Source organism: Saccostrea echinata, unplaced genomic scaffold (genome assembly GCF_033153115.1).
Source record: "Saccostrea echinata isolate AGI-Se365-2 ecotype Australia unplaced genomic scaffold, CSIRO_AGI_Sech_v1 ptg000001l, whole genome shotgun sequence".
NCBI lineage: Eukaryota > Metazoa > Mollusca > Bivalvia > Ostreida > Ostreidae > Saccostrea > Saccostrea echinata.
In genome coordinates this window covers 5269436-5324602 of record NW_026889750.1, presented here as the reverse complement: position 1 = coordinate 5324602, position 55167 = coordinate 5269436, and the positions used below count along the sequence as shown (strand labels likewise).

Sequence of the window (55167 nt, the reverse complement as noted above, 5' to 3'; positions counted from 1 at the left end):
AAGAGACCAAATTACTAAATACCTTACTCACCTCGTATTGTTAACTTAGGAGAAATATGGAAAATAAACTTTATGTCATATAAATCCATTTAAATGTTTTGTAAATCGTCTATTGATGTCCCCCTTTAACAATTTTGCTCAACTGATAAATGATTCTTTGCCTGGGTATAGAAATGAGACATAAAAGCATCTTTGTGTTCGGCGACGGTAAACAAATTCTCACGGGAGTTAGATATTAGACCTGTACATATAAATTTTGTGATCAGAAAATATATATAAGGACATCATGAATAAGTCTTATTCCGTCACAGACTGGGCATTACATGATGGAAATACGGAGGCAAATGCTGGGGCGGATCCTGCAGGAATGTTTTACTTACAGGATGAAGACAACGATTCAAATATCGAGACAGGTACAGTGCTGGTACTCTTGTTTTTCATTAAGGACCCTCTATACACGGCACACTAAAGAGTTCTACTTCCTTGGTATTTTTATGCAAAGTGATATGCTTTTATATGTTAAACTAAATTGAAATATTCAGTGTATTAACTTAATTGTAATCAGTTTCTATTGTTTTATGGGGCAAAGATAGATGAAATGACAATTTATTTTTATGTATCTTCCCTGTTTACATGTAAGTATAACCCAACAGTGATTCCTGTTCATCGGTTTTTCGTTGTCTGAGAATATTTTTCCTGGGAGTAAAAGGCTGGTACCTAATGCTGAAAATGAAACAGAAAACGCAATATTTTACACTCTTAAATATGATATAATTTCCTCAATGTCCGATTAACATTTTTCATTAGTGTATAGAGGCCCTTAAAACATATTAATTTATTTGAGGACTCATAAATACATTTGTTTTACAAGTAACATCGGAGAAAATTTAGCTAATGGAACTCCTAGGCTGTTGGCATTGACGGTGCTTTTTACACGCATGTATTTGTCTTTAGTCTGTGTTTGACATCAGATGATTAAAAAACTAACGTTACACCAGCCTTTAATTAATCGTTTTTTAATATTGTTCATAATTTATTCCATCGAGTAGAAATATGAATGCAAATAGTGCATTTTCTGTTGCAAAAAGAGAGTTGAAATAACTTTACTCCTAAAAATAAGACACAGATTTCAGGTTGCATATTTATTCCTGGAGGCGTCATCAAAGGTCCCTGGCTCCAATCAAGTCTTGTAGTTATGAAAATTTAATAAGATAATTTATCTCCGAAATGGACATCAAACAAACAATATTCAAACAAGCCCGGTGCCATTAACTATAACGTTCGGATTATCGACCTCCTTACATCGATGCTTTGGGTATTTGTTTTCCATTGGAAACCTGGTATATATATAGATGAAGCTGATGTATTAGGTTTGTATGGATTTATGTGTAGACACGGAAACATTGAGCATGCACTAATTCCTTTGTTTTCCCTTTTTCTCTGTAAATGGGCAAGTATACTTCCAGAATTAGTGTTTAACAGAATCCTGATTCTGATAACTACGACCTTGACTGAACGCCTTTTAGGGTTTTTGCATATTATCTGTTTGTAGGCTATGTGGAAGTGGAAATTAACGATGGAAATTAACGACAGATCTGTAGCTCACTAATTCGAAAAACTTAATTAGATGAATTTGTATCCCAGTTTTCAGATCAGTGAGCGAGCTACAGATCTGTAGCCCAGTGTACACGCCCTGACGTTGACGATGTTCCAAATTTTAAACAACAACAACATTTTAATTTTCAGAGTGGATAAGATTTCACTTGTCTACAGAATTAGATGATACGCCTGTACTTTTAAAGAATAGCAGTTTTTAATATTTATTGAAGAGCAAGTTCCATGAATTGGTCTGAAAAGCTAAGCACCACTGATTATTTTTCTTCTTTTTGCATGGAGTCATTTAATAAGAAAAAATTAACGACAATCTTACAAAGAAATTTACAAACTTTTGCCCTTACATCAGAGCAATGTTTACAACTTTTCATAAAGCATCAACGAGCCAAGAGAAGCTTAAGAAGTTGAGAGGTAGGCAGATTACAAATAATCATCTTGACCTGAAAAGACGAGATGGGTTTTGGGTCAGATTTTTTTTTCACGATTTATAATTCTAAAGTTATAGTTATAAAATATTCTATTCCGTTTTCTACTAAATTCTTATGCCATCTATTATTAAGGACACACAAGTGTTTGTGTACATCCCCTGTTTTTTTTTTAATTAATACACTCTTGGAGCTGTTGTTTTTTTAAGATTAAATATGAAGATAACGAACAGTATTCGATCTCGAAAGTCCAATGAAACGATACAAATTTGGAGAATTATTCTTCAGGGACATATTAACAGCGTATTCCTTGAAAATATGGGTGTATAAAATAAACGACTTCTCTGGTAAAGCATATACTATGACTCCAAAGAGTTACAAGAAATACTCTGACTGTGGTAAGAGTATATTTTTTAAGATATAATTTTGTTTCAGGTTCTCTTTTGCAGATATTTGTATATGAAGTACATTATAAATATCCCTTAATTAATTCTAAACGTAAAATTCTTCACATAAACTAAGAAAGAAAATGAAATTAAAATATGAAGATAAATAACAGTAATGAAGTTCAAAAGTCCATTGAAATAATACAAATTGGGGGCAGAGCAAACACGGACCTTTAAAAGCACCAGAGGTGGGATCAGGTGCCATGGAGGATTAAGAATCCCCTGTCGACCGGTCACACCCGTCGTGTACTCCTTGAAATGATCAGGCAAACGGAAAAATCCGTAGACAATTCAGTGTGCAAATAATGGCTTAACAATTAGTATGAAAAAACGTCAGTCAGCATTCGACTAAATGATAGAATATATTTGCTGAATCGACCATAGAACTTGCAAAATGTTAACTTCAAAAGAGACTGTTGTCAGATATCTTTGCTTAATCAACTTGTTTGTCAACAGCTTGCCTCGTTTTAGAAATCGTTCCTACTTAGACCATGCTCTTGCGTATCAAGTCATCTGGGGGACATAAACTCCCACTCTCTCACCAGAGGACGTATTACGCTACCCTACAACACAGGAACGATAACTCTGGGTAGAGAAAGGACGATAGAAAAGTTGAAGTCATCATGTTTAGCATAAAGTTATGTTCGGTTACCATTAACGTCTTTTTTTAGTAAAATATCCAAATATGAAACAGATGTGTCAGACTCTGTGGTATCTTTCATTTTTAAGTTCACTGATATATCGAGTATGAATGGAAGTAACTATTCGATATATCTAAATTCGAGTTGATGGTCACAGCAAGTGTTTTCTTCTTCTCATGTAGAAGTTCTGTTTCATATGAATATAAAAATAGATCTGCTTATATAATGGGGCAATTGGGACCCATGGGAATTCCGACATATTTTAGGAAGACTTGATCTCCAAAAACTACATACATGTAGCTATTGACAATCAGAAACTCAGCATCTTTTTAATATCAACTTCGGGGTACTTGTGTACAATCAAAATGTTTTTAATAAAAAAATTTGCAAATGACAAATAACAAGGTAAGTAAATTTACGAGTTCCATTTTTATTTAAAAAGCAGCTACTTATGATGTCAAAAAGCCTGGACTTTAATTCATCGTGCATGGGGGGAATGGTTGTGTAAAGTTTTGAAGTCGCATATTCATAAAGTTGGGGCGCGTGAAGTGCATATGTTTTCTCGAAGAGGAGCATAAGAAATGCAGAAGTCATTCCCTCTTTTGGGGGAAGTGTGCTTTCTAACTATCATTAGAGAATAAAAATCATCATATTGTAGTGCAAATAATGAAATATTCCCGCAATGACATAATATCTTCTACAACTTGATTTTAGTGAAACTAATAACAAAATGTTTTAATACAAAAAAATGTCTTAGCTAGATATTCAACTGTTCTGCAAATTTTAAAATATGTACAGAATATCTTACCTTTACCTTTAATCAAATGGTCTGATGATTGGGGGGGGGGGGGGGGGCTGTCCATGAGTACCTTTACTTTCAAATTAAATTTCGTAAGGAATCGTTAAAAGTTACATAATTAATTATTGTATACCATCTATACGTATCTAAGTATTGGAACCTGAATGAACTGATTAACTTGATTAAAAATAAGTTTACGTGTACTTTCTTTTGAAGAACAAAAGGCAGCTTACGAGAATCGCTCATCGGCAGAGGACGAAGAACCAAAAATAAAACAAGGGGAGGAGAGCGAAAGCAGATTATTTGCTAAAGTTGATGATCAAATAGAAGAAGATGAAGAAAAGAAGGAAAATATAGAACTACCAGCTGTAATACACGCTAAATCGGTAAGGCTATGCTAACTGTAATCAAACTAAATCGGTAAGGCTACGCTAACTGTAATACATGCTAAATCGGTGAGGCTATGCTAACTGTAGTATATGCTAAATTGGTAAGGCTAAGTTGTTTTACACACAATTTCGGAAAGGCTAATTAAGCTGACTGTATATAACAAACGCTTAATCAGTAAGGCTACGCTGACTGTAATACACGCTAACTCGGTAAGGCTAAGCTGTCTGTAATACAAATTAATTCGGAAAGGCGAAGCTGACTGTAATTCACGCTATATCGGTAAGGCTACAATGTCTGTAATACAAATCGGTAAGGCGACTGTCATGTTGTAAATTTTGAATTTACCGGGTGGCAGTAAATACAAAATTTAGTTGTCATGTTGTAAATTTTGTATTTACTGCCACCCGGTAAATTCAAAATTTACAACATGACACGACTGTAATACACGCTAAATCAGTAAGGCTAAGCTGACTGTAATTCAAGTTAATTCGGTAAGGCTGAGCTGACTGTAATACACGCTAATCGGTAAGGCTAATTTGACTAATTCACGCTAAATCGGTAAGGCTAAGCTGACTGTAATACACGCCCAATCAGTAAGGCTAAGCTGACTATCATACACGCCCAATCGGTAAGGCTGACTGTAATACACGCTAATCGGTAAGGCTAAGCTGACTGTAATACAAGCAAAGTCGTAATGCTCAGCTGAATGTAATGCATGCTAAATCAGTAAGGCTGAGATGACTGTAATACACGCAAAATCAGTTAGGCTAAATTGACTAGCTGTTATGATAATGCATGCTCAACCGGCAAATCAAAGCTGATGTAATGCATGCTAAATCGGTAAGGTTGACTGTAATACACGCTAAATCAGTAAGGATAAGCTGACTGTAATACACGCTAAATCAGTAAGGATAAGCTGAATGTCATAAACTTTAATTGGTTATACTACACCGATGTCCGTAGAGTATTACTCTAATAAAACATAAATCGGAAATCAAGAGGATGGAAAAACTTTTGCTTTAAATAATGGACAATTAAATGAATGAACAGTGTTTTTTTTTTCTCACTATATTTTTTACTTGTGTTATGCTGCCATTTGTTCAATAATTTACGTGGTCTAGAAAGGGATTTGATATCTCAAAGCAATTAAAGAGGCATGGACACACTTGCTTTGCCGTTTTGTTTACAATAAATTTCAAATTTTTATTTTATTTGAAAAATAGTTTAATGAACTTGCATGAAAATTCTTAATACTCGATGACAACAGAATTCTTCATAACCTTATAACAAACACCTGTGTTTGTAAACACGCGAGCTCCGTTATTGTTAATGTTACAGTTTAACCAGGTGTGTTCGAATTGCTGACATTGCTAACATCAACAACACTGGTGTGTTGGATTTGCTTTCTTACATTTCTTTTCTGAATTTTCTTGATTATAGGTTTAATAGCTTTTATGAAAACAACTCAGATTTCCCACTTTTTTGAATATCAAGTAAAAAAAATAAATTCATGAAAGTGCAAGGATATATGAGAATCAAACACGCCCGAAAGTCGTTTGATAATTTTCAGATTAAAGACCTTTCTAAACAGGTTTTCATAATATTATTGATCTGAAACACTCTTGCATGAAATAAGTCTTAAAATTCTACTGAAAATTTTGAAAGTTATAAATTTCAATCTGGGCTCATGCCCCTTTAAACCCAAATCACGTAGATACGACAGAAGGCCAGAATATGTCGTAAGATTTTTTGTGAAAAGGGCTACTGGTTTTTAGATGGAAAAGTCCATAGAAATGTCCAAACTGAGTGGAAATATGACTGTAAGTAGTGTTTAACTTCAATATTTACATTTATAGCTCACCTGGCCCAAATTCTCAAGTAAGCTTATTTGATCCAAGTTTGCCTCTCATCTCTTTTCTGGCATATGTCTATTAATTTTTCACATATAGAATCTTAAAGAGGGGGGTGGGGTGGGGGAGAGAGGTCAAGTATATTCCAGTGAGGGGCAATGCCACTTTAAGATAGGCTTATTAATTGAAAGTTAAAAGAGGATGGGTTCGCAAAAATCTTTTCAAAACCCACCAAGCACAAAAGACTAGTACAAACTGAATTCTACAGATTCTGATTGGTTCATATCATGAACCAAAAGTCTGGAATGTTGCTTTTTCAGGGAACATTTTATGATAACAGATAAATTTTTGAAAAAAAAAATCTGAAGAAGAAAAAGCCACAATTAATCAGATTACCAAGCAAGCATCCTCAAGGTGTGTAGATTCAATTTTATTTATTGTGATGTTAAGTGTATTTCACCGAGGTCATTTCTTTTCTCTTTCAGCCATCACCCTTACCGGAGGATATTGGTAATCCTGTGGAATGTGTGAAAAGGACTCTAAAGATCATAGACTCGCTCTCATAAACACACTCAAAGGATCTAATCTTGCTCTCATGATGAACACACTCTAGGGATCATAGACTCACTCATTGTTTTTGTGGTGTGAAGCTAGCCATGAATTCATGCATGTCTCAAAATGTTAAAATTTCAAAATTTAAATCATGTTAACTTCTTCAACCATGAAATCAAATGATTTTTCAGTAAAAATTTTCCCCTCTTAATCAAGGTCATTGTGGATCTTAAAATGGGAAAATTTAAAACCTCTTATTTCAAGAAAAAGAGAGAAACTAATATACTTCAATTACAATCTAATGATATTTCCCCATATTTCTTGAAGATCATTCATTTCCTTTAGTTTCCTAAATCATGATATCACATTGACAAAATGATCTATTCTAGCTTGACACATCTGTTCAATGCTATAAATACACATGTATATATATTTTTTCCATTGCAATATTTTTATTTATTTGACTGTGCGGAATTATTTGATGATTGCTGTCAAAAATAAGACAATAAAAATTAAATCAATATATTTTTTATTTATTGTACCACATTATATATGTCCTCAATTGAACAGCCCTTGCAGAGAACCAGTTAAACCCAGTACAGCTACGACTGTTGCATCTGCAAGTGTAGACTGGATGGCAATATTCAGGAGTCAATAAAAAGATTTTATTTGCAATTGAAGTAATGTATCTATAATTGTTAACTCTTGGAATTCGTGACAGTATGTCAAATAAGAAGTTTACAGTATACATATTCATATTTTCTCTAGGCACATCTGATATATTCAAGTTTTAAGCATGCCACACTTCATATGACTTTTAGGATTCAATTTGTAAAAATAATCATTTAATGCCTAGCTATACTAGAATTACTAGTGAAAGCCATATTTTGTCTATACTGTAATTGACACTGTCTCAACATTAATATATATGATCCAGAATTCAAGAATTAGCTCCCCCCCCCCCCCCCCCCCCCCCACTGAGTCTTGAAACTTAGGGTCAATCTGACCAAGTTTTGATAAGATTTAACCTCAAGTGATAGTGTAAAACATGTGTTCTCTTAAGGCAGAAAGATATTGCCTCAAAACAACAAAGTGGATTGTTTTTATAGTTTAATGCATATCTATAAGCAATGTTACATAGATCAACTACAAGTGCTTATAACTAAAATCTACCTACTTCAGAATATAGAGCAATATACTAAAAACAGAAAACTGCATGTGACATTTCTTCCAGTAAATGTACTGAATTTAATACCATAAACTTTGGTATACCAGCATTATAAATTCACAATGACAGCCTTTAATGTATTCTTAATATATCATTGAAAAAGTGGAAATGTAAATATATTTAGAAAAATCAAACATTTTTTATTATAATTGAGGACACATGCTACGTGCAATAAATAGAAGTGCTTTAAACTAGATGTATTCTCCTCATAATAAAATAAATTACATTGACAAAATTTAAAACATCTTTCATTTATTTCTAAATACTTTTATTTAAGCACTGATAAAAAATTTTGAAAGTTCAATCTACCACACTGTTCAAGAGTTATTTCCCTTCCTTTGTGAAATGTTTTTGTTGGAAGTAGATGTAGAGTTTGTAGAGTATATGAAAGAAGTGCTAGGTAAATTCACAAGGAGAAAAATAAACTGTGCTGATGAAAAGCTTCCACTAGAGCATTTTATTACACAAGCATCATGGAAGAATCACGGAAGTATTAGAAAAATTCTCCTTTGGACAAAACAAACAGAAAATCTTACATAATCTTCATCTGCTTCAACCTAAGACTTAATTTCCTTAACTGTTAATGACAGATAGATGTAAATCTATTTCAAAATTAAAAAATGGAAATGTACAACCAAAATTTGAAATAAAACTCTTAGAACAATGAAATATAAAAAAACACAAACTTAACAACATACGAAAGACCTTCTCCACATACATAATTAAAAACACAGCATTTGTCATGGCATGAAAAAATCCTGTTTTCTAGTTGTGGGTTCATTATTCATTGTGCAGAGAAAAATATACAAAGAAATGACAATTAACACAATTCAAAAATACAGCAAAGACTAGACACTGATAATTAAGTGATTAACAAATAATTATAAGTATCTGACCTACAAAATCTCATATTGTGAGTTCATCTTTTTTATGAGTGATTGAAATTTATTAAATTTTTTTTTGAAATAATACAAATTCCTTTCTTTGAATAATATCTATGAATTCTTCCTAAAGTACAAGAAAAAGCATTTAATAAATTACAACCTATTCAGTATTCACTACTATTTTGTGCAATAATATCTTAAAGTATGCAAATGACTGAATTGAAAATTCCTCAAAAAGTATACGTTCTATAATCAATTTAAGTATATGTGATTGTACTTTGTTCGAAATGTACTGATTAACAGTTAAAAAAAATCAAGGTGGATTATGTCCCTTTGTTCTCTATATACAGCTAAACTTGAAGCATCACAATAGAATTACCATAAGCTTGCCCACATCGTCAGAAAGAACATGAATTGTTAAAAATCCCGATTTTCTGTCTATTCCAGTAGAACATCTCTATCAGGACACATCCAATTATGAAGTCTGAGCCACCTTGACATCGAAAAAGAAATTGAGTTGATGAAAATGAAGGGGGTGATTAGTTGGCGCTATCTTGTGAGTTCGCGCTTTCTGTGCGGACTTTTGGAGTTGCGGTCCCTGAATCCGTCAGAGACTTGGCGCCTTCCTTGAAGTTTAATTTTTGTGTTTCTATCTGCAATTGAAAAATGTAACATTTTATTACATGGTATTGAAAGTTGTGGACTTAGCAATAAAGAATTAAGTCACTTTGAATGTGTACGAAGATAGCATCACTGTTTTAAAATCAGGCATTTCTTTAGAATATATATTTGTACTCATCCTATTTTATGTTTAAATGGCACAATATTTGTATAATACATTGCAAGAAAAAAATCAAAGATATTTATAATTAGATATGTTAAATGATAATATAATTACTCTTGAAACAGTACATAAAAAGAAAATTAATTTTTGAGAATAAGAAATGAAATGCTATATTTTATATTTTGTTTGAACAAGTTAGTGCTAGGGTATGAAAAAAAATTCCCCGTAATGGACACTTTTAACCAACATGCTGTACTATAGCAACAAACACCTTCAAGAATGTCATTAAATACTGGTAAAGATATTTTTCAAGTGCTGCCTAAACATAAATTTCTAATTGAACTATTAAAAAGATCCACCTTTTTATGAGCACAGCCCTTCAACTTGCATTCCACAAATTGTCCAATATTTACAATATCCACTGTTTGTAATGTAAGATATGGGGATTTACAGTTCTTACAGAAATTACACCTAAAAAATATATATATTGACATCACAGTGGATTGTATCCCTGCAGAGAGTCAATATTTAAAGACCATTTTCTATAAAGGTAATATTTGTCCTGTCTGTTCCATGCTATATCTGTATAAACAGTTGTAAACTTACAAAACACAGATAATTTTTCCGTGTCGTCAAGCTGAGTTTTGAAGTACTACTTCCATGACACTTATAAACTCGTGTTTTTGAGCATTTGAAATTCTGACTAGGTTATATTAAATAGATGTTTCTAATGTGATTAAAATTGCAGAGAAGAGAAAAAATAAATTAGAGCTGTCTTCTCTCCATGAGAGTTTCTTATTAATCATATATAGACTCAACAAAATATACCTCACTTCCAATAGGTTCAATATTATTCATATTTCTAAAGGGGAGAAAATGGTGACTTCTAATTGTAAATCTCATTTCAAAGTCCCCTATTTTTGTTATGCAAATAGTTCCTGGCAAATTTAAAACATTTTTTGGTTGAAAACAATCATTCCAACTTGTACAAACTTCAAGTTGATTAAAAACAGATATTTACTTCCCATGTCAAAATATATTAAATTCCGTGTGCCTCAAAAATTAATCATTTCATGTTACATGCTAAATTCTCTCCTAGTCAAGCTCTACCTTGAAAGATAAATACCTCCATTGATTTTATATGACTGTTAACAACATAAATGTGCAACAATATACTTCCTGAAAAAATATTATGTGGCCTCTAAACATATTAACCCCCCCCCCCCCCCCCCCCCCCCCCCCCGACTATATACAGATCAAAGTGCTTAATAAAATTAAAATATCACATTTTATCTACTAATCTACATTGTGAAATAGGATATACCCAAGCCATTACACCATGTTTAATTTACCATGGCAAAGACGTGAAAGCCAAAGGTGATGTCACAGCAGAGCAAGGGGAGACAAATGCTATACAAACCATCAATTATCTGGAGTGTCTATTTCCCTGAACTTCTGACCCTGAATAAGAATGGTGATGGTCAACAAAATGTTTGAGCAAATGCAGATTTTGATGTGCAATACAAGATCCCAATACCTTGATGAAAATGATTGTTCAAAGCTTGCTCAAGAATTTTTTTTTTTGAAAAGAAAAAATTCTCATTACATCTGCCAATTCACTCTCATGCAATTATAAATTCTGAAGATTGCTCTTTCAAATCTCTGAGCTTTCTCTTGTATTTTTTATTGAATTCAAATCACTTGAGCAAGCCAGTCTGTGTTCTCAGTGGGAGCTAGACAAAATTCATTGTTGTCCCAAAATGAAAGGATGAGAAAAAGGTTTATATAGAATGAGCATCTCTGAAAAGCCCTTTTTTGATAAGATATGAATATTCTGCTCAAAGGTATGATTACCAAACCAAAAAGCCTATATATCTACAACAAAAAATACTTTTTGATTAGCAAAGAATATGTGTGTATTCTACACAACCCCAGCATCTACTCTGAAATGGAATCGAAAGTTTTCCATCTACCCACTTACGACATCCCATCATCCTTTACTGGTGGAGGATGCCCGACTGTTTAATCGACTGTGCTTTCCTATATTCAGAGAACATTTATAATTTAATGTTGTTAATATTATTCAAACATAAAAAAATCACATTCATGCATACATTAAAGATTAGTTAATGGTTTTCTTTTTGATAAGCTTTATGATTCTGAATAGAAGAAACATGCAACAAATTAAAAACATAATGATTTTGTCTTATCAGATTAATTAACAAACAGCATGGAAATATGATATTTCAGTGTATTTGCATTGTATTAAACTTGATTTGCAAAAACCGATTGTCTCCTTACAGCGAGCTGTGGCATATGTAACCAAACCCAGTGACGCCATCTTGTGCAAATCGTATTTGAAGCAAATAACCCAATATACAATTGCTTGCATGCATTTGAAATTCAGAAAATATTTTTTTCAAAACACATTTTAACTTTTTTTTCTTAATGTCAAAATTTATGTAATATCTTTCAATGCTTGACACTGCCAGTAAAATCTGAAACCATTTAATCAAACAATGCTGGTGCATGCAGGTCAAAACCATTTAAATATAGATTTAAGCAAGAGATTTCATATTAATCCAAGTTTTAATACATGGTATTTATTCCTAAATTTTCCCCTTGAGATCTAACCATTTCTCTTTAGGTGTATTAAATGCTGCATATTTTAGTAGTACCAATTTCTATATTTTACACAGCGTTTTAGCCACCAAAACACAGTGACAGATGGAAACAATTTTTGGTTGGGTTATCCTAAGACTAATAAATAAAAAATAAGATCTTATGAAAATACATTAGGGTATAATGCTAATCAATATTAAAATTATCCCTATCTGCAACTGTTCAATTAAAGGATATTTATGATATATACAAATTTATTAATTATTAACAACATTATCCATTGTGAATATTTGAAAAAGATTTGTAATCTAGCACTGTGTCAATTGTGACCTTAGTTTTGAGTTTCCCCCTCCCCCAGATATATTGATAAAGTAAAATCTGGCCACAAAGACCAAAAAATTTGTTACTTAGATTATTTTGATAATCAATCATAAATTATTGAAAAATTCATGCATTGTGTTAGGAAAAACATCATCTGAATTTCATTAGAAAACAAAAAAAGCCTCACAACAAAAAAAAAATTGCATGCAGATACACATCTTACAACTTACGACTTTTTGATAAATCAAGAAACAGTACGAATAGAACTAGCATGACTAAATCGGCGTCGGGCGGCTGTTACATTGCTCATGCTGCGTGGAGACGATCGTGGAGATGATCGGGAGCTGCGTTCACCTTGATGAGGAAGATCGTTAAGAGATCCAATTGGATACGGCATAATTTTGATTGGCACTTTGATGTCCCCGCCTCCAGGCTTATAATGAATGTTGTCTAGAGAGTGGACCTTTGGATCACTTTGGTAACGTTTGGGGTCATTGATAATGGACACATTTCCTCCCGTTGGTTGATGTTGAGCATTTTCAAGAGATCCCACTTTTGGTGATGCATGCCAGCGAGGAGTTTCGTTGATAATACTGACTTCACCCCCTCCTGGTCTGTATGTTCTGTTTTCAAGGGAGCCAACTTTTGGAGAAGCATTCCATTTGAGCCTATCTTCGTGTATATGGACTTCTCCCCCTCCTGGCTTATAATGAGCATTATCCAATGAACCTACCCTGGGTGAGGCATTCCATTGAGTTCTTTGATTAATTATAGTTTTGTGTCCCCCTCCCGGTTGATATGTTACATTGTCCAATGAACTAACTTTGGCATGTGCATCCCACACAGGTTTCTCATCTATTATAGACACATTCCCTTGTTTTGGCTGATAGTGAGCATTTTCTAGAGATCCAACTTTTGGGTTAGCCCTCCATCTTGGTTTCTCATCCAGAATTTTGACATCTCCCCCTCGAGGTGAATAAGTAAAGTTGTCCATTGATCCAACCTTGGGTGAGGCATTCCATTGCAGTTTTTGTTCAGGTATGTGAACATTCCCTCCACCTGGGGTATAATGCTTGTTTTCTAAAGACCCCACTTTTGGTGCAGCTCTCCAATGGAGGGATTCATTGGCGATTTGAACATTTCCCCCTCCAGCAGAATAAGTCACATTGTCTAGAGATCCCACTTTGGCAGCAGTCTCCCAGCGAGGAGTTTCATCTAGAATTTTCACATCACCACCCCCAGGTTTATAATGGACATTGTCCAATGACCCTACTTTTGGTCCTGCCTGAATTTTCCTATTCCTGATATGAACATATGCACCATCTTCAGTTGTCTTTGGTTCCTCCCATCGATTGAGATCACTTGTTCTTTTACGATAAATACTAGGAAATTTGATGTACTCAATTCCATCAAAACTTCGAGGTCTTTTTTGACTTCTCCGCAAATGACTGTCATCAAGAGAACCGACTTTAGCTTCAGCGGACCACTGCAGTTTTTGCTGCTGGATTTCTTTGTGACCCCCTCCTGGCTTATGGTGAGAATTTTCCAGAGATCCGACCTTTGGCTGAGCTCTCCAGCCAAGATCAATGGCAGGTAGAGCTGGGAAGACGTCTCCAGATGGCCCTTGGTTAGCCCTGCGTTTGGTCATCATATCAAAGCTTCTTTTTAACTGTCCAACCGCTATGAAAAAGTCTTAGAATCTAACACCACTTATATCATAGTGAATTAATACCATTCATTTCACAGCACCAAAAATCCTAATTCCATAAAGAGTCCATCGAAAATGGTAAAATTGAGTTGATGTTACTTTTTTAACACACTAGAGATAATATTTGCAAGGTAAAACAAAACAGAACTACAAGGACCTGTCTCTAGGTATCTTTTACATGTGGTAACTAAGGGGGTCTATATAGAAATCAAACACTCGAATACTCATTCACTGGACATAAAAAGAAAGTTAACCACACTTCAGCTCTTCTCAATGTCTATAAGCATAGATCACTCTCCGATTTGGATTACGTCACCAAAGTTTGTTTTGGGCAAAAATTTATATTCCAATCACCAACACATTAACGTATTTTCTCCCTTTGTTCAATCAATACTACCCTACTATATATTCAGAGCCATTCAGATCGCAATACACAAGTATTTAAATCAAGCGTAGCATGTAAAGCCTTAATGCCTCCGATAAGTTTGTCAAATATTGAACTGGCTTCCTATCTACTCCTTTGAACATTTGGCAATATTTCCATAGTAGACAGCAGTATAGTCCACAAGTGAATTTAAAAATTAAACCAAATCCTTTTTTTCATGCAAATGTAACATTCCTTAGAGAAAGTACTATTATCCATTAAGGCACAGATTTAAAGTCAATTAGATATCCCATTCAAATTTTCCAATAAAGCGATTCACTTGGCAGTATAATTCTCTGCTGTGTTATGTCCAAATCGGTGTAGAAAGGATATTTAAAATTATCTTTTCTTTCAAAAATGTCTTTCCTCAAATACCGTTATATTTTTACACAATCATGCAAGTGCTCCACCTGTTTAAATATATAGGAGAGTGTGAAACAAATCAGAATTCTGCTGGAATTATTGCAAAGAAATTTTATCACCAGAATCAAATTTAAAGTCCATTTAAGAATGGCTATAAATATTTCTGAATAAGCACCAGAAAATCTTCTCGGGTGAAAAGGTACAAAAGGTCCAAATTAGTTCTGACAAAATGTTACACAACTAGAAAATAATAACATCAGATTAAGATGACGTTTAGATTACTCAATCTTTGCAGGGTGTCTAATAGTAACTATAATCGGAACAAGAAGTTTATCACTCTATCATTTTCAGGCCTATTAATTCTATAAGTCAACACAATCAAATTCTGATTTGTTGGCCTTTGGAAACATGAAGTGTCACAGAGTTCTACTTTATTTTAATCCAGCGATATGAACCATACTTGAATGCAAATGAGTTTTGCACTGGATATAATTATTTCAGCAAGATATAAATGTATGCCTAATTGTTTGGTAATAATTTGTTTTCTTTCTTTCTGATTGATGTATCAATTTCACAGGTAATCTCTGAATTTTACATTTAAACTTCACAACTGATTGATTGCTAAGGATGACAAAGTATGCAATAATTTAGAGTGATGCAAACTTTAATATTTAAAATTTGATATTTAAATACATGTACATTGTATTACTAGATTTCATAGCAGGAAATCAATAAGAATTATCCATTTCTAAAATCTCAAGGTATGAATTATTATTTTGCCAACATTGAAAAACCATTTCTGAACCAATTATAATTCAGTTGTCTATAAAATAAGTCTTCAGACATGTTTTATGACTAATGTTGCAGGGGCTTCCATTCATGGAAGTATTTTCCTTTACATAAAAAGCATTGGCTTTCATTTAATGATTTCCTTCAAAGGTCCTTTAATTCTTAAAGTTAACATTTGGAAAATATTTATATCTTATCCATGTGCGCCAATAGACCAAGTTAAAAACTTTTGCTACGTTCTTTGATATCAGTAGCAAATCCTAACATAGTTGGCAAAATGTATGTGGGAGTAAAGTGTAATCCATACACCATTTATAAAAGAAAATTACAACCAATAAACTCAAAACACCTTTGGTTAAAATCACATTGCAGCTGAAAATTACCAGATGTTTTTTGTGAACTTCCATTTTTAACATTTGGGGTTTGTTGGGAACTGCAACCATAGTGATATTTGGAAACAGTCTTCACAAATAGTCCAATGGGCTATGCATCTACCAATTTATCCAATTTATAATTTACTGAATGTACAATTATTGGAAGAGAAGTTGCAGATATCCATTTGAACTAGATAATTTATTATGTACTTATTGAAAAAAACCAAGTCAGAAATATGGGATGAATACCATAACAGCTAAAACAAGTTTATTTCTCCATGGTTTCAAAGACCAATACAGGAACTATTTCTTATATCAGTGTAAAATTTATTACATGAGCAGTCTGATGAGAATTTACCTAAACTGAGCATCCCAACATTTTTTTTTCATAACCCCCCCCCCCCCAAAAAAAAACAAAAAAACAAAACAACAAACAAACAAGCAAAGTGGTCACACATTTGAAACCTCAAACATGAGATTAGAAATGAACTAGAAATTGAAAATCTCATTTCTCAATTACCAGTCATCAATTTTTGCCAAATCATCTTCATGTGAAATGTCTATAAAATCCCCATCTTTTATAATTCCCTTTGTATTCAAAAAGATAACTTTATCCTCTTTAAGACCTTTTTATTGCCTGTACTATCCTGATCTTTCATACACATGTAAAATTACAGAACAGAAGTGTGAAGAATTCCCTGGGTACACCAGGTGTATTGTGGTTTAACTGACATGCAGATCTACTTTTCATACCAATTGTTCACTTAATTAAACAGCTGTATTAAATTGAACCATTACCAAAGATTATCCGATGCCAGAATGATATGCCTTAATAGTTACATATGAATTCATTCTATATTTCTGAAGGGCTTTTCCTTTTTAACTGATTTCAAATACACTAAATGAATGTCGAGTTCGTTGCCATAGCAAACTGCCTCCATGTCTACTTTCCAACACATCTAAATCTGTACGTTTTACTCTCATTAAAGATGATATTACTTGTCAATATTGGTTTTAGGGCATGAATTTAATTACTGTTGTCATTTCTCTCGAAGACTTAATGGCAATGCAAACAACAATTTTAAAAAATTTTGAATATCAAGACTCATAAAAAGTTTTACCGAAAGAAAAATATTTCATTTTATGGAGAAGTGAACACAAGATCTTATATAAGGTTAAATCAATTTGCCTTTAAAGTGCTTTTGGCACAAAGAACCCATAATAACGGAACTTTCCAGTACATACCAACGAAGAGATTATAATGATAACGCTGTCAGGGCGAGAGAAAGTTTTAAATGAACACAATAGTCCTGACGGAAAGGATTAAAAAAATTACAAAGCAAAGAGTTAAGATGTGTCAATAATATATATCATATTGCGTTTAACGAGACAATGGTATATATATTTTTAAAACTTTCTTTGGAGAGCAACTCATGCCTAAAAATTCCATACTTGTAAAATCCAGCATATTGCAATTTGGATACATCCATTGATTTTGTACTTTTTGTAAAACAAAAAATATTTTTATTACTTTCCTTTAAATTTTTTTTGGTTGCAAATTCTCAAAAGAATATATTCCCTAAAGACTCATTTTTTAGAGCTTTGTTATATTAATTTTAATAGATGGACAAGCAAACGGTTACCATGGAAATCTCTGCCATATTTACGATTAGTTTAAATCCACCTCTACCCCTCTTTTTTTTTCTTATATTTGAACTTTTAAAAACTTTTTGTGAAATAGAAACAAGAGGCCCATGGGCCACAACGCTCACCTGAGTAACTTTGGCCTTGCTGTTTTTCACCCGATTTCCCCCTTGTAATACCTATTGTGGCCCCGCCCTACCCCAGGGGTCATGATTTGAACAATTTAGAAACTACACTACCCCAGGATGCTTCCACATAAGTTTCAGCTTTTCTGGCCCAGTGGTTCTTGAGAAGAAGATTTTTCAAGATATTTTCTACATATTTCAATGTAAAACTTGGATTCCCTATTGTGGCCCCGCCCTACCCCTGGGGGTCATGGTTTTTACAATTTAGAATCTACACTACCCCAGGATGCTTCCACATAAGTTTCAGCTTTTCTGGCCCAGTGGTTCTTGAGAACAAGATATTTAAAGATTTTTTCTACATATTTCAATGTAAAACTTGGATTCCCTATTGTGGCCCCGCCCTACCCCAGGGGTCATGATTTGAACAATTTAGAATCTACACTACCCAAGGATGCTTCCACATAAGTTTCAGCTTTTCTGGCCCAGTGGTTCTTGAGAAGAAGATTTTTAAAGATATTTTCTACATATTTCAATGTAAAACTTGGATTCCCTATTGTGGCCCCACCCTACCCCTGGGGGTCATGGTTTTTACAATTTAGAATCTACACTACCCCAGGATGCTTCCACATAAGTTTTAGCTTTTCTGGCCCAGTGGTTCTTGAGAAGAAAATTTTTAAAGATTTTTTCTACATATTTCAATGTAAAACTTGGATTCCCTGTTGTGGCCCCGCCCTACCCCCGGGGGTCATGATTTGAACAATTTAGAATCTACACTACCCCAGGATGCTTCCACATAAGTTTCAGCTTTTCTGGCCCAGTGGTTCTTGAGAAGAAGATTTTTAAAGATTTTTTTCTACATTTTTCAATGTAAAACTTGGATTCCCTATTGTGGCCCCGCCCTACCCCTGGGAGTCATGATTTTTACAATTTAGAATCTACACTACCCCAGGATGCTTTCACATAAGTTTCAGCTTTTCTGGCCCAGTGGTTCTTGAGAAGAAGATTTTTAAAGATTTTTTCTACATATTTCAATGTAAAACTTGGATTCCCTATTGTGGCCCCGCCCTACCCCTGGGGGTCATGATTTTAACAATTTAGAATCTACACTACCCCAGGATGCTTCAACATAAGTTTCAGCTTTTCTGGCCCAGTGGTTCTTGAGAAGAAGATTTTTAAAGATTTTTTCTACATATTTCAATGTAAAACTTGGATTCCCTATTGTGGCCCTGCCCTACCCCCGGGGGTCATGATTTGAACAATTTAGAATCTACACTACCTCAGGATGCTTCAACATAAGTTTCAGCTTTTCTGGCCCAGTGGTTCTTGAGAAGAAAATTTTTAAAGATATTTTCTACATATTTCAATGTAAAACTTGGATTCCCTATTGTGGCCCCGCCCTACCCCCGGGGATCATGATTTTTACAATTTAGAATCTACACTACCCAAGGATGCTTCCACATAAGTTTCAGCTTTTCTGGCCCAGTGGTTCTTGAGAAGAAGATTTTTAAAGATTTTTTCTACATTTTTCAATGTAAAACTTGGATTCCCTATTGTGGCCCCACCCTACTCCCGGGGGTCATGATTTGAACAATTTAGAATCTACACTACCCCAGGATGCTTCCACATAAGTTTCAGCTTTTCTGGCCCAGTGGTTCTTGAGAAGAAGATTTTTTTTTAATGACCCCACCCTATTTTTGTCTTTTCTTGATTATCTCCCTTTGGAAGGGGGCTTGGCCCTTTATTTTAACAATTTAAACTCCCCTTCACCCAAGGATGCTTTGTACCAAGTTTGGTTAAAATTGGCCCAGTGGTTCTTGAGAAGAAGTTGAAAATGTGAAAAGTTTACAGACGGACGGACGGACGATGGACAACGGGTGATCAGAAAAGCTCACTTGAGCTTTCAGCTCAGGTGAGCTAAAAAGCTCTGTGACATTGTGTACTGGTAAGTCAATTTCTTGTAGAAATTGACCATTACACAAGCTTATGTAGCTGTGCAAGGCACAACGCTACAGAATCTAGGAACAGTTTGCTCAAAAGATAAAGCAATGAATCAATTTTATATTTATTCACACAAATATCACAAATGTCTTTCATAAATATCGAACAAAAGATACTGTTGGCACAGGGTGATGAACTATTCTAATTGTCACAACTAGAACAACAACTTGATAAATAGCAAAACAAATACAACTTTATAATGGAGTTTCAAAAATCAATTTGAATGAATTAATAGGACTTTAGTTTGCTATAGCACTATTGATCCTTATACACAACAGAATGATAAAACTGGAGAAAAGTCATACATTTATATTCATTTCAGATGAACCTAATTTACTTCATAAAGAAAAAAAATAAAGATATCAAATATTTCTGAAATCACATGTACATGGAATTAGATGTAAAACTTCATACATAGCTGAAACATGGAAAATTGGAAATTCTATGCAAAGTATAAGCAAACCTTTCAAGAAAAAAAAAATCATTGCCTAGCACAGTACTACAATCAATGTGTTCCTCTAATCATCGCTTCATCAATTCCCTAATCCTTGCCTCTATTTCAGCATCTTCATCATACTCCAGGTCATACGGATCATCATATCTGTGTTTAGTTTTCCAGATGGCACTGATCTTAGACTCCTTCTTCCAGTTTGGCTTTGAGTGGAATATTTGGGGATGTTTTGATGGTGGGGAGTATTCAATATTTTTTAGTGAGCCAATTTTGGCTTTCGCTTTCTGATGGAAGTTTTCACTAAAGTGTGGCACTTTAAAGCTAGATTTTTGAGGTGTATGGTCAAAATTTTCCAATGATCCCACTTTAGGTTTAGATTTCCATTTTGGCTTTAAGTCAACAATTTGCACATCTCCACCACCAGGTTTATGAAAGACTTTCTCCAAAGATCCAATTCTAGACTCTGCTTTGAAGTCATGTGGAAAATGTGGAATCTCCACATCTCCACCTCCTGGTACATAGTGGATGTTGTCTAGCGAGCCAATTTTTGACCTGGCTGTAGACTTTATGGATCTTGGTGAGGTTTTGGATGTACCTGGAGTAAAATGGGAATTCCCAAATGCACCGACATCCCCCCTCCCTCCATATTTAGTTTTGATCGGTGGTAGCTGTAGACTGTGAGTCTCATATTCACTGATATCTGATCTGTTTCCTACTTCTGAAGCAGGATGACTACGTGAACGTTGCTTTTTGTAGTCTACATTTTCTAATGATCCAACTTTGGCTTCAGCCTCCCAATGAACATGAAAATGGGGAACTTTTTTATTTGAAGGTCTAGGGGTATGTTGTGCATTGTCCAAGGATCCAACCTTTGAAGTAACAGTCTCCATATGATTGTTAATGGGAGGAAGATGTGGATAGTAATAATTCCGATCAAATGACCTCTCCATGGATTTTCCCTTTGAAGACCATTTCCAAGGTGGCTTAACATATTTGTATTTAGTTTCTCGATTTATCTTGTCTTCTTTCTCCTCTAGACTTTTCAAGTCATTGAATTTTTCACCGGAGAAGAATGTATGAACTGGTCGCTGTTCCATCACGACGTAGCGGCCATCTTTTTTCTTGTGAACAGAGACCACGGGAAATCGTCCCCGGGCATTTGCACGATTTGGCACATATACTACCGTTTTAATCGGCGCTTCCATATCCTCGTCCTCAATTTCATCTCCTATCACATGGTGTTTGTGAGCACTAGGCAGACTCGGATAAGGATGTTTGGTTCTATGATCTGTTCGAGGGGAAGGAGTAGTGGCCATGTTTCATTCATACAGTGAAAGTTTTTACTGTCTTGGTCTCTTAAAATTGCATAAAAAATCAATCCAACTAAAAATTTCCCAACATATTTAGTTCATCCTACATTCTTCAATGAATATCCAGACATACTCCTTGAAAATAAATCAAAATTTCACTTGAGCTTTTATTTCTTTGATGGTGGTGTGCTAAGCCTTCACTTATGAATGACTTATTTCCTTATCAAAAAGCCATAAAACGTTCAATATGGTAGAAATACACAGCATCAGACACATTTTAAATTTCACCTATTGATTTTTTGCTTACAGTACACAAGACGTTCTGACAATATTGATGCCTGCCAATGGTTGCTAAATGTATATAAGTAATGCTTTGATACCAAACAATTAAAACACTTATTTTCTGAATACTTAAACCATCAGAAATCATTAACCTTCAGGAACTTCTACAAAATGCATTAAATAAACAAATTTAAATTGCATTCCATAAAAAAGTTACCATTCATAAAATGCCTTTAACATGTCCAACTTTCCACAGTGTCAATACATGTACCATTAGCAAAAAAAATTAAATTCACTAATTCAATTATGGTGTTTCAATAACATCAACACTTAGGAAAAGTCATAAACAATTAAATAATACCCTAATATTTGTTCCACTGACCAAATTCAGTAAGGAATATTCACAATCTAGCTTGGTGAACTTTATTTATATATAGGCCAATACACAATAAATCTTATTCTGTTCTAATCCTATTTAATTCTTCTATCCAAATGCCTTAAAACTTTGGTTGTGCTTTCACCAAATAAAAGGTGAAATAATTCTATAAGGTACAATCAAAGGCGATTATGGTATTAAGATCATTTGACATGACCTGAACAAATGAATCAAGAGTCTAGTTGCAGATGACACAAAAGGTACTCTTGAGAGACAATGCACACGTAAATTACAAAGCACTTTACTTCAGGCAGTCTGCACAAGATCCAGAGATTGTCTCCAAGAAGAGATAGATTTCGGAGCCTTGAAATCAAACGCCCTTGTCTCCTGGGGGTCCTTTATCTGATGTCATTTAAAGCCACTGTTTCAATAGATCTGTCGTGTTTTCAGGGCCAAAATCAGGACTCTATCATCAACCTGTCATCACTACTCAGCAAAAAAATCTCCACAATCAGTCCTCCAGAAAATGTCAGTTAGTCAAAAAAATATCTAATCTCTGGAAAACCATGCTTCATTGAGGAAAAATTGCTGATTCCTTTGGCATTTTTCTCTTATATGGCCGCAGATTTCAGAATTTTAATAAGTAAAATTTTACAAGGCAATTTAATCCAATTCACAGGCGATGGATTTATCAGTTAATGTTTAACTCCATATACGTGAAACCCAATCTCATTTCAATATTTTCTCCCTATTTATCAGTCAAAGGAAAAGTGGAAATCATAGAACTTATCATTTCTGCAGAGCCATTTCCACTATCAGGTATCAATATTTGTATTTCTTTTCAGTCGGTAATGAATGGATAATGCGCATACAATGACCACCACCCCAGATCGTACATAAATAAAGTTAACAATGTAATCAAAGTCACCGAAAAAGTGAAAACAATAGCTAGTGTTTAAAAGCCATTTTTATCAGTGTTTAGATAATGCTTCCAAATTTAACATTATATATGTAAATTCAATTCTTTTACGAGATGAAAAGGACCGCATATTTTTCATTGTTAACCTTATGTCACTGATTAATTGTGTATTGAACTAATCAATGACTTGGAACACAATCATGTTGAATTTCACTAAAAGAATTATTTAAATGTTCTATTTTGTTCAAAGACATATGACATGCAGCAATTTTCTTTATCGACTGCCTATACGTGCCATTTTTTCAAAAACAGGATAAACCTAGAAATAAGACCCATTTTATTCAAAAACTTTCATTTTTATCACAATACAGAAAAATAAATTTAAAATCATCAACAGAAAATATTTCTCCCTTCTAAGTACAAGCAAAAGATCACCCATGTAGTTTTCTGATAATCCCCAAATCCCTCAGAAATCCCGAGGAGGTCTTGGTATAAGCCACTGCTGACATATCATCAATATTCTGACTAAATTAAAAAAAAAAGAACCAAAGACTCTTTCACAAGAGAATACCCTTGGCAATGTGTGTTTATCTATGTCTTTGAATTAGACAAGACCACTGTCTTTTAAATACACATTATAGAGTGTGCAGAGCCACCCCTGTTTGCTTTGGTCTCTGACCCTTGTTTAATCATTGATTAAACTGCTCCTGCTGTTTTTAAACTTGGAAAAATTTCAGAAAGATCAAGAGAAGACTACTGATAACTATATGAACTCTCCCTTTTCCAGAATATAATTGTTCAAATCCATCTGACAGTTTCTTTCTTTTTGAAGATCATAAAATATGCTGAATAAATGACAATTACTTCTCATATTTCCATATTTAATTTTTAATTTGATTACCAAGGCAATATCTTCAGCAACATTAAAAAATATATGTTGAGATTTACTGTCCTAAAAAGAAAACTTGAATTTTTTCATGGGAGTATATGGCTTAAAATTATGATGAATTCCACATTTTTTCTTTCAAAGAAATGGTTTGAAATGTGAAGTGTTTGTAAATGTCTTAAAAATGTCGTAAAAAATAATGCCTTATATAAATGAGGATATAGTGAATTATGTACCATTGGAGTGTAGAAGAATAGACAGGGGAACAATGTAGCTGTCTCCCTTACAATTAGCACTAATTTTCTTAATTAATTTCAATATGATTCTATTTTTAATAATTACCCAGTATATTGTATCGAAACTGGATTGATAACGTATGAGGAGAAGCAGATTGAAGTAATGTTTTTAAGTAAGTAATCCAATTTTTGTAATCTCAGCCACATTTGTCAAAAGGAAAAAATGATACTCAGGATTATTGTATACCTTTATGTATAATCTCCACTGAAAGTAGCTTTAAACTTTATTGTGAATAATTGCTTATTTAGAGACAAACTGATAGATAAATCATGGACATATTACCAATGCATAAGATCTCCTGGTTTTTGACCAGTAGTTTTTTTTCTTTAAATTTAAGGGTCAAATTTCAGACAGCCTTATATATTTAAAATAATACAATATGCTAAACTCAAACAATTTTAAAAAATAACCTAATTATCAATGAAAAAAAAAATCAATACAATATTGAATTTCTGTTTTTCCTTTGTATCTGGAAATGGATTACTGACGACAAGTGTCTAGGTCAATGACTTTGTGTGTAAAGAATTTCTCCTGTACTTCAAGTCTAGACTATCAATTTTAGCCAAAGAGAGACAACTCTTATATGAAATTCAGATTCAAAATTTGCAATATTCATCATAAAATTCAAATAAAAGGTTCTCACAAGTGGGTTCAATACATTTTCACACACTTTTAGTTTTGTAAATAAAATAATAACATTGTTTTAGCAAAGCTTTATGGAAAGTCTGAAAAATAATCAGAGTTTGACTGCATCTTGATCCACTTTAAGGTTGCATGGGAAGTTAGGATACATCTACAGAGCTGTACTAAATTACAAAAAAAGACTATTCTTGAAGGTGCAAATCTGTATTTATTTTGTTGACTGAGGAAGTATAATACACCACACTTACCTTAACTCTATATTTGACCTTGACCTGAACATGACCTACCTTTTTGTCACCACCTCCTGGCTTGTGGTTCGTCTTGGATTCCACTTTAGGTTTAGCTTTTTCTTTAAAGTCTAATTTTTGTGTCTCAATCTGTGAAGACAGGAAAAAAAAATTACCACTTCATAGTCAAGCACTATGTATTGGGAAAGAAAATAATTTTAAGGACTGTGAAATAAATTTAACCACCTACTGCTATTGACTATATTTATCTGGGAGGTGTGGTGTGTGTGTGTGTGGGGGGGGGGGGATCTAGCTTAAAACTCTCAAATCAATGCTATAGACCAAACATCATTGGTACAATGTATCAAATCATTGGTGATTCTATGTAAACTTTTACATCTTAGTTATACATTAATTTTTCAACATACTTTTCAGAATTTGCATTCAAATTTTATTATTCAGATTTGCTTTTTTTTTTTTTAATTAAAATTCTCATCAGTAATTGCTTTTTTCTGCTACACTTCAAAGATATGAAACCACAAAAATTCAGAAAGAAAAAATATCACTCCATCAGAAATACAATGTATATTGCATATATCTAAATATGATGACTGTGTAATACCTTTTTCTGGCCTCCCCCAGGTTTATGGGACATGTAATCAGTAGAACCAACCTTGGAGTGGGCCTTGATTTCAACTTTGTGACTCTCAATCTGTAAAATGTTAATGCAAGCAATATAACTTAAACGTATTCAAAATTATTATCAATGACTACTTCAGAATGTTTATCTGTGTGTGCTTTTTATAATCTGTGCCTTGGTCATCTGAAATTCTCAAATTGTCTCATTAATAGTGTATTTAACCTCCATACAAATTAAACATTTCTGCATGGTAACTGCATAAAATTTTGCACAGTTTTCTTTCTTACAATATTGTTCTTTTTGTAAGGTTTTCAATGACAATTGAAACTGAGGTTTATTGGCTTTCCTTGATTTTTTTTTTTTGATCAGTCTTTAAATTACCAAAATGCACATTACATAGAGAAAAACTGAAAAATATAATGTACTAAGAAAAATTCCAATAAAATTAGGAACATGTAGTGTCAGAAGATACACAAAAACATCACAGTCACCCAAAGCTACAAAATATTAGCACCAACACATTCTTTACACTTAAAAATACACCTAGCATACATAAACCAACAATTCAGTAACAACATACAGCACACATATAAATATACACGTATAGTACACCCCATCACAACAATTTGTGCATAAAAAATGACTTTTGAATTAATTAAGCTTTCCACAGATTGCACAGCCCTTTCTTTTCCAAATTTCTTGCAACATTAAAGGCTATCTTTAGATTGAATTTGAATTTTAATTCAAGGAAAATTTCTCTGTTTATTTCTGCAGGATAAGGACAAAATTGTATATAGCTTGCTGGACTCCAGGCCCAGTAATTTTGAGGTATGACCAGTGCTTTGTAACACTACAACCTGATGAAAACAGTTTGTGTTCTAGTGAAAAGTTAATCATCACTTGCCAAATATTACAGTGAAACTTGTCTAATCCAGATGTTGTGTATTCCCAAATCTTGCCTAATATGGTGTCTAATCCAGAATGTTGTCTAATCCAATCAATTTCTTTGGAACCAGTGGTGTCCGGATTAGACATTTTTTACTGTACATTAAAACAAGGATACTAGACCATTAACATCGAATTTTGATGGCCCAATTAACAAGTGAAAAATTAAAAATTATTTGAGAGAGCTTCTGTTAATGTTATCTGTGACTTTGACATCTACTTGTCTTTGACAAAACCATTTCATTTCACTTATACCACAATAAATGATCTTTGATTAAGAGCTTTATCATTGATAGGGTGCACACAATACCTTTGACAGACCCACATCTACTATACAAAATCAACACTGGGTGATGAGAAAATGAGAGTTTTGGACAGTAAAACAGACAGACAGATAGATATGCCTGGAATAGACAGACACACACTTCGTACATGAACGTTACCACCCCCAGGTATATGGTCCACATTAGCTAGAGATCCAACTTTGGACTGAGCATTCCATGCAATGGAATCATTCACTATCTGAGTAGGCAGACAAATGAGAGAGAGAGAAAAAAACAAATCAAGTAACAAAAAAGCTGCAAAATTAAAATATAACTGCAATTGCAAAGCTTTGACATTTTCCAGGCACTTTTTCATGCTTTAGTAGAATGAAATGAAGTATTAGAATCACTGAACATGCTCTTATAGAGTCAAAATCAAATGAAAATTTTGTTAGCCTTGTTAGTAAATGATAAACATTCAAATGACTTAATTAACACCATAAAGCATGCCCTCAAAATTATAAATTTTAAAATTCCTGTTTGACACCTGATACATATATGCATATCAAGTATTTATAATAAATACTGTATACCAACTATTATACGCGTGCGAGAAAAAACCGCAAGTTTCACAACCTTCTTTATTCGCGAATATTTCTTGTTGCCAACCAAATATTCACCCATATATTTATGTAGAAAGTTGCCTCAGTCGCGAACATTAGTAGTTCCGGATGGATTCCAAACTGAAGTATCGCGAACAAAAGATGTTGCGAATAATAGTTGGTTTACAGTATTTGAATCTGTATATATTTCTTAACTATATTTTGTTTCTAAACTAATTATTTGACTGATGAAATGTGATTGCCAAATAATAAATGCCAAATAACTTCAGGTTAATTAAAATTTTGTGTCTGAAAATTAGTGTCATGATGTTTTTAACTATTACAAATAGACAGATGCTTAAAAACTTCCTTGCATGACTACATTTTTAGAATCATCCGTTAATGACACAGTACAAAAAAATCCTTATAAATTCTGAGTAAAATAAACTGACTACGCAGTTTATTTATGTTTATAAGTAAAAACAAAATATGAGTGAACAAAAATGACGGAATGCCATACTTTCACATTACCGCCCCCTGGAATATGACTAGCATTGTCAAGGGATCCAATTTTTGAGGTAGTTTTCCATTCAACTTTCTCATCTTTAATCTAAATTGGAAAAAAATGAAGCAGAAAAATAATGAATGACCCATTTGAAGAAAACAAATGAAAAGTCTTCAAAATTCTACTGTTTCAGTAATTTTCTCTGAGAGCAAATGAGAAGGAAATCTTCTGGTAGAATTTCCTCTGTCATGATTTAGTAAACATGCAGGCAGAAAGCAGCATGTGTTATTAAGACATTTATCACAATGACATTTATCCAGCTAAGGTAGCCACTTAACAGATAAAGCTTTACTCTTTTTCTTATTAACCAATGAAAATTCAAGGAAGTAGATGTCTGCTTCTTCCCCTTCTTTCAAACTTTTAATGTATTTATCTGAACAAAAGTGCACTTTATAAGAAACATTTGGGGAACAATTTGCATCAAGGAGTGGCTCTAATCTATGGTCACAGCAGTGAGCTATATATGGTAAAGATATTAACTTACTAATGCTGCAGTTATGTCTAAGAGATTCAACTTTTATGGACGTTTTACGACACTAATAGTCTGTCCAATTTTTCCATGGAAAAAAAGATCCACTGCCAGATAAAACTTAATTTATGCCTTAATTAAGGAATAAATTTAAGATAAAGAATTCCTTTGATAGATAAATTGGTCAACCCAAGAGAAGCATTTTACAATAAATTTGGTTTGTGCCATACATTAAATTGGAAAGCGATAGCATACTTTAACATTACCGCCGCCTGGCGAGTGCTTGGCATTATCCAAGGAGCCTATTTTGGAATTCGTCTTCCAATCCAATTTCTGCGATAATATCTAAAGAAAAAGAAACAAAAGCAAGCTGTGTGCAAATTAATGAAGCCAAACAAAAGGCACCTGGCATCATGCTCTTTTCTGAAACAGAAATACTCTACCTTTTTACCACCAGTCTGAAAATTCATTTAATAAAAATTTTAAAATAGAATAGATATTTGCAGTTTTTTTTCAGTTTACAAGCCAAGTGCTTCATGCTCTGCACATTTCATACCAAAAAAGACAAGATCCACTTTAAAAAAGTTTTTCCCCACTTCACATCTAATCATATAATCAAATAATTTAATATAATCAATTTGCATGGGAATATGGAATTTTCCCATCCATCCATTAGATTAAAATTACAGCATTGATGCAAAAAATACAGTTTAGGCTTGACAATTCCTGGTGAAAATCCATATCCCAGCACAAGCAAACTTGAACATTTGACTCTGACATTTTTATGAAATGAATGTGCATTAAGCATTAGTAACTGGGTGAGTGAGTTACCTTTTTCTCCCCTCCACCTGGCTTGTGGTCCATATTTGCTGTGGACCCTACTTTACTTGTCACAGTGGAATAATCTTTCTTTTTACTGGCAATCTTTACCTATAAATAAAATCAATGGATTGCATGAGGGATCCACATATTTGATTTATTTGACCAATAACAGAAAACAGGACACATTCAGATTCAAATATAATTCATTTCAGTGCTTCTGCAAACAGAAACAAGATGCCCATGGGCCACAATGTTCACCCGAATCACCATTCTCTTCCCGACAAATGAATATGTACCTGGATGATAAATTAAACCCTTTATCTGGTCACCAAATTTAAGTCTATGATCTCAACAATTTTATTTCGAGTATATATTGAGGCTTAATGTCAACTTTTACAAATTGTGGCCTTCTGGTCTCTCCCAATTGTTGCCCCAACCTACTGATACTACAACTCACTGATGCCAAAACTTTAAAAGACTTGAATCTTCAATACATGAGGATGTTTGCACATTATTGACTATAATGTAGCCCTGCTTCTTTCATCAGAAGATTTAAAAAAAAAAAAATTCTACATTTCCCAAGTAAAACTTTGACACTCCACTAAGCGAAGGGACCACAATGTGAACATTTACATGTATGAATCTATGCTACAGGGATGCATAACTATTTCACTGATAATGGTCCTGCTTTGTGCCACACACCAGCGGCCATGATTTGAACAAACTTCATTCTACGAAGAAAAAAAATCAGGGTGAAGCACTATCTCTTTCTTCCTTAAATGGATCATAATAAATATTAACATTCCTATATTGTTGATGACACTTTCAAGTTAATTCAAATTTTCTACTGAGTAAAACAAGTAATTCAAAAAAATCAAGAAGCTTAAAAGATGCATCAATATTGGTCATATCTATTACACCCCCCCCCCCCTTCTAACCATCTTTTCTCATTTTTTTTTTATCCAAGAAGCAGCACTACTCACCTGCCCTCCTCCTGGAGTATAATTGGCATTCTTAAGAGAACCAATCTTTGATGTGACATTCTTCACGTTAGGGGCTGGTCCTTTAGGAGTGGTAGGTTTAGGTCGTGCTGAAAAACCAAATTTGATTTAAAGTTGGTAGCCACATTTCAAAATAAACGGCTGATGGGGTTTGAAATGTTTTTTGGTTTGGTTTGGTGTTATGGAATTACTTTCCCTTTATTTTCAGATTCAAATGATTTAATCTGTTCAAACATGCATACAGTTAGATGAAGAAAGAAACAGAATTCACTGCATTTAAAGACTTGTCTATTTTACACCATACTTAAAAATGAAATAAGTAAATGTAATCGTTGTAAAGAATTTTCTACATTGCATTTGATATGAACTCTTACGAGATTCTTTTCTAGGTGAAGTACTTGATCCAGGTGGAGTTTTGGCACCAGCATTGACCTTAGGCGAGGCCTTGACTTGTACCTTCTGGTCGAAAATCTTGACTTGACCACCCCCAGGTTTGTAGGACATATTCTTGGAGTCTATGCCATACTTCTTCTTGGAGGAGGCTGATGGAGTCTGAAACAAAGAGTGTATCTAAAAGTTTTAAAATATTATTTAAAAAAATAAATACCATATTCATAGGGCACCTCTTCATTTGCATGTACAATTCTGACCTAAATAAATTCTTGTATTTCTGGGAAATATGGTGATTTATTTTCGATAACTTGCTGATGGTCAAATAAGATTAAAACTGTATCCTAGGCAGAGCCATATTGATCATATATTTAAATAATGTGACCATTTTCAAAACACAGCACAGATTGAATCTGTACCTACATTTGTATGTTATACAAAGTCAGTTATTGGGAAGAACACTGGGAATGCATTTTTAATGCAACCTTGAATTTCTCAAATCTATATATTCAATACTTTCTATTCATGACATTTCCTCTTGATCATTAGCAATCTTTGAGTCAAGCTTCTGCACTCTCTGCGCAGTACATGTGTATTGCTAAACATCAGACAGATATTCACTTTTCTGAATCATATGTCCTTTCCAAAATGATTTTGACTCAGAGTCATACCATCTGGCCAAAAGCAACCTTTTTTTGCCAAGTAAGATATACTAAAATATTTAAACATTATATACAAAGTTATGACCCAGTCAAAAAATTTGCTGAACCTGTGACCTTGACTTTGTTCAGTTCAGGTCACAACACACCCTCTGTTCATACGCCTTCTTTTTGCTAAAAAATAAGCTTTCAAATTTTAAAATTTATGGCCCAAACACAAAGAAAGATTAATAGCCATAGAAGTATTGACCAACAAACATGGTAATTGCTATACAAGTACACCCTTAAACATAGCCTGCAGAGGGTAAGATCCTCAGTTTATTTCACTTCATTGAAAAAATTATCATAAAACTTTCTTATCCTGCAACTAGTGATTTGCACTCAATCATGAACTTATTTTATATTCCCTCAAAGAAAAGCCTCAAGTTGTCAGTGTTTGTGTGAAACAGGTAGGTAAAGATACCGATTGATATTTACGGCCATCAAAAAGGTCATAAAAACTGCGTCTTTGATATCATAAAATGTCAAATGCTTCCTAATGGATTGATATCAAAAGCCATTCACAATAACTTTAACAGAAAGCTTTTTTAATCTTTTGCGTGAGTGCATACTTTTCCGTAACACAAAAACTAAATTAACTAGTATCTATATATTGAATTGACATGAAATGCTAATTCACTTAACTGTCATAGAAAATTACAGAATGATAATGTACAGATGGTACAGCAATGTTTTATATGTAACGCATTGAAACATACATGTAAGTAAATGTACATACTCAGTAATTCAAAAAATTTAATAGGTATCGAGATGCATCATCTATAAGAAAACTGTATTAGCTACCGATTTTAAAGCATTATAAAATCTTCAACACATTGATCAATATACTTTAATTTTCACAAAATGATACAACAAAATGTTTAGAAATCTTTTAAATAGGACCAGTAATAACTTTTAATTGTCAATTAGGAACTTGATTACTCTCCCCCTCCCCAACCCAACCCCAAAATGACCATCCAAACATTACAATATCAACATTGTTGCTGGAAGACTTGTGATCTAAAAAAAATCACTTCAATAATATTATCATTTAGGGAATTCACTGCAAAATATCCAAGGTGTTTAGAAGTCTTAGCCCAAAAAATGTAAATACATAAATTTCAAAAATTAAATATGAAAAAAAAGAGAGAAAATTTTGATGTCGCTTTTTACCTGGTGGCTCATATTCCCAATATCCAGCACAAAATCAATTAGGTGTTGGTCACTTCACTTAAAAGTCACATAGCTTTGATATACACTACTTTGTAACTGATGAAAAGCAAATACAGATATTGTGTACGGCAGGACACTTGAGAAAATCCTCATAACAAACTGTCAACAATTCCTACAGGTAAACAATGCCGGCTTCATGATGAAACCTTCTGAAAATTACCATACATTCCCTAATAAAAAAAATTTACTTCCATAAAACATTGTACATGAAAATTTTACGAGACTCAATTCTTGAACTTTCCCAGAAATAAGAAAATTTTAGAATACTCCTACGGATTCAGACATAGTAATACCAATAGGAAGTATGCCAATCTCCTACAAATTAGATTATTTTGAAATTCCAGATTACAAAAATTACAAATTACACAGTGCAAAGCTACTTCAGCAAAAACCACTTGGTCAGTGCATCTCTTTGAAGGTCATTTCCTCTGGCTCTATACCCAAAACAAAAACCACTGGCAAAAATACCTGTTAATTGCTGGCTACAGAAATGTGCCAGTATCTACATGTTTTCGTTATGAATGTCAGAGCGTATTACTCTGTTTCTCATTGATTTCCTTTTTTCCTTCTCTCTCTCTCTCTCTTTTGGAGGGTATAATTTTTGATCAGCTGTTTACTATACAGATTCAGATTTTCCCTCTAGTATCAGTCAGTCAATACTAAATTACAGTCTAAATTTGATGTAACTGCATTCCAGTCTTTGATTAGTGGGGCTTTCATAATAACTAAACAATTCTGTAATTGTAAACTCTTTCATCATGCACATTCTGTGAATCCTATTTGCCTTTGTGCAAACAATTTCGCTATTTACACAAACTATTTCTTACAGCATTAGTTTATTTCTGTAACTGTCTATTGATCATTTGTTGTCAATAATTCACAATTGATGCAGGTAGTTTTTCTGTTATGATGAACTCCACATTCAGACTAGCTTGGAGAATTATGACATGCAGGTCATTAACTGTAACTGACAGACCAATTTAAGGACTGAGTGTCCACACTTGCACAGAGAGAAAAATAAGTTTTAACCTAATTTACAATGCTTGATACACAAGTTCAAAATACTACATTAACACCTAGAGTGCAAATGAAGGTATAAGGGGGAGGAAGCTAAACCCATATGTCTGGGCAAATGACCATTATACCCTCCCATATCTAACCCTAACCTGGATTGAACACATTACACTGGTGAGAGGAAAGTGTGCTCCCCCTTCCTGCTGGGGGGGGGGGTTCAAAATATACTGCCAGTATCAAATACACTCAACTCAGTCTGCTGAATGATTTATATTTATAAATTAAATAAAGATTGCTCTTTTTCATATTGCTTAAGCATTAAAAAATCATAATGCATTTAATTTTTGGTCACACAAAAACTGCCAGAAATTTAATAAAAAATATCAATTTAAGTGTGTGAAGGAAATTGTCAAACAAAATGCTTAAAATATTTTTACAAGGGTATATATGGTATTTTTAAACAGTTTCCCAGATGGCTATAGTACAGAAGTGACAGTTGACAAGGTAACTACATGACACTATAGATGAAAGTTAAATAGACAATTTACACACAATCTACTTCACTTATTTACAATCTCCACTACCAGCCAGAAACAGGATATTAACCTAGACCCATAGAAATGATTTGATATTAAGTTACTCATGAAATATTCATGTCTGTAACTAAAAGGTTTTTTGTTCCTTTCAAAATGAATGGAATCAATATTTCATTAAAAAAAAAAAAAAAAAAAAAACTTAAAAATTCTCATAAAGTTTTGCAATTTTAAGGAGGCTGGGGGTCAACAAATTAACCACAAATTAACCACCAGATTTAACTTAATTTTTTAGATATGATATCTTACGCTGTCAAGTATCATTTGGCAAAGAAAAATTTCAGAAATTTTAGTTTTAAAATTTGATCATTTTCTATATCTTCATATGGAGCTCTTCTTCTAAAGGAGATCAATATAGTCTAAAAATGGCCACAACCCCTCAGCCTCTTTAACATAAACCATACACTTTTTCCTTAGTTTTTGCTCAGCAGTACAGTACATGTATAAAATTTCAATCTTTTAGACAGGGTGATAAGTTTTGCATGGAAATGTCATTTTTGACAAATATAAGAAAAATTAGTAAAATTCTTGTGAAATAAATGTCAATAATTGAAATGATATTTAAAACATAACACCTTAGAATGCTATTTGTGACATATCTAATGGCATGTACTATTCATGACTGACAACTTGTAGATGGATCAGGATGTCATCATTGGGTCATATGTGCATGTACAATTAGGGGGAAGAAGAAGGGAGGGTATTGTGTGTGTACAATTGGGAGGGGGAAGAAAGGGAGGATACTGTGTGTGTACAATTTGGGGGAAAGGAAGGGTGTGTACAATTGGGTGGAAGGAATGAGGGTTTTGTGTAAAATTGGGGGGAAAGAGAGGGAGGGTATTGTGTGTACAGTTGGGGGAAGGAGAGAAAGGGTATTAGTAACAGGGCATATGATTAAATAACCTACCCTTTTCCCTGCCTTTTCCTCATCTGTACCACTTGCCGGTGAAGTTACACCATTAGCAGCTGGGGCATCTACAACATCAATGATACAAGAATTCAATCTCAATTTTTACAGTATGGAACAATATCTAAACATTCCATTCATCAATTTCATTTACTAAATACAGAACTTAGTCCATTGTAGATATATATATTTTTTTATTAATTATCTACTAATTTCCTTATCTATATCTCACAAAAATTATTACTTTATCAAAACAATAAAACTTTTCAGCAATGTTTTATATGAAATTGAATAAATGGCTGAAGAAGCGAATTCAAAACAACTCTGGCCATGCCATGCATCATTACTAAACTAAACTGAAATCTAATTCCGAGAAGGATCAAAAGAGGATGCAAGGAACAAAATCTAAAATGCAAAAATGAAACTGGAAAATAAAGGTGTCCATGCTTATTTCTGCTTGCTTATTTCTCAATAAAAGATAAAACATCTCAATACTATATCTACATGCAAATCAATGATAAACTACAAATGTGTTTGTCCATGGACAGATTTAACTAAATGGAAAAACCAAGTATGCATGTATCTAACATATATCATGTAAGAATTGCTTGAAATGTTTAACAGACAGAAATGAAATATAAAGTTTATAAATTCAATCTTTGTGCAACGATTTGAATTAATATTAGAAAGTGTTAATTTTGTGAAATCTAATACAAACAAAAAAAAGTGTATTTTATATAAAAATTAAACAAAACACTTCTACAAGATAAATTTGTTCAAAACTGTGGAAGGTGAAATGAAGTTTTAAAAGCAAGTTGATTATAGGGTTTTGAATTAGGAGTTTTAGGAAAAACTGAAACAGCAAGAAAACTGGTTTAAATGAGTAAATGAATTAGCAGAATTCCAATAATATATGAACTCTAAACACTAGTAAGTTTTTTTCCTCTATCAAACCAAACATACCATAAAATTATGAATAAATGACTTGTAAACTGAAAGAAAAGAATTTTTAAAATATCAAAAGCATTCACAAAGAAATACTGCACTATAAAATCACAGACACTAAGATTGCAATATCTCTCATCTGAAGTCAATGGGAGTTACCTCCCTTAGAATGAACTCAATATCATGCAGAACAAAAAGCCAAAGCAGCTGGACAAAGAAATCCAACAAAATGAGAGCTAAGAAAAGAGTATTCTACTAAGTCTTCTAATTTCTACATGCTCTGATCTGACAGCATTAATTAATTACAAATAACTTACATAATTAATGATGTTAGATATTGCGACCTTTTTTTATTCAACATACCACATACTCTATCAAAGGCACCATTGTCAATTAATTGTCAAACTTATCACATAAAATATGCAGGCAAAATAAAAGAAAAAATATCTAAAACAAAAAAGAAAATAAAGCATTACATTTTACAAGACAGTTCAAATAGGGAAGATCCATTCAACTGTCCTATAAAACATGGGCCATAATGCACAGTCCAGTCTTTTTTTTATGTGGATGAATATAAGCAGTAAGGGTGATTTTTTTGTGCTAGCCAGACCACAAGCTTACAAAATATAAACCTTTTCTGGGCTGGAGAAGTCTGGTGGGTCTGGCATTCCTTGTGGTGGTTGCTTGGCCTCTCATTGGACTAGGGCTAAGCTTCCTCTGAGCCCCAGGCCTAGGAGTGGACTTGGAACGAGAAATTGATGATTCCTTAACATCTGGTGTGGACACATCCTTGGGTTTCCGTGGCACCCTAGCCTGTCGAGTTGCAGACTGACTCCGCCTTGTGACATCTCCCTTCTCGGGAGACGGAAGTTTGGAGTCAGTTTGTTTAAGTAGCTCAGTTCTTTTCACAGTTTTACGAGCTAGACTAGCACTTGTATCCTGGGTTAGACGACTTGTGATATGACTATATTTATTGTCCTTAACAGGTGCTTTTTCAGTCTCTGTTTTAGCACTTGTTGGTTTACTTTCAACTTTTGCAGGGGCTTTTGCTTTGGGTTTTGGCTTTTCTTTTTTCTCTTTTACTTCCTTTTTATGTTCTTTACTTAAGACAGAGACATTCTTTTTATCTTTTTCAGTTTTGGTCACTTGTTTAGGCTCCTTTAAAACCTTTTCTTTCTTTTTAACCTCGTCTGTTTTGACGATCAGTTCTGTTTTTCCCTCTTTCTCAGGGGCTGTTTCTTTCTCTACAGCCACCTCCTTTGGCTTTTCCTCAGCCACTTCGGCCTTTTCTGGTGGAGGCTCAGCAACAGGACTTTCTTCAGATTTTTCAACTGAAGGTTCCTCAGCAGCACTTTCCTCTGTTCTCTCTGTGGATGGCTCTTCAGTAGAAATGTCCCCTTTGTCTGGAATACACTCTTCTACTGCACTTTCTGTTTTTTCCATGGAAGGTTCTACACTTGATGCATCTTCTGTACTCTCTAAGAGCTGCTCTGATTTTTCTGGAACACTTTCTTCGAAACCACTTTCCGTTTTCTCTGTATAAGATTCTTCAACTGAAATATCATCTGTTTTCTGCATGCTTTCAACTGTATCAATGGCATCATTTAAAACATTTTCCACCATGTTTTGTGCAGTCTGTCTCTGTAGCCTTGTTTCATCATCCATGTACCCTATACTTGTGCTTCTTAATGACTCCTCCTTTTGAGATTCAGTATAACTTTCATAAAGGGACTCCTCAGCAACATTTGCTGGTGAAATTTCAGAGGTTTGCTCTTCCTCACGTGTTTCAGGTTCTTCCTCCCTGAATTTAGCCTCATGCTCTTCCAGCATTGATTTTGACATGGCATCTTCAGGAAACCTGTCCTCTAATTTTTCCTCCTCATCAAGAACTATGGATCCCTCCATCATGGATCCAGTCATGACATTCATTTTTTGTGAGGCTTGACTGTCTTCTGATGTATTTGTATCTTCCATTGTTGATCCGGAGTGTTCAGCTTGGATTTCTTGGTTTTCGAAAGTTTCTCCTTCACCCATAACAATAGAATCTTCCATCAGAGACCTTGACATGACATCCTGCTGCTGTGGCAAATCATCAATAGTCTGACCTTCATCCATTATCAAAGAACCTTCCATTACAGACCCTGTCTGTTCTGTAGGAAGATCCTCAATAGTTTGGCTTTTATCCATTACGAAAGATCCTTCCATGACTGAAGTGTGTTCAGCTGGAAGATCATCAATTGTCTGTCCTTCATCCATTATCAGAGAACCTTCCATTGCACTTTCCCTCATAGGGGGTGCAATTTCATCTTCAGGACTCTCCTCAAACTTAGCCTCTTCAACAGGCTTGGCATCTTCAATTGTTTGCCCTTCATCTAATATAAGGGAACCTTCCATTGCAGTTCCACTCATTTTAGGTGCAATTTCTTCTTCGGGACTCTCTTCAAACTTAGCCTCTTCAACAGGCTTGGCATCTTCAATTGTTTGCCCTTCATCTAATATAAGGGAACCTTCCATTGCAGTTCCACTCATTTTAGGTGCAATTTCTTCTTCAGGACTCTCCTCAAACGTTGCTTCTTCTACAGGTTGTGCGTCTTCAATTGTTTTCCCTTCATCTAATATTAGAGAACCCTCCATCATAGCCTTACTTGATTCTGTAGGAACATGTTCTTCAACTGTTTGCCCCTCATCCAGGACAATTGATCCTGTCATTGCATCAGGTGGTGGTGCGGAAATTTCTGGTTCATCCACTTTAAGCTCCAACTGTTCATCTTCTGTCTCAACTATGGGTTCTTTGTTATGGAACAATGGGTCACATACTTCTTGGGGCACTTCACTCCTTGGTGAAGCCATTTTAATCATCTGGTCGGGATCAGGGGTAATGGACCTTTCTTCCATGTCTGATCCCTCACTCTCAATGAAAGTATCAGCTTTATGTGGGTGTTCCTCAGGTGGCTCATGATCAAGTTCTTCAAAGTCAGGTGGTTTATCCACAATTATAGTACCCTCTATTCTAGATGCAATTTCTTGTTCAGAAATGTCAATTTGATCACTTTCTTGTGGTATTTCCATTTGTCTCTCATTTGTATCAAAACCTATGCTTTCCATATTATCCTTGTGTACAACTGCATCCTCTGGCACACACTCACTAATATTGCTCTCCTGTTGTTCTACAAAGTCCTCAACATCTTGTTGATCAAATTCCTCTCTCTCCATTTCTTGCTCTCTTTCATCGGGATAATACTCATCTTTGGGTTCCCCATTGTCTCCATTACTGAAATTGCTTTCTTCCTCATCCATCCTATCATCCCCCATCTCTGCATACTGAGACCCAAACTCACTCACATTACTTTGAATTTCTATCTCACCCTCCTCACTCTCACCCATATCAAACAATTTTGGATTTTCAACAGGGATTTCTCTATGAGGTTCCTGCATAGTGGTTAGAATCACATCTGGAACCTGACTTTTGCTTTCTTCCAGTTCTGGAGATTTATCTTCCACTGTAATGTCATCCACATCCACTTCCTCATTCACTTCCTCTTGTGCTATTTCACCATTTTCAATGTATTTTTCATTCTCATCTTCCTCAAATTCTGAAAGTCTTTCAGCAGTTTTGGTTTCTTCCTTATCATAAAAAGTGTCTTTAACAACATCATGTGGCTTATCAGCACTAGGTGGGGGAATTACATTTTGAATGTCTCTTTCTTCACTAACTTCTCTCTCAGCCTCAAAGCTCTCTTCTTCCTCATAAGCATATTGATCCTCCTTTTCATCTTTTTGAATGTCTTGCTCCTTCACATCACTTTCACTCATACCACTCTCCTTAACAGATTCATCCTCTTGAGGTTTAATTTCACTTTCAAAAGTGTCATTCAACTCCTCTCTTTTACTCTCATCTCTTTCATGCAATTGGACCTCTCTCTCCTCATTCAATCTCTCATCCTCACCCAGTGGAACTCCCTCTCTCTCCTCACTAACTCTCTGATCTCCATGGCCATTGCTGACCTCATTTTCCTCTCTCAGCTTTTCATCATTTTTCTCCTCAGTGGTGAAATCTTCAGGTTTCAATTCACTTTCTTCCATGTTTTCTGCACTCAAATCACAGACACCTGATTCTGTCGTATGAGATACTTCCTGTGTATCTGCCACATGAGTGACTTCTGTCTGGGTTGTAGGTGTTGTTTGTGCAGCAACATTCCCCATGTCTTCTGACATTTGACGCTCCTCACTAGATCTTGCCTCTCCATCATAGTCCGAGACTACCTCTCTTTCTTCGCTTGCTCTGTAGCTGTCAGGACCATCATAGTCATCATCAGTATAATCTTCCTCATCTGTATAAACCACACCTTCCTCCTCATCTTGTCCATCTTGGTACTCCATCTGTTCTCCACCTTCTTCCTCACCATATGAACCATCAGAACCATCATCATAGTATTCCTCTCCGCCAAACTCTTCCTCTTCAGTTTGGTGTTGAGGCTGAGGAGCACCACGCTGCTCCTCTTTGACCTCCTCCTCCTCTGAAACTTCTGGTTCAGGTTCCTCAACACATGAACACACTCCTGGTACTATTTGTTCATTAAAAGAACTTCTCTCATGGGATGAGACATGCTGATATGCACTTTGATCCTCATGGGACATAGGCACGGTTTCCTCCTCTTGAGCAAGATTTGATTCTATCATATCACGAGGAATATTAGAAAGACTAAGGTTCATATTTTGTGAATGGGCAAACTCATCCACATTTTGCGAAAGACTTTTTTCTGGTTCATTATCACATTGACATTCCATTTCAGAAGCACCTTGATCTTGGTCAAAATTATCCAATGAGCCTTCAACATTAACACCCATACCTTGCGGTAAAGATTGCCTTCCTTCAGAGGAGGGTAAATCTGTATGTCCAACATCCATTGAAAATGGGTCTATATGCCCTTCACCTTCAAAATGAGATTTATTTAATGAAAACATGTCACACAAGTCTGAAAAAAAAAATGGATTTGTTCAGTAACATCCAACCACTTCATCAACAGTGATAAATTGATATAAATTATTCATACCTTTGGAAGGAGGAGCTGGGGATGAAGCTTGATCTTTTCCACTAAAATCTATTAACACTTCATCATTTGATGGCGGCTGTTGGTCTGGGGCAGTGACCATGTTTGCCGAGAGGTCATCAGGGGGCACAGTCTGGTCACTTGTTTCCAAGCCCAATAAATCACTATGTTGACCCGAGGGTTCAAAGGGACTAGCATTGGGATCTAATCCTGAAACAGCTTTGCCTGTTGGAACAGGCTGAAACTGAGCTTCAAAGTCATCCATTTTCTGTGATGAGTTCACACCATCACCATTCATATATTCCACTCCATTAGTTTGTTTCACACCTGAAGTCAGAAAGAAATTGTAAATCAACAATGAAAGATTTGATTAAAAAAAAAAAGGAAGTAACGAAAAAAAATACTAAGCTCACATGCAAATTCAGTAAGTTGCAAACATTCAAATTAAATAAGTTAATGTCTCCTGGTTAAGCAGTGTAGTGAAAAAATATTTCCTCCCCATCAGTAAATAATTTTAACATTATGGAATTTTCAACTTGAAAATCAATTACATATAATATTGCCTTTTTTTCAAAGTCTTATATTCATATCATCATGCCAATATATTTTGTAACTTTGATATTTGACCTTGAAAACCACTATTAATTTTTTCAATCAAATGACTATTTTGAAACTGCACTTCGCTTCTCTATGGGTGAAGCATTCCAACATACAGTACGTAGACACAGGAGACTTGAAGAGCAGACGTTGAATTTTCTAAGATGACAACAAATGCTTCAGTAACATTGACCTTTGACCTTGAAAACAAGATGAACTTCCTCTGGAAACTTAATGACAGCAACAAACTTTACACTTCAATATTACCTACTACCTTGCTATCGGTAAGTGAGGCACAACGGCATTTTCAAAATTGTTAAGGTGTAAGGAGAAAAATACAACTAAATACATATAACTTGATAAAAAATAAATAACTCCTCCAGCACTGCTGTGAAAAATAAAATGGAAAAAAGATCCATTACATGTATGGATGTCTGAACAAGACTTTGACCAGTATAGCCACCATCACAAGTCTAAAGATTCCATTACATTGGGATCTAAACAAGTCCAGTCCATCATTAAGACACTGAAAATGATACTGCAAGCAGGAAAGGCCAATAGTAATGAAAAATCTCTGCTTCATTTGATTGGACGACTGAAGGTTCAACTTTTGGTCAGAAAGTTGTTGTAATTGGAATGATTCAAATGAAACTAATACATGCAATTACCAGATGAACTATCCAATTCACAAATGACATCTCTAATTGTTCAGTCTGAAAACAGAAATGAAAACAAATCTCTCTTTGAATCCCATCTGTCACAAATTGGTGTATATCATATACTTTCAGCAAACATTGAACATCAACTAATCATGCAGGGTCATGCAAATTTACTTTTGTAATTACATTTATAGGAGACAAATGTCATTCACATACCTTTTCAATCCATACTTTTATTATTTTTAAGCAATTGATCAGTCAAATCAATACGTGCCCATTTCCATTTTTCATGTACACAAATACAAGTCAATACCAATAACATTATCTTTATACATATACTCAGATTCTTATGAGCAAAATTATGGATAAATTTAGCAGGAAAGGAAGTAAAACCATCCAATATAAACCCTAATTGATTCTGGCACCAGTTTTATGATGAAACTGACTTGAATCAATATAGTAATGTTGAGAATCATTGACCAAAAAGTCTCCTGAAGGAAGGAATACAGACCAGGCTTCATGTTGCTAACAGTTTGTAAATGAAAACTCTCACATCTAAGAAAATTGCACTTTTCACCATAAAATGCTCATTTTAATTGTCAATAATGAATTTTTGCTTAATATTGAACAAGGAATATCAATTCTACAAATGTAAAACTTAAGAAGCATCTTATTGGTGTGAATCCCCTAGCAAGGATTGATAACTGCAAACTTTTATTGTTTTCATAACCTCAGAAAAAAAATACATATCTATCTTTTTTATGCCCATTAGAAGTTTTACAGATATTTTGTACCTGAAACCTAGGGGGAAAATGTCATCCTTTAATATTATACAACATTAAAAAGTTTTTTTCTCTGACTAATATTATACAACCTAGCTTGTAACACTATTTTTTGTTGCCATGTACTTATGACCTTAATCCTTGATCTAACTATAGCCCTCACCTATATTCAAAACTGTAAGTCTTGATGATAGTAACGACCAAAGCTAATAACAAGCACATAGACCACTTAGAGACCTAAAGCAAAATGATTTTCAATCATTGTGTCTCATACAAATGCATGAGTATTATTTGTAAGGTAAGATCCATGAGTATCTATCAATCTCTCTGGAAAACTTTCAGGTATCAATTTTCACATAGCTGTAATTCTTTTTATAAAGCATCTATCCTACTGGGATAATGCAGAAGAACATGCTTGATCCCTAGCTGAGATACTTTATTAGATTAATTAATACACAGTAATCAAATCAAAACATATATTCCCTTATGCATGTCTTAATTATGTGCTATATTTTTCCTTTTGGGAAGTTTAAACATGAACCAATTATAAAGCCATAAATGATTAGAATAATTAAACCATTGATTAAACCCCTATCTAAAATTATATCAAATGTTATTTTAAATATTATTATATATTCACTAAACAAGTTTTAATCCTCTCCAAAAAATGAAAAATCTTCAGGTTATCCCCATTTCTTGTATCTTCACCTTATATCACCCCACAAGTGGTCAACCAGACTAGACAACCAGTGTAATTAGCCAGGGTGGGAATTCACCAAAATCAATATGTCTGCTTGTCATTATCACAGACCAGTTCACAATACATTCATCCTATTATACATCTTCCAGGACCAGTAGAATAGAACTCGGAAGTTAGATGCACCAAAGAGCATAAAATCATGGACTTTAACGATCATTGCAAATGTCTGTAAATGGAGCTTAAGTACAATCATGTCCCATGAAAATTAAACGTCCATTAGTTGGTTAAATTAAATGAATGTAAATAACAGGAAAACATTTTTGCTTTGAGTTTTTATCATGGGAGGCTTTAAAAGAAAGTCCAAAAAAGTCAGTTCTAGATAATGTTTACAGTAACAAAGACAGGCGGTTACAGTAAACACATAATGTCAATTCATGCTTACAGTGATGTAATTTTCATTCCCTGTAGTTTAAAAAAACACATTATCAACATATCAAATACATATTAAAGAATGTTTATAACAATTAAAATCAAAATTGTTCATTAAACTGGCAGTTTGCTACAAGTATGTTGGACTGCATGCTAGCATACTTTATCTTTAAAAGGAAGTCCAAAAAGTCAGTTTTAAATAACATCTATGTACTTTATACATCTTACAGTATTAATTCATCAAGTGCATAAATAGATAAATAGGGAAGGGTGGGTGCTTATTATTTTTTGTAATAGGTGTGTTAACTAGTATCAAACACCCAAAGTGGTTGATGTCAAGTTTAGCTTTTTATGTACCGCTACATGAGATATATGGTAGATCCTACAAACTTGAAAAATTCCATGCAGTGGAAAAGTCCCATAGTCTGACAAAGGGCCATTACCCCCTCACCCAGTGGGGGTAGGGGGGCTTAAATCAGACTTAGAGGGGACCACCCACAAACACAGTCCCATAGGGGGTGTTAAGCTAGTAATTACTACAAAAATAAGATAGCACCCATAAAATCTTGATCTATGAAATATGCCCTTAACAGCAAATTATCTTGCTAGGTTTTTGCTATCAGTCTGGATTGATAAATATTCAAATTCAAAAGTACACTTTTTCTTATCTAACACAAACAAGTAAAAAAAATTAGATAATCCTCATGTTCATGTTTTCTTCCTGAAAATTGTTTGAACTTCCATCGAAAATGCACAGTAAACATGGTAAAAGAATCTTCTTAATTATTCCACTTCAGAGATTATAACTCCCTGTAAAAATTAAATATCAGATTCTAATCAATATAATCATGTTTTCTTACAATGAATCTGTGGAATGCAGTAATTCTGTATCAATAGCTGGCACACACAAGAAAAGCCACCTGGTGTTATGAATAATAAATACAAATGTGCTTGAAATATCTCAAATTTTCCAATGGCATGCGACTAAAAATATTTTTTCAGATAAAAAATTCTCTCATTATCCAAATTTAAAATATTAGAAGTCAATTTTTGTGAAAAATCACCCCTAACTGGTCTCTTTTCCTCCCTACAAAGTTGCATGAAAGAAAAACATTTTCCATTGAATCAGTTGTTTTAATAATACTAAAGTATTCTTAGTTGTAAATCTAATAAGCAAATATTGCAGTTGATTTCATCTGCAGTTAAATTAGAGTATACGAAAAAATCAATTAAATGAATTAACTGGGAAAATATTATGTAATACTGCCAGAGTGATGCATGCATATTCCCTATTGAGCATTGCTATGCAATATTTACTTCTGCATAATCTTCGACCACTATGTCAACATGCACATTATGTGCACCTATCACTTCAACAGAATCATTCATTTTCATGAAATTATTTCCGGAGTCTGTCATGCCTGTAATAAAACTGTCGTAATACTACAAGAAATCATGTAAATTCATCAATTTATGTCAACTTTTCCATATAGTCCTTCATCTTTTTTCCCTGTCTATAAGTGATATCTGACTTTAATTTCATTATACTAACATGTTACAATAGCTTTTAATCTTGTCCTTCCCACATTGATTTACAAGTTATGGGGCAGAGGAATTCAATATTCCAGAGCAGAAGGATTGGGGATTGCAGGATACATTTTTTTGGCTGTTGTTGTAACAGTGCCTCCCCTTTGCAAGACATCTTTTTAGGAAAAAAATAAACAAGTTAATTTTCAGATCCCAGAATTCTCAAGATTCACCTCATTGTAATCTGGTATATGACAAATCAACCCCCCCCCCCCCCCCCCCTCCAACCACCTGCTGCAACTGAAGTCTCCTCTGAATCTACACAATGTACATCCAAGTAGAAAATATAGGATGCTTCTGCCAAGGAAAACGTTTCAAAAAATTGCTGTTGAGAACAACATTTCATGAAAGCCATTTTCAAAGCTCTTGGACTATATATATAAAAAAAGATCTCTAGGTGGTGTACCAAAGAACAAATCAGGTTAAGAGACACCCTCCCCCCCTTTCCTTCCTTTCCCCTTTCCTTCCTTTTTACTAGGCAGACTAAACATCATCTAAGAGTGTTTAATCAAGCAAAGAATCTTGAATGTTTATTTTAAACATGAATTTAAATGTAACACAATAACACAGTAAGGATCACAAACCTTTTTTTTCTTTTTATAAAATTCAATGTTATTTTTTTTGAAATTTGGTTTTTTATATCAATTTTAAAAGTTTCATTTTGACTTAAAAAACAGAAAGTGCCAGCTTGTATATCTGCCAATTGCACATATTCTATGCACTACAGCTAGCATGTCTAGCATCTTGTGCATGAAAATCAAAGAAGCACATTTTATTTATCTCAGAGATTAACACGATTTTTACATGTACAGTCAAGTCGAACTTCAATTTCTACAGAGGAAAAACAAAGTCTTAAAATACACAAAACTGTATAAAAATGATCAATCTTTATTACCAAAAAAAAAAAAAGTCTGAAAAACTCTAAGGAAGCACATTAACCCAGCACTTTAAGATTTTAAGCTAACAGTAATGCAGACAAAGTAGAAATCTGAGAAAGCCTCCAATGATTACCACCATAGGAACAAAACTGAAAACCTTGAAAGCTAACGAAAATTGATTTCTCTCTATGATACATTACTACCTCTTCCAGACCTTCCTATGATGAGCGATGGGTACCGAAATGCACTCTATTCTGTCCCACTGGTAGTCAACTCCGAAAAGTCATTCTCAAATTAGACCTTCATTGATTCCTCTGATAACATGGAGAAAGTATGCAGCAGATATTGAATAGCTGCCTAGTTCAAAGGCAGACAATATCAATGAACAAAATTTGTCCAAATTTATGTCCTAACTTCTAGTCCATTTCTTTGGATATTCAGTGATTTGATCACAGGTATCAGTTTATTTAAATGACTCATGATCCTGGCATGCTGGATATTAATTAAATGAGATCTCCACTTCATCAACCAATCAATACAGTTTTGATGCAGTCTGCAACTCTTTCATGTGGCACCAACTGCAGAAAAGACATAAGTTGTATTGCATGTTTAATGAGTTTAAGCATTTGGAAATTTCAGGTGACTGATCAATGCAGAAAATGATGCCTCTAGGCCATATAGGGCACTGCATGCAGATTCCGATTATAAAGCGTATTTTAAAATACTTCCTACGCTTTATGTAAATCATTTATGAACTTCCTTCATTTGGAAATAAAAAGGCCGCAGACAGATTCAAGCTGTGCCTGTGAAGTCTATCATTTAAAAAATGACTGACTTTTACAAGAAAATCAAGATTCTTGCTAAAGATTTTCATTGCAAGAACATAACCTGACACCTTAGTGTCAGAATCATAGAATTTTTTTTATTCATACAAATTTTAGTTGAAAGGCATTTTTGCAAAAAAATCACATGAGCAAAATGTTTGACCTCATCATAAAACCAAAAAAACTGGACAGTTAAGTCTAACATCTAAAACCAGAGGTATTGTGAGTACTGATGTCACAAAATGATATCCCCCGCTATGGGAGACCCCAAATAAGTGTCCTATCAAAGAGTAAAATAGGAGGTGCACAATGGCATTATGTAACAAAGATTCTTTGAAAGACTCATTAAATTTATTTCAGTGGTATAAGAGGAGTTGGGGATAAGAGATGGGTCCCCCTTAATATTATGGAAAGAATGGCCTTGTCTATGTTTTCCTATTAGAAAGTAAAATAGGAGGTGCACAATGGTACTATGTAACAAAGATTCTCTGAAAGTGTCATTAAATTTTATTCAGTGGTATAAGAGGAGTTGCAGATAAGGGATGTGTACCCCAAAGCGTAACGGACAGACAGACAGACAGACACCCCCATCACTATACACCCCCCACTTTTCAATCAGGGGGTATAAATATGTATTGACTTTACTTATGTTAAATTTTCATTTCAAAAGGTCAAGACGCTGTCCATCTGTCCATCTGTCAGTCTGTCACAAAAACTTTAACTTTGGTCATAACTTTTGAATGAGAAGAGGTAGGGCTTTCATATTTCACAAGTACATTACCAGTGACAAGACCTTACCAAATATACAACGGTTTTTGACCCCTTGACCATGACCTTGAAGTTTGACCTACTTTTCAAAAATTTCAACATTACTCTAAATTAGTCATAAAATTTGAATGAGAAAAGTTAGGCATTCATTTTACATATGTACATTACCTGTGACAAGACCTTTCCAAATATACTATGGTTTTTGACCCCTTGACCTTGAAGTTTGACCTACTTTTCAAAATTTTTATCTCTGCTTATAACTTCTGAATGAGGGCTTTCATATTTGACATGTGCATTACCAGTGACAAAACCTGTCCAAATATACTACGATTTTTGATTCCCTGACCTTGACCTCGAAGTTTGACCTACTTTTAAAAAATTTTAACATTACTTTAAATTAGTCATAAAATTTGAATGAGAAAAGTTAGGCTTTCATATTACATATCTACATAACCTCACCTGTGACAAAACCTTTCCAAATATATACTATAGTTATTGACCCCTTGACCTTGAAGTTTGACCTACTTTTCAAAAATGTTATCTTTGCTTTTTTAACTTTTGATTGAGTAAACATAGGGCTTTCATATTTGACATGTGCATTACCTGTGACAAGACATTTTTGAAAATGCTACGATTTTTGACCCTTTGACCTTCATGTTTGACCTAGTTTTCAAAAATTTTATTTTTGGTGATTGCTTTTGAATGACATGTGATAGGGCGTTCATATTTGACAAGTGCATTGCCTGTGTCAAAATGTTTCAGAATGAGCTATGATATTTGACCCTTGACCTTCAAGTTTGACCTAATTTTCAAACATTTTATTAGTGTTGCTAACTTTTGAAGGAATGAAGATAGGGCATTTATATTTAACACGTGCATTACCTGTGACATGCATTTCCAAATGTACTATGATTTTTAACCCCATGACTTTGACCTTGAAGTTCGACCTATTTTAAAAAAAAAATTAACATTGTTGATAACTTTGAGAGAAGATATGGCATTTACATTTGACATGTGCATTACCTGTTTCAAGACCTTTGCCATTGTATACTCTGGTTTTTGATATTTTTTTTCACATGTGCATTATTTGTGACAAGACCTTTTGGACTGTACTATGATATTTGACCTCATTGACCTCATGACCTTGATCTTAAAGTTCGATGTAGTTTTGAGAAGGTATAGTCTTTGCCGTAACTGTTATTAATTCAATAATTTATGTCTTTTTTGTATGATGCACAGACAAGACAGGAGACACAAACAAGACAGTTACAATATGCCAAAAAAAAATGACATCCCATTCACTAAGACACCGAAAGCAGGGGACCACAATTCTTTGAATTTGCTTGTTTAGATTTAAAATGAAATTGTCAGCTTGTTACGAAACAGGTTATCAAGCACAATCAAAGGATAACAGAAAAACAAGTTAGATGGAAAGGTTCAATTTAATTATCACCTTTTACTTTTTATCAGTGAATAGTAATAAAACAGTAGAAATATGATTCTTTCATATGGTCTGATCCAGTTCATTTTTTAAAAATATTATTTGACCTTATGTATGAGCGTAATGTTTATAGAGAGTTGGGACTGGTAATTAAAAGGTCAGCTGGTCATCAATTAACCCTAGCACCACTACTTGAAGACATTTATCATGGTCAATGCATGTTTTTCTCTCCATAGTTTCAAGCCACCTACATGTAAAAGGGGGCATGTACCTGCTCCAGCCTTCAGGTGAGTTTGTCTACAGTGGACCTATGGCCTATCCAGAATGAGCCTATTACTCCTATCCAAGTGAGCCTATCACTTTTATACAGAATGAGCCTATCACTTTTATCCAGAATGAGCCTATTACTTCTACCCAGAATGAGCCTATTACTTTTATACAGAATGAGCCTATCACTTCTACCCAGAATGAGCCTATTACTTTTATACAGAATGAGCCTATCACTTTTATCCAGAATGAGCCTATTACATCTATCCAGAATGAGCCTATTACTTTTATCCAGAATGAGCCTATTACATTTTTCCAGAATAAGCCTGATTACACCTATCCAGAATGAGCCTATTATTCCTATCCTGGATGAGCCTATTACTTTTATCCAGAATAAGCCTGATTACTCCTATCCAGAATGAGCGTATTATTCCTATCCAGGACTAGCCCATTACTCCTATCCAGGATGAGCCTATTACTCCTATCCAGATTATGCCCATTGCTTTTATCCAAGATGAGCCTATGTATTACTCTTATCCAGGATGAGCCTATTACTCCTATCCAAATTAAGTCTATTACTCTTATCCAGTTAGCCTACAGAGGAGGAAATCTTTAAACTCTGCCATAAGAAAGTTGTTTTCAAAGTGATAAACTAAGAATGGCACATTAGTAAACTGATATGCAGCATTTTGCAGAAGATCAATATTTTCTGAATGTTTTATTCCTTCAGATGCCACTACAGAATTAACATGGCTGCAATGTTGTGAGAATGATCTGTTGAATTCAGCAAAAATTCCCATACAAAAATCCTTTGCATAAGAAATGATCTTATTGTAGCACATAAGCTGTAATTGACACCTATCCCAAAATGCTTCAACAAATTGTTTCTGACATAGACTAAATTACTTGGGAACAACATGACAAAATGACACCTTAAGGCCATCCATCTTTCACAAATTTTTATGAAAGAAGATGTTCAAATTTTTAGAAAACCAATGAAAAAGTTGTCAGAGTGTCATACACATGTACAGCCAAAAACTCAAGTTTTTATCACAAAACACAACTCTTGGAATTCATGACTTTATGCATGTTGGATGAACGAATACACAGAGTCCCTATACACTCTGGTGGCAGAAACCATCAATATTTAAGAGGCAGGCTTAGGAAAAAAGGACCATTCCTATTCTCACTGATACAGCCTCTGTTTACAGAAGAAATCACCATTGTGAAACCAATGAACCATTCATATAATTACAATTCAAACACAGACTGCTATATTTTCCCAATACCTGCTCTGGCCAACAATAGCTGACCAAACAAAACAGGAATATTTTTTTGAACTTCTTCAGTCTCTGGTATTTAATCATACACCATTCTTGTCCCCAGCTTGAGTATTATTTTTTTTAATCTTAGTGTAGAAGACTTGTTTTTAATCTGAATCCTGCAGGAAACATCAGGGGTTTGTGTATTGATTACTGATATGGACAGAGTCAGACAATTATACTCATGATATTTGAGGAGATGGGAATAATGGACAAACCTACGCCTGTCATGCAAGTCATATGCTATGATATTATATACGGGATGAAAATGGATAAAAATGCTACGATATTACACAGATGAATGGATGAAAATGGGGGTGATGGTACATGCATGTTCTTTGGGAATGAGCAGAGTTTTGAATGAATAAAACACTTTTTTATGACATAATTATAAAACATTAATTCAATGTTCAGTGAATATTTCCTCTAAAACCAATATACTGAATCAATAGATGTAAAACAACCATGTTCTCAAATATATTCAATGTTTACACTGCTTAAATTGACCAAAAAAGGTACCAAGTCCAGGTCAAAATCAAAATTTAAGAAGCACTGTAACAAGAGATATACAAAAAATGTCATCGGAGTGTAACTTCCACCTTTCAACAATGAAATTAAAACCTCTACTTGAGTTTTCAAACAAGCGGAATTACTTGAAATCATGCATGCCTTCATTCAGGCCCTACCTGAATATTGCCAGGTACAAATATTGAGTTCTGATGTGCAGTATAATGTCTTTATATTATCTAATTTTCATTTATAATCAAGTCATAAGATGCAAGTGTTTCAATGAAACATAGTTTTTCCTACATTAGTATCCTAGAATAAACTTACAGCAATCCAGAAAATCCCACAGCCAGACTTAAACACAAATTCATGTCTGCTACAATATTGATTTTCTATCAATTTTTTTTCCTTTTTATGGCATAAAGCTATTTTGAGTGTTTCAACAGCTGAAAAATAAAGGAAAAATGATCATTTTTCACTAATTAATATTCTTACCTTGCAAATTGAGACCTTGTAGCTGGGACTCTGCAGTATCTTCCATTCCTCGGAACGAGAGAGTGGGCCTGTCACAGTCTCTCTATAGCAGACCAGCCAAGCCTATGTGTGTTAGCACAGGAAGCTATTGAGAGCGTGAATCGTTTTTCTCCAATATTCAGTGACTAGTCTCCGAGAATTATGGGATGTGTTTCTGTTGATGATAAAGGGGTAGTGGTTTCTTGCTTCAAATTAAACTGTCTGGATGCAGGCAACTCTTTGTAGTAATCTACAGAAAAAAAAACAATAATCACATGATCAATCAGTTACAGAAAAATGAAAATTACACAATGGCTGCAAAAAGCTACAATCGACAAATAAAAAATATTCCTCTTTCGGCATTTTACGCATTACTTCAGACACCACTAGAGATTGTAACTATAGGCTTACATCCATACTAGAGCATACATGCAACATCCTTGTCTAAAAAAACAGATGAGTAAGAAATAAACCTTAAGCGTCTGAAGTAATTCTGAAGAGCAATTACATCCCAAATTATGAGAGAAAATCCCCTGTCTGTGTCTGCTCAAAATGAATTTAGGATCTTCTTCCAGTCCTTTGTCAGACAAAATAACCAAATTTTCCTAAACTTGATTGGCATTTACAGGACAGCACCTCAACTTTCCCTAGCTGTGGTAGCCTCCAAATCATCTTAAGAACTTTTCATTATTTCAAGTGCATGTTACATAATTACCTTTCTTCATGATGCATTTATACTGACACATTACAAGCTGACTCAAAGTGCAAAGAATGCCTTGTTGTTGTTTGGTCATAGACCATCACACTTTATCTTACAAAGTAAATCTTTTGGGTGGCATGAGTGCATCGAATTACAGAAAAACAGGTGATTATGCAAGGTTTCATAGGTGTCATCCTATTTAAAAATTGTGTGGTTTTTACAAAACCATGTCTTAATCATGTATTCAAATTGTTTAACCTTGGGAGGCATTTGGCAATTATTAAACCTGGCCTAGTCTCATTAGCCAGTAGCCAGACCTGGTCAAAATTTGACCTGGTCTGATAATTTCTAAACCAAGGCAGACTACTGACTAATAAGTTGTTGTTACAAGGCTTTTAACAATCTTGTTTAAAGTCAACATTTCGCAAATTCTTTGATCATTTATAATTATAATGACCTTTTTAGCAAATACAACTTTTTATTGGGTCATATTTTGACTGACAAGTTTCCTACCAATTCTTAGGCTTTTGTTTTTATACCAATTTTGACTACAAATTACTTCATTTACCTGATTAATACAGAGGGCTCAAGGCAGGTGTGACTAGTCAACAGGGGATGTCTGCTCCTTCAAATCCTGATCCCCACCCCTGTTGTTTTTCCAGGGATTCATGTTTTTGCCCTGTTCATGGTTTTGTTTTCAGGATTTATGACATTAACCACTGTTCATTATCTTAACCCTTTATCACATTGGCCTGGCCTCATATTTAGCTGCTGCAAAAAAGTTTTGGCCCTAATTATGTTAACAAAGTCAGTTTAGTGAATTCTATACTGAAAGATTTCTTCCTGATATCAGATATCTATTTGGTTACAGTCTACAGTAAAACATGCATAAAGGAAGTCCTCACGGGACATGAAGTTATAGAACAAAATTTTAATTTCTTTATAATATCCATACAAGAAAGTGTTATAAGTGATAGGGAACAGTATTAACAAAGTTTGCTTATATCCAAGTTCCATACAAGCCAGTTTTTACTGTATTTCATATGAAAACTGAATGATTTTCATATAGCCAACCCTGAATCATTCACTTAATGTGCTTCATATACTGTACATTAGTGAACTGGTACTGTATGGGAAACTAATAGGTCACATGACTTGATTAATGATGACCTTGCATGAAATTTGGCCATTGTATAAGTTTACACAAATCAATAACTTCAATGCATTCTGCAGAATTGCCTGTTGTGACCTGGTCAAATAAAATAGTCCTTAGCCACAAACATAGTATAATATCATTTCCATCAATTCAGGACTTTATTTCCCCATAGTAAAGAAATGTTCCATCAGCAATAACCATTGACACACTTAATTTGATGAACCACACACAAATGGAGCCTTTTTTTCCATTGGTGATTACAGATAAGCTTAAAACGGTGTATTCAAATGGATTAATAATGTGAACAAAATTCATGAGGAAAAAATTCAAATTGTGTCAAGCCTATACACAATTGAAAAAAAAGATGATTGTAAAAGTTGATCAAAAGGCTCATGGGCTACATTGCTAGCCTTAGTGTACTTGCATTTATGAAAATGAATATCAAAAACTGTAGACTGAGCACTTTAGAATGAATCAGTCAACATTGATTGAAAGCTTTGACAGGATTATTGAGATGCAAAACAGAAA

General features: G+C 34.1%; 4 protein-coding genes across 8 annotated transcripts; 1 reads left to right on the top strand and 3 right to left on the bottom strand.

Annotated features, from left to right (window-relative positions):
* The first annotated feature begins 272 nt into the window (after window positions 1-272).
* On the top strand, window positions 273-7024 carry LOC133181911 (uncharacterized). Its single transcript, XM_061316567.1, has 3 exons — window positions 273-413; window positions 4142-4311; window positions 6651-7024. The coding sequence occupies exons 1-3, from the start codon at window positions 287-289 to the stop codon at window positions 6729-6731; spliced, it is 378 nt and encodes a 125-aa protein (XP_061172551.1). The 5' UTR covers window positions 273-286; the 3' UTR covers window positions 6732-7024.
* A 790-nt stretch (window positions 7025-7814) lies between these two features.
* Window positions 7815-53033, bottom strand: LOC133183898 (microtubule-associated protein 4-like). 4 transcript variants are annotated; one of them, XM_061318791.1, is made up of 14 exons: window positions 52766-53033; window positions 41513-41836; window positions 40568-41392; window positions 37091-40513; window positions 35514-35581; window positions 31053-31230; window positions 30661-30767; window positions 29687-29785; window positions 29299-29313; window positions 29111-29200; window positions 28342-28431; window positions 25994-26083; window positions 25432-25521; window positions 7815-9482 (listed from the first exon to the last, which is right to left on the bottom strand). In XM_061318791.1, the coding sequence occupies exons 1-14, from the start codon at window positions 52809-52811 to the stop codon at window positions 9369-9371; spliced, it is 5559 nt and encodes a 1852-aa protein (XP_061174775.1). In that variant the 5' UTR covers window positions 52812-53033; the 3' UTR covers window positions 7815-9368. The 4 variants fall into 4 exon arrangements, with proteins under 4 accessions (XP_061174775.1, XP_061174782.1, XP_061174783.1 ...); XM_061318798.1 differs by lacking the exon at window positions 29299-29313; XM_061318799.1 differs by lacking the exons at window positions 28342-28431; window positions 29299-29313.
* LOC133183933 (uncharacterized) lies at window positions 11081-14296 on the bottom strand. 2 transcript variants are annotated; one of them, XM_061318818.1, is made up of 2 exons: window positions 12911-14296; window positions 11081-11653 (listed from the first exon to the last, which is right to left on the bottom strand). In XM_061318818.1, exons 1-2 carry the CDS (start codon window positions 14205-14207, stop codon window positions 11604-11606), a joined length of 1347 nt encoding a protein of 448 aa, XP_061174802.1. In that variant the 5' UTR covers window positions 14208-14296; the 3' UTR covers window positions 11081-11603. The 2 variants fall into 2 exon arrangements, with proteins under 2 accessions (XP_061174802.1, XP_061174795.1); XM_061318811.1 differs by lacking the exon at window positions 11081-11653 and having other exon boundaries at window positions 12762-14296.
* LOC133182093 (microtubule-associated protein 2-like) lies at window positions 20496-21812 on the bottom strand. The gene has a single exon (XM_061316850.1). The coding sequence runs from the start codon at window positions 21746-21748 to the stop codon at window positions 20504-20506; it is 1245 nt and encodes a 414-aa protein (XP_061172834.1). The 5' UTR covers window positions 21749-21812; the 3' UTR covers window positions 20496-20503.
* Window positions 53034-55167: the final 2134 nt, after the last annotated feature.

Bases quoted from the DNA above. Each gene is read 5' to 3' on its own strand.
- LOC133181911 (XM_061316567.1), top strand. From the start codon at position 287: ATGAATAAGTCTTATTCCGTCACAGACTGGGCATTACATGATGGAAAT. The intron at 414-4,141 runs GTACAGTGCTGG...TTTCTTTTGAAG, and splicing joins CGATTCAAATATCGAGACAG to AACAAAAGGCAGCTTACGAG. The intron at 4,312-6,650 runs GTAAGGCTATGC...TTTCTCTTTCAG, and splicing joins CTGTAATACACGCTAAATCG to CCATCACCCTTACCGGAGGA.
- LOC133183898 (XM_061318791.1), bottom strand. From the start codon at position 52,811: ATGGAAGATACTGCAGAGTCCCAGCTACAAGGTCTCAATTTGCAAG. The intron at 28,432-29,110 runs GTATGCTATCGC...TTTCCAATTTAG, and splicing joins CAGGCGGCGGTAATGTTAAA to ATTAAAGATGAGAAAGTTGA. The intron at 9,483-25,431 runs GTAGGTCATGTT...TTTCAATTGCAG, and splicing joins CAGGAGGTGGTGACAAAAAG to ATAGAAACACAAAAATTAAA.
- LOC133182093 (XM_061316850.1), bottom strand. From the start codon at position 21,748: ATGGCCACTACTCCTTCCCCTCGAACAGATCATAGAACCAAACATCCT.
- LOC133183933 (XM_061318811.1), bottom strand. From the start codon at position 14,207: ATGATGACCAAACGCAGGGCTAACCAAGGGCCATCTGGAGACGTCTTC.